Raw genomic sequence first — 72,089 nt, 5'->3', positions numbered from 1 at the left:
TTTTTCTTTCAATTTTATTTAGAAAAGAAGTTTGAATATTTACAAGTGTTTTGAAGAGAAGACGAATGCTTATGACTTGCAAGCTCTTACAACTTGGGCCTAATATTCGGGATTACGATTGGATATTCCATCCAGTGTAATCTTTTTCTTCCAACTTACTTATGAAAATGGTTTGAATATATTTACAAGTGTTTTAGAGGGAAGACGAACACTTATGGCTTGCAAGCTCTTACAACTTGGGCATACCATTCGGGATTACGACTGGACCTTTCACCCAGGTAACCTTTTTCTTCCGATTTTAATCAAGAAAAAGTCATGAAATTAAATTAAAATGATTAATGTACAAAGATTTGAAATTATTTAAATTTAAGTTGATATTGCTTAAAAAAACTCATTGTAAGTTGAGCAACAATATATGCATCCAAACAATTTTCAAAAGTTAAATTGAATTTTAGCTTTGAGATCGTAACACAATGAAACCGAACAGCAACAAACTCAAAATAATTATTTAAAGAAAACAATTGATTAATTAAGCTACAAGAAACTAATAAATTAATAAAAACTAATTATAAAAGACAGTGCATGTTAATATAAAAGGTGTTTGTGAAGATAACCATGGGCCTCATGGCCCAAATGGCTAAAATTTAATCCTAGATTGAAATGGTTTAAAATATGATTATTATAGAAAAATGAAAGAAGTAAAAAGAAAAATTGGTACATAGGGAGGAGGCCGACACTGACCTCAACGTGATTCAAAAATAAATAAAACCTTTTTTTAAAAAAAAGTAAACAAATAAGTTGATTACCCACCATATTAATTCAAAATCCATTTTGACCTTTCAAACATGTAAAAACACAGACACTTTGTTTACAGGATAAACCAAACAAACTCATGAAATCTCAAAATAGATTTTCTCCTTCTCTTAAACTCAAACACAAGTGCAGACTTGCCTCACTCTCATTCTCATGGAAGCATCATATTTATCAATTATAGCAAACAACTTTGAACATTAATGAATCAAAAATTAAAAGGAAAAGGGGGATGCCCAAGAAAATATGGTGGTCGCATGGAGGGAAGTGGTATGCGTTCTCCGGCAGTCAGTAAGATGGAGGCGGGCAGTAGACTTGATACTATGTGGTTGTGGTTCTCAATCGGAAACCGCAAAGATGAAGGTTTTTCGATGTGGTGATCAAGTGCATTGCTCGGTTGAAACAATTTTGGAACCATAACCTTCTATTACATGGAGATCACTACCGTCAAAATGAAGTTTTTACTACAACACGACGGTGTTTTCCGCAACCATTGCAGATGCAACCGTCAAACCATCGTCGAATCAGTTTTGGAGGATCACTGGTTAGTTATAGTTTTTTTACCTGAGTGTGAAATCTCTCAACTAACCATGTGGTTCTTGAAGTTGGTTATGGTTTTATAAATGGATGAAAGGTGTTGTTTTAAGAAGATGACGGATCAGGGAGGTTAGGGATGACAAAATGTGAGGAGGTTTGAAGTTGTGTTTGAGTTGAAGTATTTAAGTTGATGGTTGTATGGTTGATAATGAAAAAAAGTAGGTAGAGAGGTGTATCAAGTTTTGTTTTTGTTCATGTTTTCATGGGGATATGGTAGTACGCAATGTTGTTTAGTGTGGTTAAAGTGCTCTTTAGTGAGTATGAAGTTGAATGGTGGTTGATTTAAAAAGTAGCAGTAAAGTGGTTTTGAGGCTTTATGGTGTTATGGATGGTTATTCATGTTTATATGTTGGTGAGAGTTCTTGAGGGTTTCATGGAGCATTGTTTTCATGAAAGGTTGGAGGAAAATGGTTACATGGAGAATGGGCTTTTATGGAGATATGTTAAAGAGGTTTATGAGTCTCTTTATTTGATGATGGAAGTTCACATAGCACTTCTTCTGTTTCTTCCCAATGTTGAGAAGGTGATATCAAAAAAAACGTATGCGCCGCGTGGTTTTTTTTTTTCATCAGCCTCTTTAGGATTTATATAGTGTCAAATTAGGGTTGCTTAATTTGAGACAAATACCAAAATGTCCCTCTTTTCAAAGTTTTAGAACAAAATAAGTTTTAAGAACTAAATTAAAATTAAATAAAATTATTCTAAAAAAACTATATTAAACTGAAATAAAGATGTAGAAAATTCTAATTAATTGTTACGGACATTTTGACAGAGAAATAAAAATAAACAGACTTAAAATAAATAAACATCGGACGCAAAAGTGCTTGAAAAATTAAATTGAATATACCAAAATGATCAGCACGAAATAAATTTCTCAGAAACATACAACGTTTGAGCCAATTTTGAAATAAAATTTGACCAGTTAAAAGGCTCAGACGAACCAAAATGTGACCGAAAAAATAGCCGAAAAATAAATCGAGTACACCAGGTTAAACTACACGAAACGTAGATTAATAAAACTGATTTTTTCAAGCTTGATTTTGAAATTTTTTGCCCGCTGTTTTGGCACACATTTTACAATTGATTCAACCGGTTTGCTTGTAGATCTGAAAATTTATTTTGACTAATATTTTAGGCACTATGCGGTATGGAATAGATGTTATGATACACAAAGATGCAACGACTATGATAAATGTGTTAAATTGGTGATTCATGGTCAAAATTGGGGTGTGACAATATGTCTATGTATAGTTTTGTTTCTTTTGTAGGTAGTGTGTGCATCCACCAATGCCTCATCAAGCTCACAACTAGGGTTTGAGACCCTCAATGCAAGGAGATAAATCAAGAGATGGTTCACATTGGTTCTAGACATCATATATGAATCCCCATGATCTTGATTTATCATTTTGATCAAGAATTCATCAAGAGTTTGAAGCTTGTTTGCCTTGGAAGCCCTAATTCATCTAGGTATCTTGTGTGACTTCCTCAGCAAGTTTCTTTAATATTTGATCAAATATATCATGGGATACTTCATTATACATCATCTTATGCATATATGATCCTCCATGAGTCCAAAAGATCAATAGAACTTCAAGTTTGTAAGTTGGTTCAAGGTGGTTGACCAGAGAAAGTCAACTGGTCAAAACTGGGGTTCACTAGACCCTATCTCCTACAATTTTTGTCATATGAAAATGGTTCAAAGATAAAATTTACTCCTTATGACATTCCAAAAAAATATAATGTTGACATCAAGATCTATTTTTGCTTGGAAAGTCATTTTTTATGGTGAAAGATTATAGGTCATTTTGTTTGTGCCCTAGTTAGGAGGTCAACTTCCAAGGACCATAACTTGCTCAATTTTTATGAGATGAAGTCCATCCAGGTTTCATGACCAATTTCATGATGTCCTATCCAACTTTTATTCTTTGATAAACTTCAAATTCAACTTGCAAGGGCATGTGCCAAGAGAAAACATTATAGGTCATTTTGGGTCATTACCATTGAACAAGCAATTTTCCTCAACTTCTAAAATGCATAACTCCTTCATGCTAAATCCAAATAAGGTCAAATTTGTGACTAGATTGAAGATGATTGAAATATATAGAACTTTTATGAAGGAACTTTTTCCATTTGAAGCTCATAACAAAAGTTATTCAAGGTGGAAGAAGTGAACATTTGACTTGGTACTTAGAAAATTTTCAAATATGTTGGATTTCACAAACTTCCACCTCAAAATTCATCATGATCCAAGCTCAAAATGGAAAAGTATTCAACATGAAAGTTGTTCTCCTTGATATTACCTTTCCAAAAAGTCTAAGATCACCTCATTTGGACTAATACTGAGGGACTCGCGCATGGTTCCTTTCATAGGTTTGTTTTGGCAAGATTTGAATTCAATTGTCCATTTCCTTTTGCATGCTTATATGTTATCATTTCAGAATCCATTGTACATGAATTAGAATGTAGTTGCATCAATAATTGGGCCCAAATCATTTTCCATGCATTCATGCACCAACTTGCTAATTTTGGAAAAATTTCAAAGGATGCAAAAAGGAACCTCATTACCTATTTAAACAAGATCATTACCTCAGAAATGACACACACATCTTGCCCAAGCTTTGCCAAGAGAACTCAGAACCTCACACCATAGAATTCCTTGAAGATTTCTTTGAAATCGAGTTTGAATTTCACCTTCTATTTTGAAGTTCAAACTCCAAGGATTCATAGCCTTTTTCATCTCAATTGATCACTGCAAGCAAGAGGAAGAAGAATCAAGCAAATTCAGATCGAGATCAAGTCGATTTGAAGCTACCCGAAGGTGATTTTTCAGAAACTTTGAGCCTTCGATTCTCTCTCAATTCTACACCATTCTCTTTGATTTTTGGGGGGCTAAAGTCCTACCAATGTAGGCAACAAGATTGAGTTGCTTTGCGGTCAAATCGAAGCAACTCAAATCATGAACCTCAAATTTCAAATCCATGTATCTTTCTATATACTTGGAATTCAAAGAAATAGAGGTCAGATTCGTGCTCATGAGCATTTTTCCTTCAAAAACATGTACCCATTTTTGATTTTTCATTTGGTTTAGGGTGGACCAATCCGGTGAGGTCCACCGCAGAAGATGATCGGAGCTAGGGCTCCGGTGGTGCGTTGGCAAGGTCCAAGCCATCTGATCTGGTTCCAACGTTTAAATCTTAGCCTTCCATTTTGATTACCACTTGTGTTACGCGTTTGACTTGGTCCATCGTGGATAGCGCGCGCGTGGCCATTAGATTTGTCACCTCAATTAATGAGGGAGATCTGATGGCCCTTGTTTTTTTGAATTTCTTTTTATTTTCTGTTTTTTTCATTTAATCTCTTTATTTGTTTAATTCATATTAATTTCATTTTTAATCCCAAAAATATGGGACTTTCACCAGAAATCTTCAAATATTTTTCTCTTCCATATTCTAAATTAAAATTATTTTTTTGGATTAATTTTGATATTTTTCATGAATTAAATGTTTTTTTTGCATATTTTTAATTGTATAAAAATACTTATAACTTTTCAAAAATAGTGAAATTTTTTGTCTAAGGTCTTTTGACCTTGTTTGACTTAGGATAAATCCCTTGACCATTTATTTGGTGTTTTGAGAGGATTTTAGGTTTTTGACCAAATTAAAATGCATTTTAATTCTTTTTTAAATTGATTTTTAATTGATTAAATGCTTGAAAATATTGTTGAGCCACTTTTATGGTCTTGTGATGTTTGACTTTCTGTTTGGGCCTTGGTCAAGGTTGATTTGATTTTTGTTGGATCAAAACCATTGGATTTAGGGGATTGATGAAATGTACATTTCATCTCCCAAAATGAAATGGATGGTTTTAATTTGATGAAAGTTCTCCCATGTTCAATTTGTGGTTCTATCTTTCCCTCCCTCTTCATTTTCGTCCCTATCTTTCCCATTTCCTCATTTAACCAATGAAATGTCTAATGTCTAAAGGCTAAGTGATTCATCAATGACCTTGTGTCAGATGAATCAATACAAGTGTGACTGAGATAGGTCATTTCCTCTTGAATTTTCTTTTAGTGTGTGGTATGTTTTAGGAGTTTGGTTCTTCATACCAAATCTCTAACATGCATTAACACATATATTTTTATGGCCCGGCCTCAGATAGTTGTGACTTCTACATAAGTCCAATTACGATTGCTTAACATAGAGCTAAATTTGACCCTCAAGGCATAACATTCTAGTAAGTGAGATTGTAAGTCTCTCATTCTTCATGGCATTATATGGAGACTTGACATTTTTTCCTTTCATGGGAGCTAGTGGCATACTTGTTGAATTATCCAAGTTGGATCCCTTCTCATGGAAGATGTCTTGGTTTAAGGATTCATACTTATGAATGAATGGTTGAGTGTTCTCCAAAGAATGAATTAATCAATTAAAAATCACCACTAACACTTGACTAACATTTGTCTAACTCTTACTCCTTATGCTTTTACTTTCAAGTTATTTACTATTATGCAATTTAAATTTCAGTCATTTATCGTTCATTGCCATTTACATTTCAAATAACTTGTTTATGTTTATGTAATTTTCACTTTGCTCATTTGAGCCATATCTTGTGATTGTATATATTGTTTGTGTGCTTTGATTTTATTTGTGGTCTTAGGACCTTAAAATACCTAATAACAACAAAAACTCTAAAAAAACATCTGGTGGACTGTTGAACTTGATCTGATCTTTTGGACCTAGGATTAGGTAACATTCCTTGTGCTAAAAGGACTTGGCCAATGCAAACATCTTAAGACTGAGCTATTTTGAACTATGCCTTCATCTGATACAAGCCTTGGGAATTTCTTGGGTTCATCTGTTACTCTGTCTTTGTGCTTAATTGTTATTTTGATCTTGTGCCTGATGTTTTGTTCTAAGTTGATCAATGAATATTTCATCTGATACATGGGAAGACAATGAAGATTGCTAGATATTGGATTTGCTTGCTTTGATATGGCAATCTTTATTTGATGCCTTGATCTTCATGATGTCTGGATATTACTCATTGCTTATTGATTGTTGCTTGATTAAAATCCAAAGGAAAATGGGTTTCTATATGACATTCTTGTCTATTGGATTGCATCCATTGGTTAGATCTTTTCAACCCTTAACTTTTAAATTTATGCTTAGGACAGCCTCTTCATCTCCCCCCACTTCTTAAATTTCAAAATCTCTCCCCCTTTTCAAAAACTTTCTTTGCCTATGATTTCAAAGTTAGGCCTTGTTTTAATAATTAGAAACTTTGGCCTTATGCCATTGAATTTTCAAACTCTTTCTTAAATCAAATTTGTAAACAAACTTAATCATATTGACTTAAATTTCAAAAAGACAAAAAGAACTAACAACTCCATTCAAACTTTTTCCCCTTTGTGCCTTTTCTTATTAACTTTTGTTAAAAGCAATGCACCAACTCATTTGAAATTTTTACCATGAACTACGAGGTTTTGATGCCTCATTTTTATGTTGGTACGTAGGCACAAGATCAAAGGTCTTGTCAAACACAAAAATATAATCAATGAATTCTTTTATTATCCTCATACTCTATTTTTTTCTCAAACATCATTTATACCAAAAACATATGCACACATAAAAAAAGGCTCCCTAGGAGTACCTAGGACACTTTGGGTGCTAACACATTCCCTCTATGTAACCAACCCCCTTACCTGTAATCTCTGGCATTTTATTAGTTTTGATTTGAAAACTTCTTATCTTTGGGTTTTGTTTGTGCTTTCCCCTTTTCCTTTGGAAACAATAAAAGCGCGGTGGCGACTCTTGTTTTATTGACGTTAAGCTTATCCATAGCTTGATGATCATGAATTTACCACTACAATTTGCACCTTCAAAATTGCTTATCAGAGGTTCTAAGAAACTATGCCCATTTGCATAACACAACCCTGTCTAACCTATAAAACTTAAAAAGAACATAACATCTTAATCACTAACAACACTTCACTAACTCTTCTTTAGAAATTTAAGTTAACCTACGTCACAACCATATTCATTTGAATAAAAATTACAAACCACACAACAGACAAAATTAATCACACACCAAGTGAATGAAAGATGCGGTCGAGGAAGTGTCACTGGTTCAGCAGGTCTCCTTTAGTGCAAGCGATTCCATGTTGATTCATTCAGCTTCACTTGCAGTTGTCAGTTATAACATTAGTTAACCAACTTAACTAACTAACAAATTCGAGAGGGAAACGAATTATCCACTCAGTTAGTTCACAGTTAAACTTACTGAGTTCAGCCTAACAAACTCCAACGGATTCAGTTACACTTTCGATTTTCACATAAGCTAGGATTTTCGCACAATGCTCAGAATAAGTTTTGGAGAAGAAGAAAGAGAAGAGAATTCGAAAAGCAAGAAGAAACGAATTTACCTGGTACTCCGCATCCCTCCCGCCGGTGAGTTTCATATTCCCTTCGCCATTTTTCTTTGATCTTTTTACCAGAAGGTACTTCTCAGCTCGAGGGATCAAAGCCCCAATTCTTAGAGCTTTGAATCCGATTGTATGAGGTTTAATCTCAAGTTCTTTGAGTTAAGGTTCATGCGAATATCTCTTTGATTCATTCAACCCTCATACCATGAAGAGATTTCTCTTATGTGGCTGTGACCAGGACTTGATTTTGAGTAGGGTAGTGATATTTGATCCCATTTTCGAGAGTTTCCATCGTCGAGGAGTATTTCCGGCACGACGGAATGGGTAACAATGAATTGAGGAAGGAAATGCGATTTTGAACGTTTCCTTTGAGTTTCTGGTTTCATTTTAATGCATAGATTTTCGCTTTAATTACGCATATCTGTTACATTGATTGATGGTTGATCCACGTGCATTCACATGCCACGCGTGCGCCGCCCATCATTATGACCATGCCTGAGTCCACGCCAGTCCCCATGCGCTGACTGTTAGCCTCTCATCTGACCATAGAAGAGATTTTGGGCCTTTCATTTTGGGCCCTTATGCCATGACCCATATTTCTCTACATGGCATGATATTCGCACCCCCAACCTTGGTGCTTACAATCCCGTTCGTTGGAAAGGGACTTTCTGAGATGGGCCTTAGGCCCAGATTCAATCTATTGGGTCACAACTGAACCTCCGCGCCCAGAATTTACACCCCTTTCACAAGTAGGATTTCGGTTGGGCCAATGCCCATTATGGATTTGGAATTTTGGTTCTGCACCCCTGAATTGATTTAATCCATTTTGTTTTGACTAATTTAGGATTTTCTTTGTTAATTAGATTAAAAATTTAGAATACCTTTAGATTCTAGGATTTCATTTAGACTTTTAGAAATAATCTAGGATTTGATTAAAGTTTAGAATTAATGTAGTTCTTGATTATATTAGAAATTATGGGTAATTGAATTTTTAGAATTTTAGATTAATTTTCCAAACATTAGGTTAAAATAGATTTTAGGATTAATCAAGTTTTAGGTTCAATTTAGTTTCAATTAGAATTTAATTTTCATTCCTAATTGGACAAATACATGTGAAACAGTCATTTTGCCCCTTAAAGGCTTATTTAACTATTTTAGCCATATAACATGACATGCTCCCCTAGGAATTTTGATTTAGAATTTTTAATCAAATTTTCAATGCATGATCCTTTAGGCTTAGAATGTTAATCAAACCATGACTAATCATTACATGTACCCTTAGTTTAGTTTGATTAAATTCTCACCATTAGATTAGGTTTTAACATAATTTCCAATTGTTTCAAACCCTCCGATTTAAATTGATCAAAAGAAACTTTGATCAATTAAATAATTTGAACTTGTATAATCCCACAATCTATATTGAGTTACCAAAAGACCTTTGGTCACTTAATAAGACTTGTCTCTCTAAGCCGTGGAGCCCGAGGCCTCAAGTCAATATTTTCAATCAAGGCATCCTCAGTCATACTAAGCAGTGGATAATACAAGCATATCAAAGGTGGCATCTTCAAGAATTTGTCAAATCAAAGTTAGAATTGTGTGGCATGAGCCATAAGTAATAGAGAAGGAATGGGACTGGAGAATTCCTACCCTCATTCTGAATATCTTTGGGTATGGGACGAATGGCACAATGCTCATCGTATTCACCTCTGTTCATAGACTTTGGCACAATTTTAATCATACGATCGGCAAGTATTTCTCTCACTACAAAGTAATGCAACAACAACTTATCAATCATAATTCGATTTGTACGACACGAGCCTTAAACAATGGAGAAGGAATGGGACTGGAGATTTCCTACCCTCATTCGGAATATCTTTGGGTACGGGAAGAATGACCCAGTTGCTCATTGTATTCATCTTCATGCATAGACTTTAGTGCAATTCGAATCAAACGATTGATAAGGTCTTCTATCATTGCAAGAAACAACAACAAAGATTCTCCTCCAGCAACTTGAGAGTTAGGATGAGAATCACATGCCATGAGCCTTAAGTAGTAGAGAAAGAATGAGACTGGAACTTTCCTACACTCATTCTAGATATCTTTGGGTGCGGGACGTTTGGCCTGTTGCTTATCGTATCCATCTTTACTCATAGACTTTAGTGTAGTTCTTATCCAATAACTATCAAGTCTATTCCACTCTTTTATTTAATCAATCATCTCCTCTTTCCTCTTTAATCATCTTGTTTTTAGCTTTAGCGGGTGAACTACGAAAGCTCTGATTTCCTTATTGCACTATAAGGATACGTAGGCAGGAGAACCTAGTTTCTTTGCGAGCTACCCTATTTATCAATCAATCATTCTTCATTCATTCAATCAAAGACCATATTTTTTAGATCAATTATACTTCTCCTTGGACTCCTTGTACATCCTTTTAGAACGATATAGCGGCAGTCCACCTTATCAATTGAGAGTTGTTTGGGTCATACCCCTAAACATTTAATTCAGTCTTTTTGGGTTTAAACACCACACTGCTCTTCGATTCAGAGTCTATCTCTTTCTTGGATCCAAGATACTATTCTTCTTTGATCTCGAATTGTTTGTTCCCCATCCAGTGATATATTGTTCCTTGTACACTCCAATACTTTCTCTTGGGCCCCGCCTATACCCTTTTAGGATGATGTAGCGCAGTCCGTCTTGTGAATCAAGAGTTGTTTGGTTGCCACCAAGACACTTAATTCATTCTTTATTTTTGGCTTTACCCTATTGCGGCAGCCATGCTAGCCCACGTACTGGTAAACGCCTACCTGGCTCTTTGATTCCAAGTTCCATCCATTTGTGGGTTCCCTTGATACCACTCTGTTGGTACATGTTATACTTTTCATGACCCTTATCTCTCTCTATTCTCGTGGTTCCACGAACTACGATTGCTCTGACTTTCTCATTGACCGATGAGAATACGTAGGCACGAGGATACGAATCCTTGGCGAGCATACTTCTAATTATTCCTTCTTTTGCCTTAGGGCATCATTCATACCTTTCGCGATACATTACTTATGTTCGATCATAAATCGTTCACCCAGTGACACATTATTTCTTTGACATCGAAACACAACTTTACTTGGTTATCTATATACACCCTTTTAGGACGCCTAGAGAAAAGTCCACATATCTACCTAGAGTTGTTTGGCTTGTACCCCCACATTTAATTCATTCTTTTTTGGCTACATACCAGATAATGGCAACCATGTTGTTTCATGTATCGTTTAACGTCGTCTCCCTCTATGGTACAAATCCCATTTCTCATATGGATTCCAATACACTTTCACCTTTTGGTTTCAAACTACACTTATTCGGTCACTTGTTACCCAAATCTTCAATTATGTGACTTTGGTCACTTTATTCCGTTCATCTCCATGATGCACTCATACTCTACCATGGCTCACTCCACGTGATATACCAGTCATATTTGAGCCAAATATACTACGTCTTTGTGCTCCTTCTCACGTCACCTTGTGAACCAGGAGATGTTTGGGACCGTGCCCAAACACCTATTTCTTCGTATTTTCGGCATTACCCAGCGACAACCATACTAGCCCACGTATTTTCGACATTACCCAGCGGCATCCATAAAAGCCACCTTACTCTTGGGTTCATATTTTCACCCGTTGTTGGAGTTTAAAACATATTATCCTTTGGTTTAGACCATACTTTATCACAATTCTTTTCACCTCCCTTGACTAGTTCTTTGAACTATGGAGGTCTGAATTCCTCATTGCACTATGAGGATACGTAGGAATGAGGGTCCTAATCCTTATTGAGCACTTTATCCTTTCCTTTTCCCATTCTTCTTCAGGTAATCTTTAGATATCACACCTATTCGAGTGAGAACAATCAAAATGGCTCCCATGGAGTACCATGGATGTTAGGGGTGCTAATACCTTCCCCTTGCATAATATACTTCCTTACCTAGGATATCTCTTTCCCCTGGGTTTTATCGATGTTTTCCCTTTCCTTCGGGAATAAATAAAGTTCGATGGCGACTTTGTTGTATGTTCAAGTGTGCGATACGTTTGAGTATATTTTCGCTAGCTTCATCCTAATACTTCAAGTGTTTTCCTATTGCAATGTTACAAATTCCACCTCTAGAAATGAAAATCACATCTACTTAAATAGTAATAAAAAATAACTGCTATGAAGTTGTGACCCATTCTTGATGCGCCACGTGTCAGAGCCTGTCAACCCACATCTCTAGTAACTGTAGCGGTAAATTCATGACCATCAAGCTATGGATAAGCTAGACGACAATAAAACCAGATTCGCCACCGCACTTTTATTGTTTCCAAGGGAAAAGGGAAAAGTACGAACAAAATCCAAAAGATAAGAAGTTTTCAAATCAAAACTAAAAAAATGCCAGAGATTGCAGGTAAGGGGGTTGGTTACACAGAGGGAAAGTGTTAGCACCCAAAGTGTCCTAGGTACTCCTAGGGAGCCCTTTCTTGTGTGCATATGTATTTTTGTACAAAATGATGTTTGCAATAAAATAGAGTGTGGGGATGAAAAAAGAATTCATTAATTATATTTTTGTGTTTGACAAGAACTTCGGACTTGTGCCTACGTACTAACATAAAATGAGGGATCAAAACCTCGTAGTTCGTGGTATCAATTTTAAAGTGAGTGCATTGCTTTTAACAAAATTTTAAGTTGAACAAAGGCACCAAAGGCCTAAAATGGTTTGAATAAGTGTTAATTCTTTTTATCTTTTGGAAATTTTAAGTCAAGTATAATTAAGTTTATTTACAAGTTTATTTAAGAAAAGAAGTTTGAAAATGCAATGGCATAAGGCCAAAGTTTCTAATTTGCAATATGGTCTAAGTTTAGAAAACAAGCACAAGCAAAGAAAATTAAAAAAAAAGGGGGAGAGATTTTGAAATTAAATAAGTGGGGAGGAGATGAAGAGACTAATCCTAAGCATAAATTTAAAAGTTGAGAGTTGAAGAGATCTGACTAATAGGTTGCAATCCAATAGACAAGAATGTCATATAGAAACCCAAATTTTCCTTTGACTTTAGAATCAAGCAACAATAAATATACAAATATCAAGTTGAAGAGAAAGGCATCAAATAAAGATAGTCACATCCAAGCTTAACAACCCCATGATCTTCTTCAAAAATTGCCCATATATCAGATGACTTCCAAAAGATGGCATTAGACATAAGTTCAAGATAACAACTTCACAATGATCATGTCGCAGATGAACTCAAATGGATCTTCAATATTATATCAGATGAAAGTTCACTTCATAAGTACTTCGTTTCATAAAAGTTGGCATTGGCCAAGTCCTTTGCATAGGGAGTGTTGCCTAAATTCTAAGTCCAATAGTCTCAGATCAAACCAACGGTCCACACAAAGTGTTTTTAGGGTTTTTGTTTTATTAGGTACATTAAGGTCAAAAGACCACACAAACACACAAGTATATAAAAACACAATATATCACAAAATATGGCCCAAATGAGCAAAGTGAAAATGACTTTAAAGTAAACAACTTGAATGGTATGAATAATGGCAAATGGATAAAGCTTAAAAATTAAAGTGCATTAAAAGTAAATAACTTGAAATTAAATGTTAGTTGTTAGTTGACTAGAAGTTAGTATTGCTTTTGCTTTTTTTTTGTTTAAGTCATTCTTTGGAGAACACTCAACCCACTTATCACAAGCATGGATCCTTGAACCAAGACATCTTCCAAGGGAAGGTAAAAAGGCCAAGTTTACACACAATACCATGAAAGAGGGGAGACTTACAATCTCACTAACTAGAATGTTATGCCTTTTTTTCACAAATTTAGTGCTATGTTAAGCAATCGTGATTGGACTTATGTAGAAGTCACAACTATTTGAGGTCGGGAAATAGAATTTTGGTGCTAATATATGTTAGACACATAGTATGATAAACTATGCTCATGAAAGCCACACACAAAAAGAATATGCAAAATGGGGGACCTAATCTCATCCATACTTATGTTGACTTTGCAATCAACTAGCCTTAGGATATAGAGGTATCATAGGTTCATGACATGAATGGATAAAGAAGGGGAATGAGATGAAGAGGGAAGGGGAATGGATTCAACACAAATTGGTCAAAGGAGGACTTTTACCAAATTAAGATCATTCATTCATTTTGGGAGATGGAATGCACATTCCATTAATCCCCTAAATCCAATGATCTTAACCTAGCAAAGTCAAATCAACCTTGACCAAGACCCAACAACACAAGTCAAACTCACAAAGTCAATTAAAATGGCTCTACACAATTAATTTGACATTTAAATAATTAAAAATAATAAAAATATGCATTAAATTAAATTATGGTTGGTCAATTTCCTAAAATCTCATCAAAACACCAAAGAAATGGCCATGAGATTTATCATAGGTCAAACAAGGTCAAAGGACCTTGGAGAAAAATTTTCATAATTTTTGGAAACTTAAAAGTATTTTAAACAATTAAAAATATTCACAAAATCAATTAAATCATGAAAAATATTAATAATGATCCAAAAAATAGTTTTAATACAGAAAATGAAAGATGATTTTATTTGAAAATTTTTGGTGAAACTCTCATTTTTTTGGATCAATATTAAATTTAATATGAATTAATGAAAATAAAACAAATAAAATGAAAATCAATTAATCAGAAAAAACGTGGACCACTTGATCTCCCTCATTAATTGAGGTGGAAGATCAAGTGGACCAAAACACTCGTTCCATCATACACTCGAGTCAGCGTGCCACACCAATGGTATTTAAAAAGAACGCTCGTGATTAAAACAAAATGACTTGATCCTATGGCTCAGAACCTATCCAGCTCATCACCGGAACAAAGCATCAGTCGTCTTCTCAGGCGACCTTGGTCAGACTGGTTCTCTCATCACCATCACAAAAATGAAAAAGAAGGACATGATTTTAAAGTAAAAATGGCACTGATCACGAATCTGGCCTCAATTCATCCTAACTCCAAGTATATTGAGAGATACATGGAGTTGAAATTTGAGGTACATGAACTAAGTTGCTTCGATTTGGCCTCAAAGCAACTCAATCTTCTTGCCTACATTGGTAGGACTTCATACAACCAAGGATCCAAGAGAATTGATGAGAATTGAGAGAGAATCGAAGAAAAGAAAAAATCTGGAAAATACCTTCAATGTTATGGAGAACTTGATCTCTCTTGCTTTGATTCTTGTTTGATCTTACTCAGGAAGCTTGCAGAAGTGGCTTAGGATTGAAACAAAGCTTTGGATCCCTGGAGTTTTGAATCTCCAAACAGTGAGATTCAAACTCAATTTTCAAAAGAAAAATCTCAGCTTTTCCTTTCAAATGTGAGAGTTAGAGGTCTTGGATCAAAGCTGGTGTGCAAGGGTCTCTAATTCTGATGCAAGGGACTCTTATTTATAACTGAAGCAAGTGATATTTGCACCTTCAAAGTTGTTTCCAAATTTGGCAATTGAGTGATACATGCTTCCATGGGCGTGTACAGGCCCATGAAGCTACTCAATTAAGTCCATAATCACATGTAGTTGAGTCTGAAAGTGGATTAGAATGCAAGGCAAAAGTGTGCAGCTGTTTGAAGTTGATGATGCCATGTTCAAGCCATGTGCAAACCACTTAAACCTTGTCCAAAATGAATGAAATTGGACTCTTTGGAAAGGTTAAATCAAGAGGAATAACTCTTATATTGAACACTTTTCCATTTGAAGCTTGTATAATGATTAATTTTAAGGTGGAAGTTTGGAAATTTCAACATGTCAAAAAAATTTCTAAGTGTTAAGCCATATGTTCACTTATTCCACCTTGGCTAACGTTTTAAGTGAGCTTCAAATGAGAAAAGTGTCTTCATAAAAGTTGTATCTCTTTCAAAAACCTTCAAAATGGTCACAAATTTGACCTCATTTAGACTAGGGATGAATGAGTTATGCATTTTTAAAGTTGAGGAAAATCATGTGTTCAATGGTATTGGTCCAAAATGACCTATAATGTAATCTTATATCACATGCTCATAAAAGTTGAATTATCTCTTCCTCCAAACATCAAGGTTGAAGTAGACACCTTGAATTTGATTATGAAACTTGGAAATCTCTCATCTCATAAAAATTGAGCAAGTTATGGCCTTGGGATGTTGACCTCCAAATTAGGGTTTAGACAAAATGACCTATAATCTTTCAACATAAAAAATGACTTTCCAAGCAAAACTAGATCTAGACCTAAACATGAAAGTTGTTTGGAATGTCATTTAGAGTAACTTTTATCTTGGAATCATTTTGATATGATGAAAATTGTAGGAGATAGGGTCTAGGGGACCCCAGTTTTGATCAAATGAATTCTTCTGGTCAACCACCATCAACCCCCTTGAAAACTTACAATTCTATTGAGTTTTTGGACTCATGGGAGATCATATATGCAAAAGATGATGAAATTTGAAGTTTCCCTTGAAATATTTGATCAATTGTTGAAGAAGCTTGTTGAAGAAGTTACACAAGATACCCAGATGAACTACGGTTTCCAAGGCAAACCAATTCCAAACTCTTGAAGAATTCTTGATCAAAATAACATGAAAAGATAATGGAGACTCATATATGATGCCTATAGCCATTGTGGGTCATTTCTTGGTTGAGCTATTATCAATGAGGGTCTTAACCCTAGGTGTGTGCTTGATAGATCAAAGGTGATCAAGTGCCCTACCTACAAAAGAGTTAGACAAATGCAAAGACATATTTTTTGGTATTTTTGGTTAGTAAAGATGATAAAATACAAAGTATGATACAATCTCATAGTGCTTGGTGATCTCTCCCATAACAAACCCAATGAATGAGGGGTAAGGAGGATGCCAAGGTATGATCCCAATGATAATGCATAGCATGAGGGATCTTAGGGTTAAAATTTGGGGTCTTATAACTGCCCCTATTTAAGGACATTCTAACTGAGGAGGTGAAGGTTAAAATCTTCATATCGACTCAGTAGAATAGGCTTAAATAACAACATATAGGAACAAATTTTGGTCCCTAAGAGACCTCATGATGCATATGATATGAATGCTAACACTAAACTCTTTGTGGGGAAATATTGCCACAAAGGAAAAGAATTCAGAGAGCCTGAAAGTCTGCAAGAGCGTTATGCATTCCGTCAGGAAAACTCACTGGGGAACAGAGACTCTGGGGGGAATAAAAGGTTATGCGTAGGCTAGGCTACGACTTAAAAGTTGTTGGGTGGATACGAGGGGTTCCATGAAAAATGGAAAGACTCAGTCGGGGGGAAAGAAAATATGCAAAGGAAACGGATAGGTCAGAACAAAGCTGAAATACTCGAACAATGCAGGAAAAGCAATTCCACTAAGGAAATACACACTCAACTCAAACGGGGAAGAAAAAGATCTTCAACCACAGGAGGAGAAGAAATGTATTATCCACTACCGGTTACTGGGTATGGGGATAACAAAAATATGGCAGGGAGAACATCTGTTACCTGCTAGGGTAAACATATCAAGGATGACTCACTGAGGGCCGCCAGGAGGTGTATTCATTACCGGTTACTGGGTAAGAATAGCCTTGCTGGGGGAAAACTGAAAAACAGGATTTTCAAATATCAGTTACTGGGCAAAAGACTAAAAAGGAGAGAATATTCGTCACTAGTTAAAGTGAACATATCAAGGATAGACTCAAAGGAAAGAAAATCTGTCATCGGTTAAAGTGAACATATCAAGGATAGACTTGCCTGAGGATGTAAAGTAGGATACCCATCATCGGTTTGGATGAACATATCAAGGATAAACCACCTGAACAACAAGAATAGGAATTACATCTATCGAATGCTAGATAGAATACCATCAAAGAGAATATTTGCCACCGGTTAGGATGATCATATCAAGGATAGACTCCGAGGGGGAAGAATAGGGATTACATCTATCAGTTACTAGATAGAATACCACAAAGAGAATATATGTCATCAGTTAGGATGAAAATATCGAGGATAAACTCTGCAAGGGGAGAAAAAACAGGATTTACAACTACCGGTTACTGGGCAGAAGACTACAAAGAGAAGGAAACCCGTCATCGGTTAGGATGAACATATCAAGGATTAACTCTCTGAGAAACAGATAGGGATTACAACTACCTTTTTACTGGGTAGAATACCAAAAAGAGGATATCTGTCATCGGTTAGGATGAACATATCAAGGATAAACTTAAAGCAGGGGAAGAAAATATCCGTCATCGGTTAGGATGATCATATCAAGGATATACTTCATGGGGAAACATGAAAATGAATCCGCTAGGGAGGAAAGAGGTTACTTTTGTCAGGTATTGGGCGAGAAGTAACAAACTGCAAACTAAGAAGAATACTACCAGTTACTGGGTAATAGACTCTTAGGGGACCAAAATATCTATCTAGGTAAGATCTAGAAAGAAATGGTCAATCAAGACTCAACCCAATGAGGATGTAACTCAAGGGGAGTGGTTCCATCCAGATAATCAACTGGAGAGGAAGCTAAAATAGTAATCATCCACGAGGAAATAACTCAGTGGGGAAAGGAGAAAGGTTAAAGTCTTTCTGCTTAAGGGGGCTGACACTCTTTATTTGAAGGAGGACAGACGCGCCGACCCTGAATGGGGATAAAGTGTCACCATAGCAGGGGATAAGAATCTCAAAAATGAATCAACAGGTGTAATGATGCAATAACGAAGTTATATGAGTGTATATGTATATGTATATGTATATGTATATGTATATGTATATGTATATGTATATGTATATGTATATGTATATGTATATGTATATGATGATTATGCAGACAAAATAATCGCAAAGGATACAAAAATGTCACAAATTTGAATCATCGATACAACTCTCGGCCCATCCACAAAAGAGGGAAACTACTGCTGGAGAAAAGAGAGACCATCATCCCAAAGGCTCGACCCTAGCTGGGGAAGAAGATAGGAGATCTGCTGAGGAAACTGCTACTAACTTGGCGGGGAATTTTAGGTCCACACCATATCAAATGGGAGATAAACCTGCAAGGGATAAACACAAATAGTTGCTCAGAAACCAGGAGAAAACTCTGACTGGGAGAAAATTTGATGGCGACTTGCGGGGAAACCAAAGTTCTACCGAAACTGATGCAAACTGCCACAACGAAATGCCATCACTTGGCTAGGGAACAACCATAAATTAGTTGGAGACAACGGCGAATTAACAGCTGGGGAAATCAACAAACACCGGGTGCTGAACGTACTGCCGGGGATGAAAGAGGAATCACTCCTACTGCTTGGGGAGAACCAATAATGCTCCACACTTAGTGCTTACTGCTTTCAGACCATTGTTGATATTCCTTTTAAATGGAATCGATTGCTTAGAATTAATACTTTTATATGTTTAAGAAAATATGTTTTTTTGATTAAAATTTTAATTTTCAAAATGATCATAATAAAATTTAAAACTATTTGGCTGAATTAAATAAGAGTAGAAACAAATGGATAAAAGCTCAACTTTATTTAAATAGAATAGTAGTATGTAAGTGACAGGACTCCATAGATCTTTACAAAAATTAAAAATGGTAAGTTACATGGAAAGGGGCTACATTGAATACAACGATCACTAATCCTTCTACCATCTCTTGATATCCACTATGCTCTTGGCTGCCACTGGGGATCAGAATCCGATGATGTGCTCAAGAAAGTCTTCAAAACTGAAGGTCAGTAGGATGCAGTTACTTGCCATAATCCCTAATTTTTGCATAAATTTCCCCAAGGTGAGGTACTCAATCTATCGGGATAAAATTTTCTATTTTATGTCTCTAACTTTTGCCTGGACCGCTCTTTCGGGTTTTCAATCCCCCGAGACGCTCATTTTTGCCCAAGCCGCCCTTTCGGGTTTTCAACTTAGCGAGTTGTTCTTTTCTGTTTAGGCGAAGTATTTCTTGACTGCATCTGCGTTCACAGGACGAGTGAACTCTTCACCATCCATAGTTGTAAGAATCAAAGCACCGCCTGAAAAGGCTCTCTTAACAACATATAGGCCTTCATAGTTAGGGGTCCATTTGCCCCTAGAATCTGGTTTCAAAGATAAAATCTTCTTGAGCACAAGGTCACCTTCTCTAAACACACGAGGTTTGACCTTCTTGTCAAAAGCTTTCTTCAGTCTCTGTTGGTATAACTGACCATGACACATGCCAGTCAACCTCTTCTCTTCAATCAAATTCAGCTGATCATACCTGGTTTGACACCATTCAGCCTCAGTTAACTTGGCTTCCATGAGCACACGTAATGATGGGATCTCAACCTCTACGTGGAGCACAACTTCCATACCATAAACAAGAGAGAAAGGGGTTTCCCCTATTGAAGTGCGGATGGATGTACGATACCCGTGCAAAGCAAATGGAAGCATCTCATGCCAATATTTATACGTAACAACCATCTTCTGAATGATCTTCTTGATGTTCTTGTTTGCAGCTTCAACAACCCCATTCATCTTGGGTCTGTAGGGAGAAGAATTATGATGTGCAATCTTGAAGTCTCTGCAAAGAGCTTCCACCATATTGTTATTCAAGTTCGATCCATTATCAGTAATGATATTACTTGGAACACCATAGCGACATATAATCTGATTCTTTACAAACCTCACAACAACTTGCTTGGTTACATTTTCATACGATGCCACTTCAACCCATTTTGTGAAGTAGTCAATATCCACCAAAATGAAACAATGTCCGTTTGAAGCTTTGGGCTCAATCATACCAATCATGTCAATTCCCCACATGGAGAAGGGCCACAGGGAGGAAATGACGTTCAACAGTGTCAGAGGAACATAAATCTTATCTGCATAAATTTGACACTTGTGGCATTTCTTCACAAACTTGCAATAGTCAGATTCCATTTTCAGCCAATAATAACCTGCTCGCAACATCTTCTTCGCCATTGCATGTCCATTGGAATGAGTAACAAAGGAACCTTCATGGACTTCAGTCATCAATAGGTCTCCTTCGTGTCTACCCACACATCTGAGCAAAAACATATCGAAATTTCTCTTGTACAATACATCACCATTTAGGTAGAAATTGTCGGCTAATCTTCCCAAAGTCTTCTTATCTTTCAAAGATGCCCCAGACGGGTAACTCTGACTTTGGAGGAAACACTTGATATCAAAATACCACGGCTTCTCATCTTTGGCTTCTTCTACATCAAACACATGAGCTGGCCTATCAAGACGCATCACAATTAAGTTGGGAACTTCATTCCAATATTTCACCATAATCATTAAATCCAACATTGCAAGAGCATCTACCATCCAGTTTTCATCTCGAGGGATATGATGAAACTCAACCTTTGTAAAGAAAGTTGAAATCCTCCTCGCATAATCTCTATATGGTATCAAACCGGGTTGATTCGTCTCCCATTCACCTTTGATTTGATTCACAACCAAAGCTGAATCTCCATAGACGTCCAAGTACTTGATTCTTAGATCAATGGCATCTTCAAGCCCCATAATGCAAGCTTCATATTCTTCCATATTATTTGTACACTTGAAAGTTAATCTAGTTGGAAATGGAAAATGTGTGCCTTAAGGAGTAATAATTACTGCCCCAATGCCATTACCATATTGATTAACAGCTCCATCAAATACCATGCCCCAACGGGAACTAGGCTTTGGCCCTTCTTCAAGCAATGGTTCATCACAATCTTTCATCTTCAAGTACAAGATCTCTTTATCAGGAAAATCATATTGTACTGACTGATAATCTTCGATCGGTTGGTGAGCCAAATGATCAGCCAAGACACTACCTTTGATTGCTTTCTGAGATCGGTATTCAATATCATACTTTGATAACAACATCTGCCGACGGGCAATCCTCCCAGTTAAAGGAGGATTCTCAAAAATATACTTGATTGGATCCATTTTGGATATCAACCAAGTGGTATGATTCAACATATATTGACGCAGACGCTTAGCAACCCAAGCCAATGCGTAAAAAGTCTTCTCAAGCGTAGAATACTGAGTCTCACAGTCGGTGAACTTCTTACTGAGGTAGTAAATAGCATATTCTTTCTTCCCAGACTCATCTTGCTGACCTAGAACACAATCCATACTATCTTCAAGCACATTCAAATACATGATCAATGGTCTTCCTTCAACAGGCGGAGACACAATCGGAAAGCAGATACTCCTTGATACTGTCAAAAGCTTCCTGGCAGTCTTCGGTCCAATTACAAGATTGATCTTTCCGAAGAAGCTTGAATATAGGCGCACATGTGGCAGTCATGTGCGAAATGAATCTTGAGATATAATTCAAGCAGCCGAGAAAACCTCTAACTTGCTTCTCAATTTTGGGCGCAGGCATCTCTTGTATTGCTTTGACCTTGGCAGGATCAACTTCAATACCCTTCTCGCTAACAATAAAGCCCAACAACTTACCAGAACGAACACAAAAAGTACACTTATTGGGATTCAAGCGGATTTTATACTTCCTCAAACGTTGGAATAGCTTCAACAAGTGCTCAACATGTTCTTCTTCATCAATGGACTTAGCAATCATATCATCAACATAGACTTCAATCTCTTTGTGCATCATATCATGAAAAAGAGTATTCATTGCTCTTTGCTAAGTTGCACCATCATTCTTTAAACCGAAAGGTATCACTCTATAATAGAATGTTCCCCATGGTGTAATGAATGTGGTATTCTCCATATCTTCGGGTGCCATCTTGATCTGATTATATCCGGAAAATCCGTCCGTAAACGAAAAAACTTTGAATTTAGTTGTATTGTCTACCAACATATCAATGTGCGGCAGAGGGAAATCATCTTTCGGACTGGCTTTATTCAAATCTCTATAATCAACGCACATATGGACTTTTCCATCCTTCTTCGGAACAGGTACAATATTGGCCACCCACTACGGATATTCAGCAGTCACAAGGAAACCAGCATCAACCTACTTCTGCACTTCTTCTTTGATCTTCACTGCCATATCAGGATGAGTCCTCCTCAACTTCTGCTTGATTGGCGGGCATTCTGGCTTCAACGGCAATCTATGCTCCACCATCACAGAATCCAACCCAGGCATGTCTTGATAGGACCAAGCAAACACATCTGAATATTCTCGGAGGAGATCAATCAACCCCTTCTTAACTTCTGGACACAATCGAGACCCAATCTTGACTTCCTTCACATCATCCTCGGAACCCAAGTTGACTAACTCAATCTGCTCTCCAAATGGTTTAATGGCTTTTTCCTCATGCTCAAGAAAATGAGACAATTCATCACTTACTTCTTCATCACTTTCCTCCTCAGCCTCAAACACAGAGCATTCAAAATTTGGAGAAGGAGAAGGATCATTGTATTCAATGGGGTTAGAAACCAACCTGCATAATGATTTGATATTTTGATTTTAGAGAAGTGAATTGTGACCAAATATTATGCAGATGGACAATTATATTATTTATTTATGTTTTTTTTATTACCATTTTCAGAATAAAGCAAAAAGTAAAAATAAAACATCATAGATATGGATGAATAGAATTATATTTTATTGATGACCAAGTTTGAAAATTCCAAACAATGTTCACTTCTCCCTTAGGCATAGGAGAAGGATTTTCAAAAAAACAAATAAAAGCAATTAATTAGATCGATGCATAATAACAGGAATATCAACAACAGTCCAATTGTTGCAAGCTTTTCCATGCGTCACAAAATTGGTGCAGTCTTCATCTTCCTCCTCCTCTAGCACAGCAGCTAAGTGTTATTCATTACCGTGAATGAACCCTCCACTATGAAAACTGGGTTACGCATCTTCAGATCTAACCATAGATGAACCTTGTTGGAAACCCAAACCGGCTTTGCTCTTGTTGTCGGAGACCTCTACCATCCGTCCCCACTGATCAGACTGATCATCCTCAACAATCTTCTGTGCATCTTTGAATGAGGACATATGTTCCCCAACTTTCTTTTCTTCAGCAATAGATAAGGCTTGGAACAGAGTTCCAACCTCATCCTCAACTTCTACATAAGAGAAAGATGACAGGTGGCTAACCAACAACGCCTTCTCCCCTCCAACAATGACAAGCTTTCCACTTTTAACAAATTTCAGCTTCTGATGCAACGTTGAAGTAACGGCTCCTACCTCATGAATCCATGGCCTTCCCAACAAGCAGATATAGGCCGGATGGATATCCCACTTGGAAAGTAATTTGGAAATCACTCGGACCTATCTTCACTAGAAGGTCCACTTCACCGATCACAGTTTTGCAAGAACTGTCAAATGCCTTGACGATCACGCCGCTATATCTCATAGGAGATCCTTGGTATGACAATCTAGACAAAGTTGACTTCAGAAGTACATTCAATTAAGACCCAGTGTCTACCAATACATTGGACAGAGCGTCAGCTTTGCAGTTCATTGAGATGTGTAGAGCCAAATTATGATTTCTACCCTCCTCGGGGAGTTCTTCATCACAAAAACTGAGATTATTGCAGGAAGTGATGTTTGCCACAATATGATCAAACAGATCCACCGTAACATCATGTTCCACGTAAGCTTGCTCTAGAACTTTCTACAGTGCTTCTTTGTACGCTTCTGAATTCATTAACAGAGACAGTACTAAAATCTTGGAGGGAGTTTGGAGCAACTGCTCCACCATATTGAACTCACTCTTCTTTATCAAACGAAGCACCTCATCATCATCGTTAGGCTTCAAGCCGCTGAATTCTCTAGACTGACACCTTAGAGCCCTAACATACTCTACCACTGGTACATCAACCTTCTTGCTAACAAAAAAAGCTTCCACATTATTTGGGAACAACAACCTGTAATACCCTAATTTTGACCCTAATATCCCTCATGGCATTATATCATTGCTCATTGCATTGCCTCAAGGATCATAACATGTTTAGCTCCTTAACTCTAGGGTGGGACTTGTGTGAGTGGTTTGAGACCACCAAGCATGTTCGTATTGTATATTATTGCATTTCTTATTTGATTACTAACCAAAAGCACAAAAATATGTCACTAACCCTTTTTGTTTTGAAGCTCAAGTGATCATGTGCCCCAATGCTCCTAGGAGGCTCCTAAGCTCAATGAAGTGGCTAGATGAAGATGAGAAAAAGCATGACAATGGTCCACAAAGATCTTAATCATCATATATGTCTCCCAAGTATCTCAATTTTCCAATTGATCAAGATAACCCAAAGGGCTTGAGGATTGTTTCCCAAGGAAACCCTAATTCAACTGTGCTTTGACTGTGCCTTGCTCATGAAGCAACCTCAATCTATGATAAAATTTAATCAAGTGAAGTTCTTTAATTCATTATTTTATGCATATATGAGCCTATGTGAGGCCCCTCAATCATTCATTCATCAAGATTTGAAGTTTGGCCTTGAGAAGTTGACCAGTCAAGTCATCTGACTAAATTGAGGATCATTGAGATACAACGTTTGATGTGTTTGTCAAATGAAGATGACCCCAAGATAAAAAAGGTTCTTAATAACCATATGAAAAACTTTCATGTTCATCCAAAATCCATTTGGAAATTTTAAGGTCATCATTCATTTCAAAACATTATAGGCCATTTTGACTGAAACCCTAATTTTGGGTCAACTTCCCAAGGACCTAACTTCCTTAACTTTTATGATTTTGAGGTGAGACCAATTGAATTGGAAAGTTTAATATATCTAATTCGAATTTTATTTTGGACAAAATTTCATAATCCTAAAAGAAACACATGTGATAATACAAAACATCATAGGTCACTTGGGACCTAAGTCATTGAATTTGAAAAATGTCCAACTTCAAGTGGCCATACCTTTCTCATGAAAAATCCAAATGATGCAAAATGTAAGTCCAAATTTATCATCTTGAAAATATCTACAACTTTTATGTTGGAGGTTTTTCCTTTTGAGGCTTGCATCATTGAAACAGAAGGGCTTGAAGATGCTTGCTTTTGGTAAAAAAATTCAAAGGAGAACCTAGACATGTTTTGTACCCAAAGCTTCACAACCAGTTTTCATAAATTTCCAATTGCCAAATGATTTTTTTCCCAATATGACTTTTGTTCCTTATTTCAAGGGCTTTCCAACCATTACCCACATTAATTTTTTGGACTTTCCATGTGGGAGTTTCGAAGAGCTTAATGTTTATGTTCATTTTTGCATTTCACATTATAACTTGGTGTGCAAGCTTGTGCAACCTCTTGTACACGTCCAATTCACTTCCATTTGATCTCAGCATGGATTTTCATTCATTCTTGGGCCTTACATGCGCCTGTACAGGCCCATGCAAGGAGGATTCAAACTTCATGCACACGAGGGAAGCACTGCCTTGCATCACATTCCAGCTATAAATAAGAGTGTATTCTTATTCAAATGGTAACCAAGTGGAGATCTGAAGTGCTGCTGAATTGAAAACCAAACCCTCACTAAAGGAATTTCCAGTTTTCTCTTTCACTTTCAAGCTTGAATTTCAACATCATTAGTTGATCTTCAAAGCTCAATTCCTTAACCTTGCATCACCATCACACTTCCAGGGAAAAAGTAGATCAAGAGCTTGGACAATTCTTGCTGTTTGAAGCTCCATTTCAGAGGTAGAACCTCAATTTTCTTTGATTTAGATCTTGCAATATAATGTGAATCTCTTTGGTTTGCGCTATTTTCTGAAGTCCTCATGCATGAGGCAAGCCAGTGGTGGTCTTAATTTTGCAAATCGTGCCATTTCAGTTCATGTACCATGATCTTCAAGCTCATTTCTCTCTAAATAGGAACTATAAGGATGATCCATGGTTATAGGGGTGATGTACATCACCTCAGCTTCATTTTGATATCCTCAATTTTCATTTTCATTAAACTTTGATTTCCGCCGCGTGGTGGCCGTATCTAGTTAGATCACCGGAAAAGATGGTGGTTTCCACCACCATCCCCACGTGGTAGCCTCAGAGCCTTTGGATCATTCATAAACGTTATAATCTTGGCCATTGCATATGTTGACTTATTTTAAATTATTGTGATGCGCGCTTGACTCCAATGCTCCGTGTATCCGCGCCCCTGAGCCACATGATCATTGCCACGTCAATTAATGAGACCATGTGAGGACGCTGGATTTTCCTTATTTTCTTATTTTTCTTTTAATTTCATTTAATTCCTTTTATTTTCAAAAATTCATAAATATTTTATTTGAAGTCACAAAAATATGAGACCAATGCCAAAAATTTTCTCAAAAAATCTAGTTTCATATTTTGATTATTAATTATTTTTGTGACTTCATTTAATATTTTTTATGAATTATTTGGTTTTTAATAGTTTTAATTCATTTTAAAATACTTTCTGATATTTGAAAAATCCAAAAATATTTTCCTAATACCTATGGATAATGATAAGTCAATGAAAAATAGTCTCATCAATTTCTTATTTGATTTGAGATTTATTTGAGATTTTAGCTCATATTATGTTATTTTTTATTGTTTTTAAATAGTTTCTGATTTCAAAAATTGTTGATAAAATTTGTCAAAGTTTGTTTGACCATGTTAGACCTCTGAGAATTTGATTGGACTTGTTGAAGTTGATTTGAATTAAATTTGAGGTTTGACCATATTTTGTTTATTTTATTTTGCATTTATTTTTAATTCAAAAAATACCAAAAAAATATGTTTGACTTGTTGACTTGTGATCTTCATTTCTCTTATGTTTAGCATTGATTGATGATGACTTGGTTCACATTTGATCAATTGTGTTTGATGTTTTATTTCTCTTTCCATTCATTTCATCTTCATCCCTTTCTTTTTATTTTTGGCCAATGAGTTAATGTCTTATGGTTAGTCTTGACAAATGAGAGGTTTAACCTTCTTTGATCTAAACCAAACTCAACTTGATTCAAGATCAAGTGAGTTGTTTTGTGTCCGAGATAGGTTGCTTCTTGGTCAAGCAAAAAACCTAAAGTCCATACAAGGACTTTCTCTTTTATTTTGGCATGGCAAGTTTGTGGAGCTTGGCTTACTAGTCATGATCTCTAACTTGTGTTTATTTGCCTATAGTTTTATTGACCGACCTCAGATAGGTGTGACTACTACATTAGTCCACTTACGATTGCTTAACATAGCGCTACATTGTCTTATGACAAACTAACATAACTTCACTAATTACTAACTTTAAATTCAAGCATTTTATTTCTTGCAATTTACTTTAATGCACTTTATTTCTTGCTCATTTATTCATATTGCCTTTTCATCTTGCTCACTTGAGCACATATTTTATGTTTATGCCATTTTCCTTTTGCTCATTTAAGCTCATTATTGTATATAAATATATTGTTGCCTTGTGTTGGTTTTACTTTTGTTTTGTGTGAACCTAATGCAAAAAAAGAGAAAGGACTTAGAATTAGGACATACCTATGCTTAATGGAGTTCAAGAGCAACTAGGCCTCATACCTTTAGAATGCTAAACTTGTTGAAGAGCAACTAGGCCTCATGCCTTTAGAATGCTAAATCTCAAAGTTGACTTTAAAGGACTTCCTTTCCAAAACTTATTCTTTGTCCATTCCTCTTATTGTGTTGTGAACATTTTATATGTTTGCTCTTGTGTGATAGGGATTCCATCTTGAGATAGTAAGAAGGACCATTGTCATGAGTAGCCAAGTTAAGAGAGACAAACCAAATGGAGATCCTAGGAGCTTGAATCTAAATATTTGTTTGATTGCTTGAGTGTTTGCTAAGTCCAAAGGAAAGGAGCATCTTGAATCATCTCTATGATTTCAAGAAAAGGAACTCCAAGGGTTTTATCTTTCTCCTCTTATCTTTGTATGATTTAGGATTAGCCCTTCTCTTCTTCTCCTCACTCTAACCCAAGCCAAAAATCTTTTATTTCAAACTTAGACATTGTTTTCAAATTAGAAACCTAGGCCTCATGCCTTTGACTTTTCAAAATCTTTTTCATCAATACTCATTGTGAATAAAGGCTAATCCAACTTTGACTTCATTTTTGTAAATAAATCTAACTTGTAAATACAACTCACTTCAAGTTGATTTTGTGGTTCCAATGACCACCTTTGTTAAAACTTTTCATAAATATTAGTCATAGGTTTGAGTTATCATAGTGGTTGATGTAAATCTCACCTCATCCTTAGTGATTGGATTATAAGTCTTCCATACTTATTATAGGGTTAACCCCTCACTAGTATGTTGAAGCCTTCCTTACATGGTGGATTGTTGGTTTATGTTGAGTTTTCTCCCTTTGATAACAAAGGACCTTAAGGCTTTTGATCAGATCAATTTACCAATCTTTTTGAGATTTTTACCCCGAAGTACGAGGTTTTGATCCTACCTTTGTGATGGTACGTAGGCAATGGGTTCATCCATTCAAACAACAAAATTGTAAATATAATCTATTCTTTTCTTATCCCTCCAATATTTTGCACATATTTTCACAAATACCAACCTAGATCTCTGACATTTTTATTAGTTTTTTATTTGATAAAACTTCTTACTTGGCTTTTGTTCGCTTTTTAGCCTTTCCTTTGGACAAATAAAAGTGGGGTGGCGACTCGAATTGTATGTTTACTCTTGGTTTAGTCAATAAACCTAAAGGTAACAAAAACCCCGCTACAGAAAAGTGGCATCTCTGCTGGGGAGAGGCAAAGCTTCCTAGTGGGTTTAGCCTACTTTTTGCTTATATGTGATGTATGTTTATATTTATTGGTGACATATTTGTGTGCAAATTTGGAATGACTGTATTGTTTGTAATGTATGAATTGCTTGATATATCAATTGCTTGTTTGCTTGGTGGTTTCTTGTGAGATGAGTTCTACACCCGAACTCGAGTGCACTTATGATAGGAGAATGGAATAGTCTTGTTGACTTGTGTGGAGTTATTCCTTAACAATTTGACTTGCAAGCCCATTCACTTGGTGGAGGTCTTGTTGGGATCAATAATGTCACACGAGTAGTCATGGTTAGGCATTACTCTTTCCAATATAAACCTTAGAAACCAAGGACCTTAGATACCTAGCCCATCTTGGCCTATTTTAGGATGTAGTGCGAAAGTCGTTCAAGTGTAAGATTTGATACGATTGTTACGCGATACTACACTCATAAGAGTCTCTCTTGAGAATATTTTTGGAATACGAGTAGTCGTTTTATTCGATAATATCCGAAAGATGATATGATGACTATGGGGACCTTCTTAAAACATGATTGTTAGGTTTAACCATAGTACACTCCCATTGAGTGGTTCTTAACCGAGACTCCATGCTCGTGACTTACAACAAACCCTTGATTCGCGGTTGATCCGTTCTCGTACATTCTTAATATCAATGGAACTTGGGTGTTGATAAGGTGTAAACCATAATCCACCAAAATGGATGATTGATATTGACAATGACGTGAGCCATCCCGTGACCTTTGTCTGGTGTGACTTGCTTGATCCTTGAGTTTGATTGTTGCATCCATGCATTCATGCATTCATACACATCCATATCATCAACAATAAAAGTTTTCAAGGAACTTAAGAGGTCTATTTGCAAATTTTCAGACATGGATAAGCAAAGAAGGAATACGAAGAAGTACAGTTTCAGACAACCCAACTTGAAAGAGTTAAGGAGTTTGAGATATTATGTACTAGAGCCCTTGGAGTTCAAAGCTCTCCATGGGAAGCTTTTGTCTATTCTTTCTACCAAGGTGGATGAAGGTCTGATGAGTGTGTTGGTGCAGTTCTACGATCCTTTATATCGGTGCTTCACTTTTCCGGATTTCCAGCTTCTGCCTACACTTGAGGAGTATGCCTATCATGTGGGTATATCTATTCTTGATCAGTTGCCATTCAGTGGTTTGGAGAAGGTTCCATCTTCTCAAGAAATTGCTGACTTGCTTCACATAGATGTATATGATATTGTTGCTCATATGACTACCAAAGGTGGAATTCAAGGTCTCCCATCAAATTTTCTCATTGCCAAAGCTACTTTGTTTGGGAAGGCCATGACTGAGGACGCCTTTGAAGCCATATTTGTACTTCTCGTCTATGGGCTAGTGTTATTTCCCAACATCGACAATTTTGTGGACGTGAACGCTATTAGGATTTTCTCTTCTCTTAATCTCGTTCCGACTCTGTTGGGTGACACTTATTTCTCTTTGCATATGAGGAATGCAAAGGGTGGTGGTTCCATTGTGTGTTGTCTGCCTCTGTTGTACAAGTGGTTTATTTCGCACTTGCCTCAGACGCTTGCCTTCAAGGAGAACAAGGGATGTCTACGGTGGTCTGCGAGACTTATGTCTCTCACTAATGATGATATCTCTTGGTATAACCGTGTCTATGATGGTGTTCAGATTATCGACTCTTGTGGTGAGTTCTCCAATGTACCTCTTCTTGGTACATGTGGTGGAATTAACTACAACCCTATTTTGGCTCGCCGTCAGTTTGGGTTCCCCTTGAAGGATAAACCTAACAATGTTTTGTTGGAAGGCTTGTTCTTTCAAGAGGATAAAGATCCCCAGAACTTGAAGGATAGGATGGTTCGCGCCTGGCACAAGGTTCATAAGAAGGGAAAGAATGAGCTTGGTTCGAAGAATTGTATTGCTTTGGAACCTTACACCGCTTGGGTGAGGAAGAGAGATCCTGAGTACCGTATGTCGTACGATTACCCAAGACCTACCCCTATGGTTATGGTTGGGCCTTCAACCCTCCCTAACCAAGGCGTAGAGGAGTTGAGAGATGAAGACCGGTCGTGTGCATGGGTTCGTGAGTGAGAGGAACTTCTTCAGCAGCTCAAAGATAAGGATGCAGTGATAGAGTTTCTAGAGCATCAGGTTATTGATGAGCTTGATGATGTGGTTGCTTCTATTCTTCCTCACTCGTCTAGGTTTTGGAAGAGGAAGTATGATCAGCTTGCCAAGGAGAAGGCCGATATGGAAGCAGTTTATGAGAGAGAGGTGAAGAGACTTCGTGCAACTTATCTCCCGATCTCGAAGGCTTTAGATGATTGTTTCTAGGGCTCCATAGGATGTTCATTCTCCTTTTCTCTTGTATTGTATTTGGTTACCAAAACTGTACTACTTCTTTGGTGTAATTTTTTTTTCCAAATATCATTACTATGAGTATTCCATATATGTCTTAAACGTTGAACATTTTCAAATAATCGCAAATAGACCTCTAAAAAGTTCCTCTGATTAAAAACAAATCATATGCACAAACATTGCACGCATCATATGCATAAGCAGGTTTTGTTCTGAGCTCTTGATCAGTGGTCTAACTCTTTGCTCTTCATTTATTTTGAGGACAAGCTGACGCACCGGTACAATACTAGAGCCAATCATCCGAGGATAATGGAGTATTTAGAGCAAGAGAACAGGGACTTGAAAGAAGAGATTGCTAGGCTGACTGCCATGATGGAGTCAATTCTGGCCGCCCAAAGCCAAGCTTCACCAACTCCTGCAACTCCTCCCATGAGGACTGTCATTTTTGAGATAGCAACTTCAACGGTGCCTGCTGCAACAACCCACTTCGCTCCGCCTATGCCAGCCGGGTTCCCTTGGGGAATGCCTGCTAATTTTATGCCAGAGGGTTTTGCTCCTACTCTCGCTTCTTTGCCGACATCTAGCCTGGTCCTGTCTGTGCCACCTCCTGTTGTGCACACCCTTCCCCGTGTTGGTGACACCATCTATCATTCTGAGCCATCTGAGGGCCCGGATGTATATGAGAAGATGGACGAGAGGAAAGACCAATTCCTTGAGCTGCGCAAGGAACTGAAGACTTTGAGGGGTAAGGACCTCTTTGGTAAAAGTGTTGCTGAGTTGTGCCTAGTGCCCAACATGAAGATCCCTATTAAATTCAAAGTGCCTGACTTTAAGAAGTATAAGGGAAATACATGCCCGCTCATCCATCTTGTGATGTATGCTCGCAAGATGTCAACACAGATCAATAATGACCAACTACTGATCCACTACTTTTGGGATAGCCTGACAGGTGCTGCGCTCCGGTGGTATAATGTGGATATGGCTCCAGACAGAGACCAATTGAGAGCAATGTCGCAGAAGGATAAGGAGACCTTCAAGGAGTACGCCCAGAGGTGGCGAGAATTTGCAGCTCAGATAGTGCCACCCCTAGAAGAGAAGGAGATGACAAAGATCTTCTTGAAGACTTTGAGCTCTTTCTATTATGAAAGAATGATTTCCAGTGCTCCCTCAGATTTCACCGAAATGGTGAATATGGGGGTGAGATTGGAAGAAGGGGCCCGTGAAGGGCGTTTATCCAGAGATGATAGCTCCTCAGCAAAGAAGTATGGAGGCTTTGTGAGGAAGAAAGAGGGAGAGGCTCATGTCGTGTCCTCTCATACTAAAAGAAGGCCCTTTGTAAGGAGGAAGGATGTGCGTCCTACCGTCAACCAACACCAGGTGGCTCATATAGCACCTGCTTTTAGAGAAGTTCATCAACAACAACAACAACAACAACATCGTCAACAACAACAGGCCTACCAGCCTCGCAACAACAATAACACCAACACCAGCAACTACGAGAGGAAGAGGGTAACTTTTGACCCAATTCCGATGACTTATGCTGAGCTATATCCTTCCTTGATAGATAGGAAGCTGATAACTCCACGAGATCCTCCTGCTGTACCGACCAACCCTCAGTGGTGGTATAAGCCAGAGCTTCACTGTGTGTATCATTCCGGTGCTCCCGGACATGATGTGGAGAACTGTTACCCGTTGAAGACCAAGGCGCAAGACCTTGTGAGAAGTGGGATATTGTTTTTCGAGGACGTAGGTCCAAATGTTAAGAAGAACCCATTGCCCGAGCATGGGAAAGCTATTGTTAATATGGTTCAGGGATGCCCTGGCAAGTATAAAGTCCTCTATGTGAATGACATAAGGAATTCTTTGGTCGAGATGCATAAGCTATTGTGTGAACACAGCCATTACGAGCATGACCATGATAGGTGCCAGGTGTGCACTATCAATGAGAGAGGATGTCGTCAAGTAAGAAAGGACATCCAAGAGATGATAGACCAAGGGATGATTGAAATACTTCATAATTGTAACGAGGACGAAGTCGATGTTATCTCCCCTGTATTTAGAATTCCTGAGCCTGTTGTCGTCAAGTATGATGGCAGCAAGAAGAAGGTATCACCAGCTCTTGTGATAAAGCCAACGGGCCCTGTCCCGTATGTATCGGACAAAGCTGTTCCCTACCGATATAATGCAGTCATGCTAGAAGATGGGAAGGAGGTGTCGTTGCCCTCAACTTCTATAGTGAGTATTTCAGACATCAGTGGTGTGACCCGTAATGGTTGTGTTTTCTCGGCTCAGCCGAAATCCCATGAAGATGTCGTGAAGAAGACTGTTGTTAATCCTGCCGGTCCCGTGGGGACTTCTTCTCAAAACAATTTTGTTCCTGTTGTTGACCCTGTTGCTGTCAAGAATAATAATACTCCTATCCTGGTTGGCCAGTCTGGCATTTTGAAAGAGGATGGTGATGAGATGCTGAGTGTAACACCCCTTTTTCTACCCCAAAATACTTAACATATAATCAGAGTAAATAAGCACGCATATAAACAAAAGGGCGTCACATCGACGTTTTCAATAAACTAAAAGCTTTCAAAAACCAAACATCATTCATCATCAATATACAATACACCTGGTCATTTAAAATAACACATTTCAATTATCATGAATATTCAAGAATATGCGTTCGCAGCGGAAAATAATGAATACTCATGCATTTCATAAAATGATCCATGTCCCATACCATGATCATCTCTCAATAATCTCCTCAAGATAAATTAAAACCATATCCAGAAAATTTGGCACTATGGCCTCTCAAACAGCAATTTCAAATAAACATGTTCACAAGTGATAACATAATACATATCCAAATAAGATATGAGTTCAATACTACTAATCTACCCGTGTTACATGACCAGAGCATTGACTCACTACTTAGTCTCTAAAACAAAGCACCGAAGCTCTCCAGCTAATCTCGAGTGAGCTACCGTCCACTTACTTCAGCAGTACTACTCTGGAGTATCTGCACGATGCCCATGTAAAGCAACATTCAAACAGAAGGGTGAGAATTCAAATCATTATGAAGAAGTATAATAAGGCACAATGATTAAGTCAACAATTAAAGGAATTCATCACACCTCGTAATACCATGTAAATAATACTAACCAACATTTATTTCACATGTTTCCAACATCCATCAAAACTCAAGGAGTACAATATTAAAATACAATACTATACACATAACTACAATCATCACATAATCACATATTTTACCAAGTTATGTATCCAAACATCACCCAAATTCAATTACCATATCTCATACACACATCACAATCACATCAATGCATACACCCAATTATCACATAACTCTAATGTGACTCAATGCAAGACATGTGACTCTATGCATGTGGTACCGCAATGTGAACCCAACGTTTCACCGCTTTCCGATTCAATATCTAGAATCTAAGCCACGCTTCCGATCCGGACAAGATCAAAGCCACTACGTCTATTTCCAATTAAGGATTAACGTCTGCTACGCCTATTTCCATTCAAGGGTCAACGTCTAATACCATGTGAACCACAGTTTCACCGCTTCCACCATGAAGCCGACCATGCCATGAATGAATGTACAAATACCAACACATATGCAATTAAGATCATCTCTACCATCTTAACATTCCATATATCACCATAATTCAACTCTATGAATTATCCACCACTAGTACATATACACATTCATAACAATATATCTTTCACAAATATAGGCTAATTATCAACTACGCACACTTAGATTGCATTTCAAAATGAATACAACTTTTAAAATCTCAATTTTTCATTTTTCAACAGTGGTAACCGGTTAACGCTCGGAGGGTAACCGGTTAACACAAAACAGAATCAACTTCCTGCGCAGATTTTCAAGCAAGTAACCGGTTAACGCTCGGAGGGTAACCGGTTAACACGAAACAGAATCAATTTCCTGCGCAGATTTTCAAGCAAGTAACCGGTTAATGCTCGGAGGGTAACCGGTTAACACAAAACATAATCAATTTCCTGCGCAGATTTTCAAGCAAGTAACCGGTTAACGCTCAGAGGGTAACCGGTTAACGCAAAACAAAATGCAGAATTTTTTGCATTTTTCATCGTTGGAGGACTTTCGGACCTCCGATTTCGATTCCGTAAAAAGCCAAACGTTCAGAAAATTATAACTCATACAATACTCTAAGTATATAACGTTAATTTGCAGTTTTAACACAATCAAATCACCACAAATCAAGAATACTCATCAACCTAACAATTTCAAACAACCATACAAAATTAGGGATTTTAACCTAAACATACTTCTACCCATTGACTCAATCATACTAACCCATAATAATAAGGATTCTCCCCCTAACCTCTTCAATTTCTGGAAACCCTAGCTTCTCTCTTGTTCTTCCCCTCTTCTCCTTACTTTTCCTCTTCTCTTTCTCTATTGCCGTCAAATGATCAAATGAATCCTACTTCTCACTCTCCTCACCTCTTATATCCTAGTATTATATTTGGGCTTAAAGAATGATACCTCTAATTTAATTATTAGGCCCAATAAGATCTAGTATTATAATATCTCTATTTAATTCAAATAAATTAAACTAACTCAATATACAGCAAGTTAATTAATTCAATTATTCATTATATCTCATATCAACTAAATAATTAATTAACACACCAATTCAATTAATATAATCAATTATTATACTACCTAACAACCAATTAATTACTTAACACTCCAAATAAATAAAATATAATATAATAATAATAATATAAGAAATAATTACTAAAATTGGGTTGTTACAACTCTCCCCCACTTAAAATATTTTTGGCCTCGAAAATTTACCTCAAACGAACAACTCCGGACACGATTCCTTCATCTTATCCTCGAGTTCCCAAGTAATATTGCCATTGGCGGCTCCGCCCCATATCACTTTCACCAAAGCAATCTACTTACCACGAAGATTCTTCACTTCACGATCTTCAATTCGCATAGGTGATGTATCAACCGTCAAATCATCCCGCACTTGCACATCATCTAATGGAACAACATGCGATGGATCCGCAATGTACCTCCTCAATTAAGACACATGCAACACATCATGAAGATTAGAAAGAGACGATGGTAATTGTAGCGGCGTATTCGTCACTTTATGATTTATTGATTAAACCAAAAGCAAAGCATACAAAGAATCGAGTCGCCACCGCACTTTTATTTATCCTAAGGAATGGCTAAAAAGCGAACAAAGGCCTAAGAAGTTTTACACATAGAAAACTAATGAAAAGATCAGAGAATCTGGGTAAGGGGTAAATTACGCAATGGGAAGGTGTTAGGCACCCAAAACGTCCTAGGTACTCCTAGGGAGCCCTTTTCACACTTGTTGTATAAAAAGTTATTTGTTATGAAAATATTATTGTGCAAATATGATTGGGACGATGAGAAAAGAATATACAATTTTTATTGTTTTTGTGTTTGAACGGATGAACCCGTTGCCTACGTACCTTCCATGAAAGGTAAGGATCAAAACGCCGTAGTTCGGCTAAAAGATTTCCAAAAATTAGTGAATTCATTTTAAAACACAAGCCCTAAGGTTTTTCATTACCAATGGGAGAAAACTCAACCTGAATCAACAATCCACCATGCGAGGATAGCTTTAACATACTAGTGAGGGGTTAACCCTATAATAAGTATGGAAGACTTACAATCAACTCGCTAAGGATAAGGTAAGATTTACATCAACCACTATGGTAATTGAAACCTATGGCTAATGTGTGAAAAACTTAACAAGAATGGACAAAGCCATCAAAACAATTGAATGGGTGAAGTTAATTGATTATGAGTATTCACAAAATATGGTCAAGGTAGAATTATGATTCAATTCAGAAAGAAGTATTATCAAAAATGGAGTTTGAAAAATCAAGGACTTAAGGTCCAGGTTTCTAACTTGAAAAGACATGAAGATGTTTGCACAATAGTATTTCAAGTTTTGAAAGCAACATGTGAAAAGGTTTAGGACAAAGAGGGTATGGATGATGGAGTGTAAAACTTCTCAGAAAGGTTCACCTCTTGAAATCATATGGAAGATGATTGAAGTGTGTCCTTAGGAATAAGCAAATGAGCAATAACAAGTAAGCAAAACAAATGATACCGGATGCCAATTGCTGGACTTATACCAATCTCACAAACAAAGGTGGATACCGGATACCAATAAATGGATTTACACCAATCTCCTAAAACAAACAGGGATATCAGATGCCAATAAATGGACTTATTCCAATCTCCTAAAGCAAAACAAAACATGGATACCAGATGCCAATAAATGGACTTATTCCAATCTCCTAAAGTAAAACAAAACATGGATGTCAGATGCCAATAAATGGACTTATTCCAATCTCCTAAAACAAAACAAAACATGGATATCAGATGCCAATAAATGGACTTATTCCAATCTCCTAAAATAAAACAAAACATGGATATCAGATGCCAATCTATCTGGGCTTACTCTAATCTCCAACAGATGATTATGGGAAAACAAATGCCAACAACATGGACTTACAATTGCATCCTCACATACAACAAACAAACAACAACACTAAGCAAAGAGGACATAAGTGGCCAATGAAATGGTCTTACACTCAATCCCTTCCGGATCATAGGAACAATGGCCAATGAATGGACTTACAGTTGATTCCTCAATGGGTAAACCAAAGATGTGTCACAAAGATGTGAAATGATGATCATGCAATAATGAATAATTAATGATGATAAATGCACAAAGGTATGCAAACAAACATGCACAAGTGAACCAATAAGCAAACAATGATTCAGTTAGCACACACTATATACAAGCAATTAGGCTCAAGCAAGGGTTAGACTTTAAAGTCAACTGGAATGGGGTAATTGTGCTCTTAACATTGAGAGTTAAGGTGAAGCAGATGAAAAGGACATGAGGGGTGTGCCTCATTGCTCTTATCCCTGGTCAGGGAGAGCTTCAAATGATAGAAGGTGTGGGAGTTCAGAAAGTTGGAACTCTCTCCACAAGTTAATGACTCGATAGTTCTTGGGTTAATATCCACAATGCATCAACATGTGATGTGAGCAAAGGGATGACACGCAGAATAGTAAGAGATGGACTACACATCTCTTTTATCTACCAATTGCCTTATCAAAGGACTTTTCCTGCTTGGGGACAAAGATAAACAAACAGAAGCATTGCCTCTTAAGGAGGACTTCAGACAGGTGCCTGACCAAGTAACAGGCCAGGTCTTCCAGACTACATGAAGAAGAGAAATTATACCTAATTGGTTAAGCAACCAAGCAAAAGCAAGTTCAAAATGAACTTAAGCAACTAATGTACCTGAAAACAATCCAGCTCAATCAGTATACAATACAAAAAGTCAAACAGATAATCCAACAGTCAACAGACAATACACAATCAAACAAGTAAGGCTACATTGTGCAAAGCACAAGCTCAACTCAAATGAGCTAAGAGCATCCTACAAAACAAGTCAAAGTTAGTCAATAGCAACCAAATAAACCAACTCAAGCAATGTGAATTAATCTCCTTAAGGCCATGTGCTTCTTAACCTGAAAACAAACTCAAACATGAGAAGCAAACCACTAGGACAAGATCTAGGGTCAAAGAAGGAGAAATAATCCAAAACAGAACATGAAAATTAGTAAGAATCAAGATTAATCAATCAAGAACATCATCCAAGTGGTCTCATATCAAAAGAATTAACCAATTTTATTTCATAAACAAATCATGTCATAGTATGCAAGTTGGAATCACATTGGAGCAACAGAATGAACACAAGCATATTAATTCCAAAATGGCTCAACAAATCTCAAGAAACATCATGGCTAAACAGCACTCATCAAATGATCAACACACCAAAAATCAAGGCATTTGGACAAGTATAAGAATGTCAATGAAATTCACTAAGTCAAGGTAGGCATAAACAAGCTCAAAGGAAGCACAAATTGATATATCAACTTAAGGCAATCCTAAAACAGAAATGACATCAGATAAATGACTCAAACCAAATCCAAGACACACTTCAACATGTTAAGAATCAATGTACAAAAATTCAGGCTCATATGATAAGGCATAAGAATTTCACAAATCATGAAAGTTCATCACACTTCAAAAGTCCAAACATGACCAACCAGCAAAGAAAATCTCAAACAAATCAAAAATGGATCTAAAAATTCCACAAAAACTCATGATCAATCCTAGCATCCAGAAGTAGCATCATGCACAAATTCAGATCATTTGGCATTTATTTGGCATGGTAAATAAAATCAAAAATTTGGACAAGAAATGGTGTGACACACATTGTCACACCTCCATTAATCACATCATAACTCAACATCCAGAAATGAGAAAAATACAAACTCTATACCAAAATGACCATTAGGATGTCTAGTTTAAGCATGTCAATTTTCATGTTCATTGGATTAACCATCATCATTTCACAATCAAAATAGCAAGCAAGGTGCAAGAAATGACATGCAAACATAAACCCTAGGCAATTTAAAAATCCAACCGAGCACAAGTTCTGGAAAAATAACCAAAAAATAATAGACATCATAAGGAGCAATGTGCAAAAAACCTAATGTGATTTGGATAAGTATTTTTGGAGTTATGGATTTTTGAATGAAGAGAAAAATTAAAAAAAAACATGATATAAGCATATGAACATAGATGGCATAAATGGCGAAAATGCAAAAAGCAAGGCAAATATGGAAAATGTCTTGGTCCGGAATCGAACCATGTGTGCATTTGAATTGTGCGCGCCACTGAATGAAACGCTCCGTTTCATTAATCAGATGTGGCAAGGCGCTTCAATCTGAACCAATCACAAGGCCATGTGTATGCTGATGTGGACCAACGCATGAACGAAAACAGAAAAACGCATGCAGGCAAGGCTCATGAAGATCAAAACGATTCTGGAAATAAAAACCCTAGAACATTCATACAGTTCATCATGTTCATCATCATCAAGATCCAATCATCACAGAAATTCACCAAACATATATCAATCGATTCATCTTGCATCACACATCAATAATCCAGCATCAATTTCATCTAATTCAGCACACATCAAAAGAATCGAGCAAAGAAAGTTTCAACTATCAAACTTCAAATCATGATAACTAACTCAATACAGCATGAAAATCCACGATCTAAAGCTCAGTGTGACCTATGTTCAAAGATCTACAAGATGCATCTAACAATTTCAAGAATTATGAGCATCGAAAACTGACCTCAATGAAGCAACAGAGTTGGATTTGTGGAATTCTGGTCCTGGAAATGTGAAACAGATGCTCTACCAAGCTTGAATGAATTAATGGATGCAAGAGAACAGCTCAACAATGCTTGATATCTCTTGAAACTTCAACTGCCATGGTTATGCACAAGCTCCAACAGTCCACGATTCTTCAAGAATTCTGCAGGATCTAGCTTCAATAATCTTCAACAATGCTTGTGGATGATGCACAAACCAAGAAACAAGCAAAAGAAATGAAGAATTCGATGAAAAAGTTGAGAGAATTTTGAGATGAAAACTTTTAGATCTGAAATTGTGAAGTTGTGGTTAGCATTTTCTATTAGGATTAGCTTTATATACCCACTGTTAATGAAGCTTGTTAATCAGGATTAAGCTAGTGGCAAGAGATTAGTGAGATGGAGGTGTTTATGCAAAATGGCCAAATCACCCTCATGCATGCATGGCAATGGAATAGTGCACGATTTTTGTGCCAATTAACTTGCAAATCTTGTTTGGAGGCAAAGGCAATTGATTGGAAGTGGAAACAAAGCATAATTTTCAAATTGTTACTTTCCCTCCAAATTTCAAATAAAGTTCAAGTGAAAAGTTCAAAAATTTTGCAATGAGAATTGATGATATGTGATGCATGATTATGATAGAGCATATCAAGATGGAAATGTTGCAAGAAGAACCACTTGAATTGGCCTTTTGGTTCAAAAGTTATGCCTTCTTGAAGTTCAAAATTCCATTGACAATGATTGACCCATAATTCTTCAACCACACATGAGAAATGGATGTTCTTGGATTTTTTGGAAAGGTGAGAGCAAGATCTTCAACTTTCATGTTGGACAAAATTTGATTTGAAGCTTGCTTGATGATGTAAAGTTGAGGAGAAGACCTTTCCATTTTTGGCAGTTTGAAATTACAGGTCACTTACTATTTTTGGAAACTTTTCATCTGACCTCAAATTCTCCAATGATGATGTTTGAAATGTCAAATGAGACTTGTATGGACATGAATGAGGCCTCTCTAACCATCTCCCACCTTCAAATCCATGATTGAATGCACAGTTGACTTGTGTTGACTTTTCTAGGGTTTCAGTTGACTGAACAATGCCTTGATGAGATTCAAGCCTCTACCACTTGAGATCTTGATTCCAAATGATGTCACAACTCATATGAACCTCTTATGAATTATTATGGTGCCCAAATTCTCAAGAATGGCCACCATCCATTACTTAATGAATGCCTTTGACTGGCTTGACCTAGTGTTGCTTCATCTGCAAGTAACAAGGTTAGATGACAATATTTTTGTACTTTTGGTTAGTAAACAAATGAAAAGCAATGATATACAAATGCAAAACATGCTTGGTGATTAAGAATCACATTCACAAGATAGCCCACCCACAGGGAAGGAGGCAAGGTGCACAAGGATCCTTGAGGCAATGATATGATATGATATGATGCTATGAGGGATCTTAGGGACAAAATTGGGGTCTTACAGATGCCCCTATTTAAGGTCATTCTAGCCGGAGAAGTGAAGTTTAGAAATCTTCATCTCGACGCGGTAAAATGGGCTTAAATAACAGTAATGAGACAAATTTTGGTCCCTAAGAGACCTCATGATGCAAGTGTATGCATGCAAAAGACACAAACTCTGTGGGGATATGATTCACACAGAAGAAAACGACGATCCATCGGAGTAATACACTCACCAGGAATGGAGACTCTAACAAGACTCTCATGGGGATAATAAAAAGAATGCGTGAGCAGGACACGACTCTGAATTAGGGAAAGACAAACTAGACACTGCATGAACAAGACACGACCGGACTAGAGACCTCACTGGGGAGTAAAGGACTCACACTGGGGAATAGAAGATTTCCAAAGGACAAAACATCCATTGGAAAGACACAAGCTGACTCAAACTATCCACAAAAGATACTTCGGATAAAAATCCGGACTCGGACCAGGAAAAGATTCACAAAGAACCTCCCTGCCGGGGAAACATGCATATATTGGGGAAAACGCCAATACAGCAAAGGGTAAAAATCACCACAAGAAACTCCACCGGGAAAGTGTCTAACAAAGAGACTCTCCTGGGGAAAAGCAACAAGGAAATAAGGTGTTACCGGTATAAGGGTAACAAACTCGGGAAGAATGAATATCTAAGACCGGTATAAGGGTGAGAGATATCAATCAACCAAACATCTGAGAAAGACCTGAAAAAGGTACATCAACTCAGGAAAATCTGACTCCACAGGGGGACCAAGGTCATAATAGGGAGCAGAAAGGAGGGAACACCAGGGATACCGAGGTATATAATAGGTGACCGACCAAAGGCGTGAATTGGTTTTTACTGCCAAAACACTCATCATCCGAAACGCGGGCTTGAAAAAGCAAATCGATTTACAGGATGGGCATTCGAATCCACAACGGGAAGACGAATCTTACTCAACTGGGGACACAAACCCAAAGAGTGCATGAGATATAATATCCATTACCATCAGAACGTGGATAGAATACTCGCATGAGATATATTATCTATTACCGTCAGAACGTAGATAATACACTCGCATGGTAGGAAACACCAGGGATACCGGTTACTGGGTATATAATAGGTGATCTACCGAAAACGTGGATTGGTTTTTACTGCCAAAACACTCATCATCCAAAACACAAACTGGTTAAAGGATGGATATTCGATTCTACAAAGAATATGAATCTTACTCTACTGGGGAAAATCGACAAAGGATTCCAACCAAAGAGTGAAAGAGATATATCATTCATTGCCGTCAGAACGTGAATAATATACTCGAAAGGAAAAGACACCAGAGATACCGGTTAGGGCATATAATAGGTGACTAACCAAAAAGAGAGACAATCGATACCAAGCATACGGGTAAACGAAAGACAACTCAAAGGGATAAATTGCAAGCATCCGGCAATTATCCGAGAACAGGGAAATATTCGAGTCCGAAAAAGGAACACGAATCTTACTCGATTGGGGAAACACCACAAGTTTCGACTGAAGAGTGCATGAGATATACTATCCATTACCGTCAGAACGTGGATAACATATTCGTATGGAAGATTATCCACAACCGGTTACTGGGTTAATAAAGGATAAATCGACCGAAAAGAAAGGCATCGGGATACCAAGACTAGGTATATAAAGATGACCGATCAAAGAGAGCAACAATCATTACCAAGCAAACGGGTAAATGAAAGGCGATCCGCTGGGGATGAATTGCAAGCATCCGGCAATTACCCACAAGGACTTGCTAACGACTTCAAAGGGATAACATTGCGAGCATACGGCAATGATCCAGAAGACTACTAGGGATGCAATTGCTAGTAACCGGCAATTGTCCACAAGCAAGGAAGGAATATCAACATCAAATATTGAATGAAGATAACCGCAAAGAGTAACCATCATCGGTTAGGATGAACAACAAGGTTAACTCTGCAAAGGGGAGAGATTAGGGTTTATAACTACCGAATACTGGGTAGAATACCAAAAAACTCTGGCTGAGGAAACAAGAGGTTTAACACTACCGACTACTGGGTAGAAAACCAAAGACTCAGCTGGGATAAAATTGCTAGAATCCGGCAATTATCCACCTGTACCACAAGCACAAACTCCGCTGGGGAGAAAAATCACAACATCGGATTTACAACTACCGAATACGAGGTAGAAGACCACAAACTCAACTGGGGATAGGGTGAATGAATGCCAAATATTGAGCAATTATTCAACTTATTCCACAGGGAGACTCCACCTCTATTGGGGATGAAACCACAATAGCCAAAAATCCACCATCAACCAGAACGAACCACAAAGGTTACCTCTACTAGGGGAAAAGAGATAGGACTTACAACTACCGAATACGGGGTAGTAGTCATCAACTCTGATGAGGATAAAAAGAATTAGGGTTTACATCTACCGAATACTGGGTAGAAAACCAACAACTCCACGTGGGGATGGAAAGAATCACAAATCCACACGGGAAACAAAAGTAGGGTTTGTAACAAACCACAAACTCTGCTGGAGAGTAAGGAAATAGGATTTACGACTACCGACTACTGGGTAGAAAACCAAAAACTCTTGCCGAGGAATAAAAGGTATATAACCACAAATTCCGCCAGGCAGGCAAGAAACATAGGACTTACAACTACCGGTTACTGGGTAGAGGCCCACAAAAAGACTCCACTAGGGATAAAAGAATTATTGCCGGTTACTGGGCAATTCATTCATTTATTCCACAGGGAAGCACAAGAAACTGTTGACAAATAGCCAATTCGGGATCAATCCGAAAAGACAGACTGAAACAAAACACGTCCTATGAGGATATAACCCAATGGGAACATCCATCCCACTATATGTGTTGGGAGGAAACGGAAGAAACCGTCATCCACGAGGATACATCTCAGTGGGGAACTGCAGAAGGAAAGACAAACACTTTCTGCTTATGGGGCTGACTCTATATGGAGAGATTTAAACACCCGACATCTGCTTGGGAAAATCTATAAAGAGATCTATCTCACCCAAAACAGGGGACAACAAACAAAAGATATATGGCAAACAATGCAACATGAATATCTGAATGTTGATGAATCTGCATGAATATGCGTAATTTATGTTTGATGAATGCTGACAAAACAGACATATCTAACACAAACAGGTCCAGGAATCAAACGCCCGGTACTATACTTCCAGGGGGAAAACCAACTGGAAAGCCAATCTGCGGAGATCCACACGCTAAAAAGCAAAGATCTGCGGGGAGGCAAAAAGATCAGAGATATCAGGATACACCAAATCTCTGAGTGATGGATCAATCAACAACCCAACTAAGGCACAGAAAGTCACAACAGGCAAGAAACTGCCACCAAGACCAATCTGTTGGGGAGAAGGAGAAATCCCAAGATATCTGCAGGGGAACAAGAGTTCATTGCACAAGCAAGAACTGCTATAAAAGCAACACCACAAAAACTCCACTGGGGAACAACCCACAAAGGGAGAACAGATCATCCAGGTAGAGCCTAACTGCACAAGCAACTCTACTGGGAACATAAGCAGCCATTCTATCGGGGAATACCCCCACTGAGGAGGAAGAATAGATCACACAAGTAGATTCTGCAACAAGCCACTCTACTGAGGATCAAAAGCAATCAGGAAATCCACCCAATCTCTGGATGATAGACCACCAACCGGACCTACTGGGGAAGCAGAGGTTTCAACTCTGGCGGAGATTCTGAGGGGATATCCACTCTTTTGGGGATTTTGCACAAATACAATCCACCAAACCACAAATCTACTGAGGGCTCCACTGGGGAATTCACTGAGAAACCCATTGGGAATATGGAAGAGAGCTGGGGATCAATCACCAAATGCTGACTCCTTCTGAGGAGAACACCCACCACTGTTGAGGAGGAACACAATCACTGCCCCGCTGAAGGGATAAGCGCACTGATGGGAAGATATAGCAACAATGCAGTATATCATATCAACAAACCTGGCAACAGTGCTGAGGAAAGGAGGTAACAACTCCTCTGACGACCGCACTGGAGAAAGTGATGGGGTATCGGGGTCTCAAACCACCCACTACCGAAACTTCCAAACGGAAAACACCCATGCTGGGGAGAGAAAACTGCTGGAGAAGAAAACGAAGTCTTCAACAACATCTGCATGGGGAACAACCCCTACGACAAAACCGAAGAAAGAGGATACAACCAATGCCAGGAATATGAACAAATGTCTTACCTGTTGGGAATCATGCCACCCTTGGGAGAGCACTGAGAAATTCTTAAGTATCCTTTCATCATTGTGAATGTTCACTTTGTTTAAAACAACAATTTTGAAAAGTTTATTTGTTTAAAACAATGACATTTTATCAATTAAAACATGCAAAACATTTGTTGAATTGAAACAAATAAGAGTGCAAATAATTGGATAAAAAGCTCAAATTGATTTGATGGAATGATAGTCTGCGAATGGCAAGACTCCATAGATTTGTACAAATTTGAAACCAGTGATATATATTGGAAGAGGGCTACATTGAACATAATGATCCTTTCTCTACCAATTTGAATCTCGATGTATTCGAAGCTTCAGTTGACGACGAATCGAGAATCTCTGACGAACAGACAGCTGTGGAACAGAAAGTCTTGTCAGGATGCAGTTACTTGCCAAATCCCTAATTTTTGCCTAGATTGCCCCAGGGTGAGGTACTCAATCTAGCGGGATGCAAATATACTTTTTTTTTCAAGTCTCTAACTTTTTCCTGGATCGCCCTTGCGGGTTCTCCACCGAGACGCTCATTTTTGCCTAAGCCGCCCTTTCGGGTTTTCAACTTAGCGAGCTATTCTGTTTTTCATTTGTATATACTCTTTTTTTTTAGGCAAAGTATTTCTTGACTGCATCTGAATTCACAGGACGAGTGAAATCCTCCCCATCCATTGTTGTAAGCATCAAAGCACCGCCTGAAAAGGCTCTCTTAACAACATATGGACCCTCGTAGTTTGGAGTCCACTTGCCCCTGGAATCGGGCGCGAAAGACAAGACTTTCTTAAGCACAAGGTCACCTTCTCGGAACACACGAGGCTTGACCTTCTTATCGAATGCTTTCTTCATTCTCTGCTGATATAACTGACCATGGCACATGGCAGTCAATCGCTTCTCTTCAATCAAATTCAGTTGGTCGTAACGACTCTGAATCCATTCAGCATCAGTCAACTAGGGATTTGAGGGTATACTTTTTCTTTTTTCTCTTTTGAAAAAAAAATTCCTGATTTTTGATTTTTTCTTATTTTTTTTCTTTTGATTTTGTTTTTTTTCACCCTCTTCTCTTTTTCTTTACATTACATTTGTAATGCCCCAGTTTGACTGTTTTGCTGATTCTCATGATACAGCTGAATGAGCTCCTTTGTTGTTCAAGAAGTCGGGTAATCTCATCAAGAATCCCCTTCAACATCATCTTCCTCTGCCTCAAATACAAAGAATTCAAGATTGGGAGATGGCGTTGGATCATTATGTTCAATGGGTTTAGAAATCCCTGCATAATGATTTTGGTTAATGAAAAACTTTAGAGTTTAAACAAGCAAACCATTATGCAGATGAAAGATGATTGCTTTTATTCTTGTTTTTATGGGTTTTTTGTGATCACTGATTTCATGCAAAAGCAAAAAGTGAAAACAAATGGAAAAACAAATGTTTAACAATGCATTAATTGAATGAAAATATCATTGTATTAAATGTTGCCAACAATGTACTCACTTCTCCTTTTGGCATGGGAGAAGGGTTTTGAACAAAGTGAACAATTACTCTGATCTATGGATGACTGTAGGAACATCTACAGCGACCCAATTATGGCAGACACCACCAGGTATGATGAAATTGTTCAGATCTTCTGCATCCTCTTCCAAGATAGCAGCAGCTTCTTCAGGTTGATCAGCATGGATGAAACCTCCACTCTTGAACAAACCGTGCTCGTTGAATGCCCCAGAACAGTAGCCAATACCAGCCCGGGATTTGTTGTCTTCAAGCTCAATCATCTTCCCTAAACCAGCAACTGCACCATATTCAATGGCCAGTTTTGCATCACGGTAGGAAGCAAATGAATGAGACTTCTTCTCGATTGGTTCATCAATAGATAAAGCTTGGAACGGAGTTCCAACTTCATCCTCAGCGTCAATATACGAGAAAGAAGACAGGCGGCTAACCAGGAATAAATCCATCAAAAGCACTTAGTCTGGCAAATTCCTCCTTGAGTTCACAGCTCTCTTGCCCAAGATGATCCATCAATCTGGCAGAGGTGATCCAGTGTAGTACCGGCGAATCAATGCGTCTTCAAAATGAATGAAGATCGCAGGGTCAGACCACAGGACGGGAGACCGGAACAAAACACTCGCTTATGCAAATGATGCATGAAGTGTTTGTGCATATGCCTGTTTTTTATTTCAAAGAAACTCGAGGGTTTTATTTGCAAACTTTGAAATATTGAAGCATTTTGAATTCAATGGAAAAAATCTCATTGAATAATTCTTAGTCTGAAAAAAAAATTGCAAAGAAACCCCTTAAGTTCCTAAAACAAAATTCCATTTTTTGATGATATGGACGCAGATGAATGCATGAATGCAACAATCACACTCAAGGATCAAGCAAATCACACCAGACAAAGGTCATGGGAAAGCTCATTGTATCCCTAGTATCAATCATCCATTTTGGTGGATTTAGGCTTTCACCTTATCAACACCCAAGTTCCATTGATATTAACGGTACATGAACCGGCTCAAACACCCTTAATATCAATCATCCATTTTGGTGGATTTAGGTTTTACACCTGATCAACACCCAGGTTCCATTGATATTAAGGTTGTCTGAACGACTCAACCATGAATCACGGGTTTGCTGAGAGTCACGAGCATGGAGTCTCGGTTAAGAACCAACCAAAGGGAGTGTACTAGGGTTTAAACCTGCCGGACATGTTCTACCAGAGGTTCCCATAATCATCGTCCCATCTCTCGGATATTATCGGAGGAACGAATACTCGTATTCCAAAAATATTCTCAAGAGAGACTCTTATGAGTGTAGTATCGCGTAACAATCACATCAGATCTTACATCTGAACGACCTCCGCACTACGTCCTAAAAATAGGCCAAGATGGGCTTGGTAAACTAAGGTCCTTGGCTTCGACGGCACATGATTGAAAGAATAATGCCTAACCACAAATGACTTGTGTGACATTATTAATCCAACATGACCTCCACCAAGTGAATGGACTCGCAAGTCAACTGGCTAAGGAATACTCCACACCAGTCAACAAGACTATGCCATTCTCCTATCCTAAGGTGCACTCGAGTTCGGGTACAGAACTCATCTCAGAGAGATCACCAAAGCAAACAGCAATTGTATATCAAGCAATTCAAACATTACAATCAATACAGTTATCCTAAATTGTACAAAAATATGTCAAATAACAGATAACAAATATCACACAACAAGGGTGAAAAGTAGGCAAAACCACCAAGGAAATGATCTCCCCAGCAGAGTCGCCACTTTTCTGTAGCGGCGTATTCGTCACTTTATGATTTATTGATTAAACCAAAAGCAAAGCATACAAAGAATCGAGTCGCCACCGCACTTTTATTTATCCTAAGGAATGGCTAAAAAGCGAACAAAGGCCTAAGAAGTTTTACACATAGAAAACTAATGAAAAGATCAGAGAATATGGGTAAGGGGTAAATTACGCAATGGGAAGGTGTTAGGCACCCAAAACGTCTTAGGTACTCCTAGGGAGCCCTTTTCACACTTGTTGTATAAAAAGTTATTTGTTATGAAAATATTATTGTGCAAACATGATTGGGACGATGAGAAAAGAATATACAATTTTTATTGCTTTTGTGTTTGAACGGATGAACCCGTTGCCTACGTACCTTCTATGAAAGGTAAGGATCAAAACGCCGTAGTTCGGCTAAAAGATTTCCAAAAATTAGTGAATTCATTTTAAAACACAAGCCCTAAGGTTTTTCATTACCAATGGGAGAAAACTCAACCTGAATCAACAATCCACCATGCGAGGATAGCTTTAACATACTAGTGAGGGGTTAACCCTATAATAAGTATGGAAGACTTACAATCAACTCGCTAAGGATAAGGTAAGATTTACATCAACCACTATGGTAATTGAAACCTATGGCTAATGTGTGAAAAACTTAACAAGAATGGACAAAGCCATCAAAACAATTGAATGGGTGAAGTTAATTGATTATGAGTATTCACAAAATATGGTCAAGGTAGAATTATGATTCAATTCAAAAAGAAGTATTATCAAAAATGGAGTTTGAAAAATCAAGGACTTAAGGTCCAGGTTTCTAATTTGAAAAGACATGAAGATGTTTGCACAATAGTATTTCAAGTTTTGAAAGCAACATGTGAAAAGGTTTAGGACAAAGAGGGTATGGATGATGGAGTGTAAAACTTCTCAGAAAGGTTCACCTCTTGAAATCATATGGAAGATGATTCAAGTGTGTCCTTAGGAATAAGCAAATGAGCAATAACAAGTAAGCAAAACAAATGATACCGGATGCCAATTGCTTGACTTATACCAATCTCACAAACAAAGGTGGATACCGGATACCAATAAATGGATTTACACCAATCTCCTAAAACAAACAGGGATATCAGATGCCAATAAATGGACTTATTCCAATCTCCTAAAGCAAAACAAAACATGGATATCAGATGCCAATAAATGGACTTATTCCAATCTCCTAAAGTAAAACAAAACATGGATGTCAGATGCCAATAAATGGACTTATTCCAATCTCCTAAAACAAAACAAAACATGGATATCAGATGCCAATCTATCTGGGCTTACTCTAATCTCCAACAGATGATCATGGGAAAACAAATGCCAACAACATGGACTTACAATTGCATCCTCACATACAACAAACAAACAACAACACTAAGCAAAGAGGACATAAGTGGCCAATGAAATGGTCTTACACTCAATCCCTTCCAGATCATAGGAACAATGGCCAATGAATGGACTTACAGTTGATTCCTCAATGGGTAAACCAAAGATGTGTCACAAAGATGTGAAATGATGATCATGCAATAATGAACAATTAATGATGATAAATGCACAAAGGTATGCAAACAAACATGCACAAGTGAACCAATAAGCAAACAATGATTCAGTTAGCACACACTATATACAAGCAATTAGGCTCAAGCAAGGGTTAGACTTTAAAGTCAACTGGAATGGGGTAATTATGCTCTTAACCTTAACATTGAGAGTTAAGGTGAAGCAGATGAAAAGGACATGAGGGGTGTGCCTCATTGCTCTTATCCCTGGTCAGGGAGCGCTTCAAATGATAGAAGGTGTGGGAGTTCAGAAAGTTGGAACTCTCTCCACAAGTTAATGACTCGATAGATCTTGGGTTAATATCCACAATGCATCAACATGTGATGTGAGCAAAGGGATGACACACAGAATAGTAGGAGATGGACTACACATCTCTTTTATCTACCAATTGCCTTATCAAAGGACTTTTCCTGCTTGGGGACAAAGATAAACAAACACAAGCATTGCCTCTTAAGGAGGACTTCAGACAGGTGCCTGACCAAGTAACAGGCCAGGTCTTCCAGACTACATGAAGAAGAGAAATTATACCTAATTGGTTAAGCAACCAAGCAAAAGCAAGTTCAAAATGAACTTAAGCAACTAATGTACCTGAAAACAATCCAGCTCAATCCGTATACAATACAAAAAGTCAAACAGATAATCCAACAGTCAACAGACAATACACAATCAAACAAGTAAGGCTACATTGTGCAAAGCACAAGCTCAACTCAAATGAGCTAAGAGCATCCTACAAAACAAGTCAAAGTTAGTCAATAGCAACCAAATAAACCAACTCAAGCAATGTGAATTAATCTCCTTAAGGCCATGTGCTTCTTAACCTGAAAACAAACTCAAACATGAGAAGCAAACCACTAGGACAAGGCCTAGGGTCAAAGAAGGAGAAATAATCCAAAACAGAACATGAAAATTAGTAATAATCAAGATTAATCAATCAAGAACATCATCCAAGTGGTCTCATATCAAAAGCATTAACCAATTTTATTTCATAAACAAATCATGTCAAAGTATGCAAGTTGGAATCACATTGGAGCAACAGAATGAACACAAGCATATTAATTCCAAAATGGCTCAAAAAATCTCAAGAAAAATCATGGCTAAACAGCACTCATCAAATGATCAACACACTAAAAATCAAGGCATTTGGACAAGTATAAGCATGTCAATGAAATTCACTAAGTCAAGGTAGGCATAAACAAGCTCAAAGGAAGCACAAATTGATATATCAACTTAAGGCAATCCTAAAACAGAAATGACATAAGATAAATGACTCAAACCAAAGCCAAGACACACTTCAACATGTTAAGAATCAATGTACAAAATTTCAGGCTCATATGATAAGGCATAAGAATTTCACAAATCATGAAAGTTCATCACTCTTCAAAAGTCCAAACATGACCAACCAACAAAGAAAATCTCAAACAAATCAAAAATGGATCTAAAAAATCCACAAAAATTCATGATCAATCCTAACATCCAGAAGCAGCATCATGCACAAATTCAGATCATTTGTCATTTATTTGGCATGGTAAATAAAATCAGAAATTTGGACAAGAAATGGTGTGACACACATTGTCACACCTCCATTAATCACATCATAACTCAACATCCATAAATGAGAAAAATACAAACTCTATACCAAAATGACCATTAGGATGTCTAGTTTAAGCATGTCAATTTTCATGTTCATTGGATTAACCATCATCATTTCACAATCAAAATAGCAAGCAAGGTGCAAGAAATGACATGCAAACATAAACCCTAGGCAATTTAAAAATCCAACCGAGCACAAATTCTGGAAAAATAACCAAAAAATAATAGACATCATAAGGAGCAATGTGCAAAAAACCTCATGTGATTTGGATAAGTATTTTTGGAGTTATGGATTTTTGAATGAAGAGAAAAATAAAATAAAAACATGATATAAGCATATGAACATAGATGGCATAAATGGAGAAAATGCAAAAAGGCAAATATGGAAAATGTCTTGGTCCGGAATCGAACCATGTGTGCATTTGAATTGTGTGTGCCACTGAATGAAATGCTCCGTTTCATTAATCAGATGTGGCAAGGCGCTTCAATCTGAACCAATCACAAGGCCATGTGTATGCTGATGTGGACCAACGCATGAACGAAAACAGAAAAACGCATGCAGGCAAGGCTCATGAAGATCAAAACGATTCGGGAAATAAAAACCCTAGAACATTCATACAGTTCATCATGTTCATCATCATCAAGATCCAATCATCACAAAAATTCACCAAACATATATCAATCGATTCATCTTGCATCACACATCAATAATCCAGCATCAATTTCATCTAATTCAGCACACATCAAAAGAATCGAGCAAAGAAAGTTTCAACTATCAAACTTCAAATCATAATAACTAACTCAATACAGCATGAAAATCCACGATCTAAAGCTCAGTGTGACCTATGTTCAAAGATCTACAAGATGCATCTAACAATTTCAAGAATTATGAGCATCAAAAACTGACCTCAATGAAGCAACAGAGTTGGATTTGTGCAATTCTGGTCCTGGAAATGTGAAACAGATGCTCTACCAAGCTTGAATGAATGAATGGATGCAAGAGAAAAGCTCAACAATGCTTGATATCTCTTGAAACTTCAACTGCCATGGTTATGCACAAGCTCCAACAGTCCACGATTCTTCAAGAATTCTGCAGGATCTAGCTTCAATAATCTTCAACAATGCTTGTGGATGATGCACAAACCAAGAAACAAGCAAAAGAAATGAAGAATTCGATGAAAAAGTTGAGAGAATTTTGAGATGAAAACTTTTAGATCTGAAATTGTGAAGTTGTGGTTAGCATTTTCTGTTAGGATTAGCTTTATATACCCACTGTTAATGAAGCTTGTTAATCAGGATTAAGCTAGTGGCAAGAGATTAGTGAGATGGAGGTGTTTATGCAAAATGGCCAAATCACCCTCATGCATGCATGGCAATGGAATAGTGCACGATTTTTGTGCCAATTAACTTGCAAATCTTGTTTGGAGGCAAAGGCAATTGATTGGAAGTGGAAACAAAGCATAATTTTCAAATTGTTACTTTCCCTCCAAATTTCAAATAAAGTTCAAGTGAAAAGTTCAAAAATTTTGCAATGAGAATTGATGATATGTGATGCATGATTATGATAGAGCATATCAAGATGGAAATGTTGCAAGAAGAACCACTTGAATTGGCCTTTTGGTTCAAAAGTTATGCCTTCTTGAAGTTCAAAATTCCATTGACAATGATTGACCCATAATTCTTCAACCACACATGAGAAATGGATGTTCTTGGATTTTTTGGAAAGGTGAGAGCAAGATCTTCAACTTTCATGTTGGACAAAATTTGATTTGAAGCTTGCTTGATGATGTAAAGTTGAGGAGAAGACCTTTCCATTTTTGGCAGTTTGAAATTACAGGTCACTTACTATTTTTGGAAACTTTTCATCTGACCTCAAATTCTCCAATGATGATGTTTGAAATGTCAAATGAGACTTGTATGGACATGAATGAGGGCTCTCTAACCATCTCCCACCTTCAAATCCATGATTGAATGCACAGTTGACTTGTGTTGACTTTTCTAGGGTTTCAGTTAACTGAACAATGCCTTGATGAGATTCAAGCCTCTACCACTTGAGATCTTGATTCCAAATGATGTCACAACTCATATGAATCTCTTATGAATGATTATGGTGCCCAAATTCTCAAGAATGGCCACCATCCATTGCTTAATGAATGCCTTTGACTGGCTTGACCTAGTGTTGCTTCATCTGCAAGTAACAAGGTTAGATGACAATATTTTTGTACTTTTGGTTAGTAAACAAATGAAAAGCAATGATATACAAATGCAAAACATGCTTGGTGATCAAGAATCACACTCACAAGATAGCCCACCCACAGGGAAGGAGGCAAGGTGCACAAGGATCCTTGAGGCAATGATATGATATGATGTGATGCTATGAGGGATCTTAGGGACAAAAATGGGGTCTTACAGTAATGCAATCCGATATGCCACTTCACCTATCCTCTCGGAAATCTGATAAGGACCAATGAAACGCGGCGTCAACTTACGCGACTTCAAAGCTCTACCAACACCCGTTATTGGCGTAACTCGAAGAAACACATGCTCATCTTTCTCAAACTCAAGAGCTTTCCTCCTCTTATCATGATAACTCTTTTGACGACTCTGAGAAGCCTTCATCTTCTCATGAATCATCTTAATCTTATCCGTAGTCTCTTGAATCAACTCGGGTCCAACCACAACACTCTCTCCCGATTCGTACCAACATAAAGGAGTTCTACACCTTCTACCATAAAGAGCCTCAAAAGGTGCCATTGCAATACTTGAATGGAAACTGTTGTTATACGTAAACTCGATCAAAGGCAAGAAACTATCCCAATTTCCTCCTTGTTCCAAAACACAAGACCTCCAAAGATCTTCAAGTGACTGAATAGTCCTCTCCGTTTGACCATCAGTTTGCGGATGATATGCCGAACTCAAACGCAACTTCGTACCCAAAGCACTTTGCAAACCTTCCCAAAATCTCGACGTGAACCTCGGATCTCTATCCGAAACAATGCTCGACGGAATACCATGCAAACACACAATCCTCTCGATGTACAACTTAGCAAGTCTCTCCATCGAATAATCCATCCTCATCGGAATAAAATGAGCACACTTCGTCAACCTGTCCACAACGACCCAAATCGCCTCACAATTACTCGATGTTCTCGGCAAGCCCGAAACAAAATCCGTAGAGATACTATCCCACTTCCACTCGGGAATAGATAACGGTTGCATCAAACCAGACGGCTTTTGATGTTCAATCTTTGACTTTTGACAAATCAAACATGAATACAAAAATTCCGCTACATCCTTCTTCATACCTTGCCACCAAAATATCTTCCTCAAGTCTTGATACATTTTAGTAGCACCAGGATGAATACTCAGACCACTTCTATGCCCTTCCTCAAGAATCCTCTTTCTCAAATCCGCAACATCCGGAACACAAACTCGATCACGACACCTCATGATACCATTCTCATCAATCCGAAAGTCACCACCTTTGCCTTGATTAATCAATGTCGTAACATCGACTAATTTCAAATCTGACTTCTGACCTTCTCTAATCTCGTCAAGAATGCCACACGTAAGCTTCAACATACCAAGCTTAACACACGAAGGTGTCGCTTCACAAACCAAACTCAAATCTCTAAATTGCTCCAACAATTCAAACTCTTGAATCATCAACATAGACATGTGCAATGACTTCCTACTCAATGCATCGGCTACAACATTCGCCTTTCCAGGATGATAATTCAAACCAAAATCATAATCTTTCAAGAATTCCAACCATCTCCTTTGCCTCATATTCAATTCTTTCTGATCGAACAAGTACTTCAAACTCTTGTGATCACTAAACACATCAAATCGCAATCCAAACAAGTAATGTCTCCAAAGCTTCAACACAAACACAACGGCGGCCAACTCTAAATCATGCGTCGGATAATTCCTCTCATGAACTTTAAGTTGCCTTGAAGCATAAGCTACCACTTGCCCTTTTTGCATCAGAACACCTCCTAAACCCAACAAAGAAGCATCACAATACACAACGAAAGTTTCTAACGGATCCGGTAAAATCAAAATAGAAGCCGTAGTCAATCGTCTCGTAAGCTCTTGAAAATTCGCTTCACACTGCGAAGTCCAAATGAAAGCTTGACCTTTCCTAGTCAACTGCATCAATGGTAACGACAACTTAGAAAATCCTTCAATGAACTTCCTATAATAACCAGCCAAACCAAGGAAACTTCGAATCTCAGCAACAAACTTAGGAGCTTCCCACTGAGATACAACTTCAATCTTCGTAGGATCCACAGAAATACCACCACTCGAAATCACATGCCCAAGAAAACTTACTTCACTCAACCAAAACTCACATTTAGAAAGTTTAGCAAACAACTTCCTCTCTTTCAACATCGATAACACAACCTTCAAATGCTCGGCATGATCCTCTTTACTCTTGGAATAAATCAATATATCATCGATGAACACAACAAAAAACTTATCCAGATAATCATGAAAAATTCTATTCATATACTCCATAAATACACCAGGTGCATTAGTCACACCAAAAGGCATCACGGAGTACTCGTAATGACCATACCTTGTCCGAAAAGCAGTCTTTTGAATATCCTTAGCCTTTACACGAATCTGATGATACCTAGACCTCAAATCAATTTTGCTAAACACACAAGCTCCAACCAGCTGATCCATCAGATCGTCAATCCTCGGAAGTGGATACTTGTTCTTAATCGTCACTTTATTCAGTTGTCTATAATCAACACATAATGTCACAGAACCTTCTTTCTTCTCGACCAACAGAACAGGTGCACCCCACGGCGACACACTAGGACGAATAAACTTCTTCTCGAGCAAGTCTTCAAGTTGACTCTTCAACTCTTTCAACTCAGAAGTAGACATTCGATAGGGAGCCATCGATACAGGACTAATTCCAGGAACTAAATCAATCGAAAACTCAACCTCACGTTCCGGCGGTAAATCACTTATATCTTCCGGAAATACCTCCGCAAACTCACAAACTATTGGCAATTCTTCAATCGTCCTCTTCTCACGAATATCCAAAGTTGCCAACAACATAAATAACTCGGCACCATCTTGCACCGATTCATCAACTTGCTTAGTAGACACAAACCAATCTTCCTTAGCACCAACCTCAGGAAAAATAATCGTCTTCTCGAAACAGTTGATATACACCCGATTAAATTCTAACCAATTCATACCCAAAATCACATCAAGCTGCTCTAAAGGAAGACAAACTAAATCAATTCCAAAATCCCTACCAAAGATACGCAACGGACAATTCAGACACACATAGGAAGTAGAAACAGAACCCATAGCAGGTGTATTAATAACATACTTCTACGCATATCAGATAATATAAGATTCAATCGCTTAGCACAATCCAAAGAAATGAAAGAATGTGTTGCACCGGTATCAATAATGGCAGTCAAAGGTGTACCATTAATAAAGCACGTACCTTGGATTAGCCTATCAATGGTAGTGGCCTCCGCACCAGACAATGCAAACACCTTTCCCTTCGCTTGCTCCTTCTTCGGCTTATCACATTTGGTACTAATGTGACCTTTCTCACCGCAATTGTAACAAGTCACACTCGAACCAACTCCACACTGGTTTGCTCTGTGACCACTCTTGCCACACTTGAAACACATCACAGAATCCTTACTACAATCAACAGCACGATGACCTTCAACTCCACATTTGAAACACTTAAGTGGAGTAGAAGATCCTCCCCCACTTGGCTTCTTGCCAAAACCAGATTGTCTCCTCTTGTCATCATACGGTTTCTCACGATCCTGGTTTTTCCCCTTCAAACTCTTGTAGAAAGAAGCACTTTCCCTACTATCCTCATCATAAATCCGACTCTTGTTAACCAACTCCGCAAAACGAGCAATCTGTTGGTAACCAATGGCCTTCTTGATGTCATGTCTCAAGCCATTCACAAACTTCAAACATTTAGATCTCTCAGCATTAACAGTATTATAATGAGGACAATACTTGATAAGCTCCTGAAATCTAGCAGCATATTCAGCAACAATACCATTTCCTTGCTTCAATTCAAGGAACTCCACCTCTTTCTTCCCACGACAATCTTCTGGAAAATAGTTCTCCAAGAAGACATCACGGAAAAGAGCCCAAGTGACCTCAATGTTGTCTCCTTCAAACCTCTGAAGAGTGTTACTCCACCAATCTTCAGCTTCCTTCTCAAGCATATGAGTACCAAACTGCACTTTCTGAGCATCAGTACAGTTCATGACTCTGAAGATCTTCTCAATTGCCTTCAGCCAAGCTTGAGCTTTATCAGGTTCATTCTCACCCTCAAAGACAGGAGGATTGTTCCGCTGGAATCTCCCCAAAGCACGGAACTCATCATCATCTCCATTTCGGTTACCAGCATTCGCTTGAGGGATCTGACCAATGGAGTCAGCCAACATCCTCAGCGCCTCAGCAATGGCATCGTCATTCCTGCCTGCAACCATCGTCCAGAACAGTCCGAACAACCAGACAAACAGTATCGATCGTGTCAGATACATAAATCAAATACAACGGGATGGGAAACCCTAACGACTATTGACCAATTAGTCAACCAGGCTCTGATACCACTAATGTAACACCCCTTTTTCTACCCCAAAATACTTAACATATAATCAGAGTAAATAAGCACGCATATAAACAAAAGGGCGTCACATTGACGTTTTCAATAAACTAAAAGCTTTCAAAAACCAAACATCATTCATCATCAATATACAATACACCTGGTCATTTAAAATAACATATTTCAATTATCATGAATATTCAAGAATATGTGTTCACAGCGGAAAATAATGAATACTCATGCATTTCATAAAATGATCCATGTCCCATACCATGATCATCTCTCAATAATCTCCTCAAGATAAATTAAAACCATATCCAGAATATTTGGCATTATGGCCTCTCAAACAGCGGTTTCAAATAAACATGTTCACAAGTGATAACATAATACATATCCAAATAAGATATGAGTTCAATACTACTAATCTACCCGTGTTACATGACCAGAGCATTGACTCACTACTTAGTCTCTAAAATAAAGCACCGAAGCTCTCCAGCTAATCTCGAGTGAGCTACCGTCCACTTACTTCAGCAGTACTACTCTGGAGTATCTGCACGGTGCCCATGTAAAGCAACATTCAAACAGAAGGGTGAGAATTCAAATCATTATGAAGAAGTATAATAAGGCACAATGATTAAGTCAACAATTAAAGGAATTCATCGCACCTCGTAATACCATGTAAATAATACTAACCAACATTTATTTCACATGTTTCCAACATCCATCAAAACTCAAGGAGTACAATATTAAAATCCAATACTATACACATAACTACAATCATCACATAATCACATATTTTACCAAGTTATGTATCCAAACATCACCCAAATTCAATTACCATATCTCATACACACATCACAATCACATTAATGCATACACCCAATTATCACATAACTCTAATGTGACTCAATGCAAGACATGTGACTCTATGCATGTGGTACCGCAATGTGAACCCAATGTTTCACCGTTTTCCGATTCAATATCTAGAATCCAAGCCACGCTTCCGATCCGGACAAGATCAAAGCCACTACGTCTATTTCCAATTAAGGATCAACGTCTGCTACGCCTATTTCCATTCAAGGGTCAACGTCTAATACCATGTGAACCACAGTTTCACCGCTTCCACCATGAAGTCGACCATGCCATGAATGAATGTACAAATACCAACACATATGCAATTAAGATCATCTCTACCATCTTAATATTCCACATATCACCATAATTCAACTCTATGAATTATCCACCACTGGTACATATACACATTCATAACAATATATCTTTCACAAATATAGGCTAATTATCAACTACACACACTTAGATTGCATTTCAAAATGAATACAACTTTTAAAATCTCAAATTTTCATTTTTCAACAGTGGTAATTGGTTAACGCTCGGAGGGTAACCGGTTAACAAAAACAGAATCAACTTCCTGCGCAGATTTTCAAGCAAGTAACCGGTTAACGCTCGGAGGGTAACCGGTTAACACAAAACAGAATCAATTTCCTGCGTAGATTTTCAAGCAAGTAATCGGTTAACGTTCGGAGGGTAACCGGTTAACACAAAACATAATCAATTTCCTGCGCAGATTTTCAAGCAAGTAATCGGTTAACGCTCGGAGGGTAACCGGTTAACACAAAACAGAATCAATTTCCTGGGCAGATTTTCAAGCAAGTAACCGGTTAACGCTCAGAGGGTAACCGGTTAACGCAAAACAGAATGCAGAATTTTTTGCATTTTTCATCGTTGGAGGACTTTCGGACCTCCGATTTCGATTCCGTAAAAAGCCAAACGTTCAGAAAATTATAACTCATACAATACTCTAAGTATATAATGTTAATTTGCAGTTTTAACACAATCAAATCACCACAAATCAAGAATACTCATCAACCTAACAATTTCAAACAACCATACAAAATTAGGGATTTTAACCTAAACATACTTCTACCCATTGACCCAATCATACTAACCCATAATAATAAGGATTCTCCCCCTTACCTCTTCAATTTCTGGAAACCCTAGCTTCTCTCTTGTTCTTCCCCTCTTCTCCTTACTTTTCCTCTTCTCTTTCTCTATTGTCGTCAAATGATCAAATGAATCCTACTTCTCACTCTCCTCACCTCTTATATCCTAGTATTATATTTGGGCTTAAAGAATGATACCTCTAATTTAATTATTAGGCCCAATAAGACCTAGTGTTATAATATCTCTATTTAATTCAAATAAATTAAACCAACTCAATATGCACACCAAGTTAATTAATTCAATTATTCATTATATCTCATATCAACTAAATAACTAATTAACACACCAAATCAATTAATATAATCAATTTTTATACTACCTAACAACCAATTAATTACTTAACACTCCAAATAAATAAAATAAAATATAATAATAATAATATAAGAAATAATTACTAAAATTGGGTTGTTACACTGAGGCTCATCAAAAGGAGTGAATATAATGTTGTTGATCAGCTGCTACAAACTCCATCAAAGATATCTGTCTTATCTTTGTTGATGAATTCTGAGCCACACCACGAAGCTTTGTAGAGGGTGTTGGACGTGGCATACGTGGACCACGATGTCACAATTAAGCAGTTTGATAGCATTGTTGCAAATATAACCGCTTGCAACAACTTAGGCTTCTGTGATGCTGATCTTCCCGAGGAAGAAAAAAACCACAATTTGGCTTTGCAAATATCTATGAACTGTAAGGATGATGCTTTGTCCAATGTGTTGGTCGACACAGGATCATCGCTCAATGTGTTGCCAAAATTCACTCTTGCCAAACTTTCGTATCAGGGGCCTCCCATGAGGCAGAGTGGAGTGGTTGTGAAGGCGTTTGATGGATCGCGCAAAACTGTGATCGGCGAATTAGAACTCCCGTTCAAAATTGGACCTAGTGATTTCCATACCACTTTCAAAGTCATGGATATTCATCCGTCTTACAGTTGTTTGCTTGGCAGGCCATGGATTGACGAGGCAGGCGCCATGACATCCACCCTACATCAAAAGTTAAAGTTCGTGAAGAACAAGAAGTTGGTGGTGATAGGGGGAGAGAAGGCTCTCTTGGTCATTCATTTATCTTCCTTCTCCTACATTGATGCTGAGGATGAGGTTGGGACTCTGTTCCAAGCATTATCTATTGTTGAGCCTTCAAGGAAAGGACTTTCTTCATTTGTCTCATATAATGATGCTAACTTGGCCATTGAGCATGGTGCAACTACTGGTTTGGGGAAAATGATCAAGTTGGAAGATAACAAGTCCCGAGCTGGCATAGTGTATTCTTCTGGTGTTTCCAATGAGCGTGGGCTGTTCCAGAGTGGAGGTTTCATCCACACTATTGAAGATCAGGAAGCTGCTGCCATTGTTGAAGATGATGAAGAGGAAGACCTTGGCAACTTTGTCATACCTGGTGGAATCTGCAATAATTGGGTCGCTGTTGATGTTCCAACAGTTATCCACAAGTCAACGTAATGTGTTCATTTTGTTTAAAAACCCTTCTCCCATGCCAAAAGGAGAAGTGAAGACATTGTTGGCACAATTTGATTAATACAATGATATTCATTCAATAATCACATGTTAAATGTTTGTTTTTCCAAAACTATTTCTGCTTTTTGCTTTTTGCATGAAATTGGTGATCGCCATAAAACCCTAAAAAAGAGAATAAAATCAATCTTTTCATCTGCATAATGATTTGCCTTGTTTGAATTCTGAAATCTCTTTTATACTCAAAATCATTATGCAGGTTAATCAAACCCATTGACCATAATGATCCAACACCATCTCCCAACTTTGAGTTCCCTGTATTTGAGGCGGAAGAAGGTGATGTTGAAGAGATTCATGTTGAGATTACCCGTCTGCTTCAGCACAAGGAGAAGATCATTCAACCACATCTTGAGAATCTGGAAACGGTCAACCTGGGGTCTGAAGACTGCGTTCGTGAAGTAAAGATTGGGGCACTCCTCGAAGAGTCTATTAAGAAGGGGTTGATTAAGTTGCTACGAGAATATGTCGACGTCTTTTCCTGGTCGTATGAAGACATGCCTAGTTTAGATACTGATATCATGCAACATTTCTTGCCATTAAATCCTGAGTGTGTGCCTGTGAAGCAGAAGCTCAGAAGAACTCATCCTGATATGGCAGTGAAGATTAAAGAAGAAGTTCAGAAGAAAATTGATGCGGGGTTTCTGGTGACTTCTACATATCCTCAATGGGTGGACAATATTGTGCCCGTGCCTAAGAAAGATGGAAAAGTCCGAATGTGTGTGGATTATCGTGACTTGAATAAAGCTAGTCCAAAAGATGATTTTCCTCTATCATACATTGATATGTTGGTAGATAATACGGCTAAATCCAATGTCTTTTCATTTATGGATGGATTTTCTAGTTATAATCAGATTAAAATGGCACCCGAGGATATGGAGAAGACAATATTCATCACACCTTGGGGAACATTTTGTTATTGAGTGATGCCCTTCGGTTTGAAGAACGCCGGAGCCACGTATCAATGAGCTATGACTACCTTGTTTCATGATATGATGCATAAGGAGATTGAGGTGTATGTTTATGATATGATTGCAAATTCGAAAACTTAAGTTGAACATGTAAAACACTTGTTGAAGCTTTTCCAGCGTTTGAGGAAGTACAAACTCCGCCTGAATCCGAACAAGTGTACATTTGGAGTCCGTTCCGGCAAGTTATTGGGCTTTATTGTCAGTGAGAGAGGTATTGAAGTTGATCCTGCCAAGGTCAAAGCAATACAAAAGATACATGCGCCCAAAACTGAGAAGCAAGTCCGAGGTTTTCTTGGCCGCTTGAATTACATTTCGAGATTTAGATCCCACATGACTGCCATATGTGCGCCTATATTCAAGCTCCTTCGGAAAGATCAGCGTCATGATTGGACCGAGGATTGCCAAAAGGCCTTTGACAGTATTAAAGAGTATTTGTCTGAGCCTCCGATTCTGTCTCCGCCTATTGAAGGGAGACCATTGATTATGTACTTGACCGTGCTTGATGATTCCATGGGATGTGTATTGGGTCAGCAAGATGAATCAGGGAAGAAAGAATATGCAATATACTACTTGAGTAAGAAGTTTACCGATTGTGAGTCTCGGTACTCAATGCTTGAGAAGACATGTTGTGCTTTGGCTTGGGCCGCTAAGCGTTTACGCCAGTATATGTTGAATCATACGACTTGGTTGATATCCAAAGTGGATCCAATAAAGTATATCTTTGAGAAGCCTGCTTTAACCGGGAGGATTGCTCATTGGCAGGTGTTGTTATCTGAGTATGATATTGAGTATCGAGCTCAAAAAGCTATTAAAGGTAGTATATTGGCCGATCACTTGGCACATCAACCAATTGAGGATTATCAGTCTGTGCAGTACGACTTCCTGGATGAGGAGATTTTGTATTTGAAGATGAAAGATTGTGATGAGCCTACGCTCGATGAAGGACCGGAGCCCGGTTCCCGATGGAGTATGGTGTTTGATGGTGCTGTTAATCAGTATGGAAATGGTATTGGGGCAGTGATTATTACTCCTCAAGGCACACATTTTCCTTTTATAGTAAGGCTAACTTTCAAATGCACGAATAATATGGCGGAGTATGAGGCATGTATTATGGGTCTGGAAGAGTGTATTGATCTTAGGATCAAACATCTTGATGTTTATGGTGATTCGGCCCTTGTTGTTAATCAGATTAAGGGTGAATGGGAGATGAATCATCCTGGCCTTATCCCATACAGAGATTACACGAGGAGGATTTCAACTTTCTTTACTGAGGTTGACTTCCATCATATTCCCTAAGATGAGAATCGGATGGCAGATGCTCTTGCTACGCTTGCTTCAATGATTATGGTGAAGTACTGGAATGAAGTCCCCTATATTACTGTGATGCGCTTGGATAGACCAGCTCATGTGTTTGCAGTTGAAGAAATGAAAGATGATAAGCCATGGTATTATGATATCAAGTGTTTTCTTCAGAGTCAGACTTACCCGCCTGGGGCATCTGTTAAACACAAGAAGACTTTGAGGAGATTATCTGGCAGTTTCTACCTTAATGGTGACGTGCTTTATAAGAGGAATTTTGACATGGTTTTGCTTAGATGCGTAGATAGACACGAAGCAGACCTGTTGATGACTGAAGTCCATGAGGGTTCATTTGGTACTCATTCCAATGGACATGCTATGGAAAAGAAGATGTTGAGAGCAGGCTACGAATGGCTGACAATGGAGTCTGATTGCTGCAAGTATGTGAAGAAATGCCACAAGTGTCAGATTTATGCGGATACGATTCATATTCCCCCGACACTTTTGAATGTTATTTCCTCACCATGGCCTTTCTCCATGTGAGGAATTGACATGATTGGCATGATTGAACCTAAGGCGTCGAACGGTCACCGTTTTATTCTCGTAGCCATTGATTACTTAACCAAGTGGGTTGAAGCGGCATCATATGCAAATGCGACTAGGCAAGTGGTTGTGAAGTTTATCAAGAACCAACTCATATGCCGATATGGTGTGCCAGATAAGATCATTACTGATAATGGATCTAACTTGAACAACAAGATGATGAAAGAGCTATGTAGCGAGTTCAACATCGCGCATCATAATTCTTCTCCCTATAGACCCAAGATGAATGAGGTTGTTGAAGCTGCTAACAAGAACATCAAGAAGATTATTCAGAAAATGGTTGTTACGTACAAAGATTGGCATGAGATACTGCCATTTGCTTTGCATGGCTATCGTACATCAGTTCGCACTTCAACAGGGGCAACCCCTTTCTCCCTTGTATATGGCATGGAGGTTGTGCTCCCCGTGGAGGTTGATATCCCATCAATGAGAGTCTTGATGGAAGCCAAGTTCACTAAGGCTGAATGGGTTCAGAGTCGTTATGACCAGTTGAACTTAATTGAAGAAAAGAGATTAACTGCCATGTGCCATGGTCAGTTATATCAGCAGAGGATGAAGAAAGCCTTTGATAAGAAGGTCAAGCCTCGTGTGTTCCGAGAAGGTGACCTTGTGCTCAAGAAAGTCTTATCTTTCGCGCCCGATTCCAGGGGCAAGTGGACTCCAAACTATGAAGGTCCATCGTTGTTAAGAGAGCCTTTTCAGGCGGTGCTTGGTTGCTTACAACTATGGATGGGGAGGATTTCACTCGTCCTGTGAATTCAGATGCAGTCAAGAAATACTTCGCCTAAAATAAAAACAGAATAGCTCGCTAAGTTGAAAACCCGAAAGGGCGGCTTAGGCAAAAATGAGCGTCTCGGTGTATTGAAAACCCGAAAGGGCGGTCCAGGCAAAAATTAGGGATTTGGCAAGTAACTGCATCCTGACAAGACTCTGTTCTACAACTTGTCATCAGTCAAAGATTCTCTTTCAGTCATCATCAACTGAAGCTTCAAATACAGTGGATTCAGAGTTGGTGGAGAAACGGTCGTTATGTTCAATGTAGCCCTTTTTCCAATATATATCACCAATTTCAAATTTGTAAAGATCCATGGAGTCTCTCCATTTGCGGACTACCATTCTATTAAATAAATTTGAACCTTTATCCAATTCTTGGCACTCTTATTTGTTTCTGTTTAACAAATGTTTGCACGTTTTAATTTATAAATATCATTGTTTTAAACAAATAAGGTTTTATAAACTGTTTTTAAGCAAAATGAACATTCACAATGACTGAAAGGATAGTCAAAATGTCTTCAATGCTCTCCCAAGGATAGCACGATTTCCAAAGGGTAAGAGATTTGTTCATATTCTGGCATGTTTATGTCCTCTTCATCAGCTTTCATGTTGTCTCCTCAGCAGGAAGTGGTTTAGAGCAGTTGGTGGAAGATCTGTTTCTCTTCTATCCCCCCGCATGTTTCTTTTGAGGATTGCCTACAGCTCATCCCCGGCAGGTTTTCCTGACCCAAGTTTTATAAGTTGTATCCCCTCCGTGGTTGAAGATTTATTCTAAGTATCAAGAGGTTCTGAGAAAAATGTGTTGCTTCCTTCCTCAGCGGAGCAATTTGTTCTTTCTCCCCTTTGCAGAGTTGTATCTCCAGTAGTTAGAAGGGAGTGTTTTGATTGATGGTATCTGTTTGGGCATTTTCTCCCCACAGAATTTCACATATTTCCTTAAGTTCCCCAGTGGAGTTTCTTCTACGGAGGATCTTATCGATCTTCAACCACTTGTTCCCGAGAATGGACGAGAAGTCCCTGGCAGTTGGCAGTTGTGACTTTGCCTATCCCCCAGCGGTGATCGGTGTCTTCTGGTATTTGATTGGCCCCACCAGAGCTGATTTCTCCAGCAGGCTTTTCCTTTCTTGAGATGTTGTGTCGGATGTCTATTCTTGACTCTCAGACCTGTTTATGTTAGATACGCCTGCCTGTCAGCATTAATCATACACGAATCATGCATATACACGTATAATCATAACATTCATATATTCATGTTGCATTCTTTTCCATATAGCCTTGCTTATTATTCTCCTGCTATTGGTGAAATATTCTTCCCCAAGCAGATGTCCGTGTCTGATCTCCCCATATAGAGTCAGCCCCATAGGCATAAAGTGTTTATCTTTCCTTCTTTATTCCCCACCGAGTTAAGCCCACGTGGATGATTATTGTTTCAGTTTCCTTACCAGTTATATATCGGGATGAGATTACTCCCCTGAGTTATATCCTCATTGGGTTGAGTCTTATTTAATTGTGTCTTTCTAGTTTGTTCCTAGACTGACTCCCTTCTTGTTATCCCCTGCAGTTCCCTGTGGTTTAGTTGTTCAATTGCTCAGTAGCCAGTAATTGTCCATCTTTTCCCCAGTGGATCTCGTGGCCTTCTACCCAGTAACCGGTAGTTGTAAGTCCTATTTCTGTAATTTTCTACCCAGTAATCGATAGATCTAATCCCCTCTTTGTTGGTTTGCCTTTACCCAGTAACCGGTATTGATTTTCCTTCGTTTTGAGTATACCACCCAATAATCGGTGATATATCTCTTGGATAATTGCTTTTATCAAGCAATTCATCCCCGCCGAGTCATCTTTCATTTACCCTTTGTTTGGTAATAATTGTTTCTCCTTTTGATTGGTCATCATTTTATACCCAGTAACCGGTATCCCGATGTCCTTTCTTTTCGGTCGATTTATCCTTTATTAACCCAGTAACCGGTTGTGGATAATCTTCCATGCGAGTATGTTATCTATGTTATGACGGTAATCGATAATATACCTCATGCACTCTTCAGTCGAAGTCTTTGTTTCTTCCCCAGTTGAGTAAGGTTCGTATTTCCTTGTGGAATTTAATGTCCATCCTGTAAGTCGAGTTTGCTTTTTCAGCCCTCCTTTTGGATGATGAGTGTCTTGGATATGTTCCCAATTCACGCCTGGTTGGTCACCTATTATATGCCCAGTAACCGGTATCCCTGGTGTTCCTTCCTTCTTCTCCCTATTATGACTTTTTGTCCCCTGCGGAGTTAGATTTCCCTGAGTTGAGATGTTCCTTTTGGGTCCTCCTTAGATTTTTCGGATGATTGATACCTTTCACCCTTATACCTGTCTTAGATATTCTTTCTCCATGAGCGTGTTGTCCTCTCACCCAGTAACCGGTGCTTTGACAATATGTCTCCCTTTGAGTTTATTACCCAGTATCCGGTAATATCTCATTGTTTCTTCCTCAGTTGGCTCCTTTGTAGACATCCCCGTCTGAGTTCGGATTTTTATCTGATGTATCCTTTGTGGATAGTTTTGTTGTATTGGCATATTCCCCAATGCATGCATCTTTGCTTCAGCTCGAGTCTTTTCATCGATTTATTTTCGTGGAATCCCTTCGTGTCTCTCAACAAGTTTTCAAGTCGTGAACTGCTCATGCATTTTTACTTTATTTCCCCCAGAGTCTCTGTCTCCCTAGTGAGTGTGTTACTCCTATGGATTTTCAGTTTCTCCTAAATTCTTTTCCTTCGTGGTAATTATTCACCATGAAGATTTTATTTTGCATACATACATTTTGCATCATGAGGTCTCTTAGGGACCAAAATTCGTCTCTTTGTTATTATTTCAACCCATTCTACCGCGTCGAGATGAAGATTTTAACCTTCATATCTCCGAATATAATGACCTTAAATAGGGGCATATGTAAGACCCTAATTTTGACCCTAAGATCCCTCATGGCATTATATCATTGCTCATTGCATTGCCTCAAGGATCATAGCATGTTTAGCTCCTTAACCCTAGGGTGGGACTTGTGTGAGTGGTTTGAGACCACCAAGCATGCTTGTATTGTATATTATTGCATTTCTTATTTGATTACTAACCAAAAGAATAAAAATATGTCACTAACCCTTTTTTTTAAGCTTAAGTGATCATGTGCCCCAATGCTCCTAGGAGGCTCCTAAGCTCAATGAAGTGGCTAGATGAAGATGAGAAAAAGCATGACAATGGTCCACAAATATCTTAATCGTCATATATGTCTCCCAAGCATCTCAATTTGCCAATTTTACCAAGATAACCCAAAGGGCTTGAGGATTGTTTCCCAAGGAAACCCTAATTCAACTGTGCTTTGATTGTGCCTTGCTCATGAAGTAACCTCAACCTATGATCAAATTTAATCCAGGGAAGTTATTTAATTCATTATTTTATGCATATATGAGCCTATGTGAGGCCCCTCAATCATTCATTCATCAAGATTTGAAGTTTGGCCTTGAGAAGTTGACCAGTCAAGTCATCTGACTAAATTGAGGATCATTGAGATACAACGTTTGATGTCTTTGTAAAATCAAGATGACCCCAAGAGAAAACATGTTCTTAAGAACCATATGAACAACTTTCATGTTCCTAAAAAATCCATTTCTAACTTGGAAGGTCATCATTCATTTCAAAACACTATAGGTCATTTTGACTGAAACCCTAATTTTGGGTCAACTTCCCAAGGACTTAACTTCCTTAATTTTTATGATTTTGGGGTGCGACCAATTGCATTGGAAATATTAAGATATATAATTCAAATGTTATGTTGGACAACATTTCATAATCCTAAAATAAACACATGTGATAATACAAAACATCATAGGTCACTTTGGACCTAAATCATTGAATTTGAAACATGTCCAACTTCAAGTGCTCATAACTTTCTCATTAAAAATACAAATGATGCAAAATTTAAGTCTAAATTTATTGTCTTGAAAAGATACACAAATTGTATGTTGGAGGTTTTTCCATTTTAGGCTTGCATCAATGCAAAATAAGGGCTTGAAGATGCTTGCTTTTGGTAAAAAAATTCAAAGGAGAACCTAGACATGTTTTGTACCCAAACCTTCACATCCAGTTTTCATAAATCCCCAATTGACAAATGAATTTTTCCCAACATAACTTTTGTTCCTTATTTCAAGGGCTTTTCAACCATTACCCACATTAATTTTTTGGACTTTCCATGTGGGAGTTTCGAAGAGCTTAATATTTATGTTCATTTTTGCATTTCACATTATAACTTGGTATGCAAGCTTGTGCAGCCTCTTGTACACGTCCAATTCACTTCCATTTGATCTCAACATGGATTTTCATTCATTATTAGGCCTTACATGCGCCTGTATAGGCCCATGCAAGGAGGATTCAAACTTCATGCACACGAGGGAAGCATTGCCTTGCATCACATTCCAGCTATAAATAAGAGTGCATTCTCATTCAAATGGTAACCAAGTGGAGATCTGAAGTGCTGCTGAATTGAAAACCAAACTCTCACTAAAGGAATTTCAAGTTTTCTCTTTCACTTTCAAGCTTGAATTTCAACATCATTAGTTGATCTTTAAAGCTCAATTCCTTAACCTTGCATCACCATCACACTTCCAGGGCAAAAGTAGATCAAGAGCTTGGACAATTCGTGCTGTTTGAAGCTCCATTTCAGAGGTAGAACCTCAATTTTCTTTGATTCACATCTTGCAATATAATGTGAATCTCTTTGGTTTGTGCTGTTTTCTGAAGTCCTCATGCATGAGGCAAGCCAGTGGTGGTCTTAATTTTGCAAATCGTTCCATTTCAGCTCATGTACCATGATCTTCAAGCTCATGTTTCTCTCTAAATAGGAACTATGAGGATGATCCATGGTTACA

The sequence above is a fragment of the Lathyrus oleraceus genome, chromosome 6, assembly GCF_024323335.1.
Source record: "Lathyrus oleraceus cultivar Zhongwan6 chromosome 6, CAAS_Psat_ZW6_1.0, whole genome shotgun sequence".
NCBI classification, from domain to species: Eukaryota; Viridiplantae; Streptophyta; class Magnoliopsida; order Fabales; family Fabaceae; genus Lathyrus; species Lathyrus oleraceus.
The sequence above is the reverse complement of the archived record's forward strand: the minus strand, read 5'-3'. Positions refer to the sequence as shown.